The following is a 72,089-nucleotide window of genomic DNA, read 5'->3' as shown; positions in this document are numbered from 1 at the left end:
CATAAAGGATTTCATAAAAGGGTGCCAATAACTCATAAAAACATTTATTTCATAATGATATTTCCTCCCATATTAAATTCTTATTATCTAATAAATTGATTACGTTTTTGTGAATTTTTTAAAGAAAAGATCAAAAGGATTAACAATGCAGATTAATTTTCACAGACTTCTTTGATCGTATTTAACGAGGGTGCCAATATCAGCGAGCTCCACTGTATATATATATATATATATATATAAATTAAATCAAATTAATATTTGAATAATAGTTTAAATAAATACATGCAAGTTATTTTAGCACATCTTCGTTTATTCATGCAGCATTTTTTAGAAAAAAAATATTTCTATATTAATTTATTGAAAGCAGACTACTGTCGCACAAGTTCACGAATTCACAGGATATATAACCTATAATAAGTGTTTTCTGAAAATAACCCATGAATATATTAATTGTCCGTGCTCGGAATAAAAAGTCTAATCATATCTTTTATGTGCAGGCTGCAGATACATTAAAATCCATCACACAGACATTGAAAAGGAAATTATCAAACCGCTGCACATCTAAGAAAACTCTGATAACTGGGAAGGAGTAGTGAGCTGTTCTACAAGTTACTTAGAAAGGAATATAGATTTTCTATTATTAATCCATCTTTTAATGTGTGAAAAGCCATGTGTAACAAAAAAAAGCCCTCCGTAATAAGATGAAGCTGGACTTTAAAGTGAAAGACTGAACATTCAGAAACAGGTTTATTAACCGACCCACGTTAATCTTGAGTGAGGTCGTTAAAGTGCAGAAGAGAAGGTCAAAGGTCATTCTAACACAGTGATTAATCCAGTCAGTGATTAATGAATTAGTCGAGGACATCCAGTAATAAATCGTGCACAAAAAGAGCAGGAACGTGCATTATTAAAATACGCACAATCTTGTTTGTGAGTCTAAGCAATACTGACATTGAGGAACTAACACAAAATGTTAAGAGTTACATTGCGTCCCTTAAATCCATGCTGCGCTGAAGCCTTCATTACGCTCACAACATTTCAACGCCCCATAAGCCTTGTTCACAACATGAGCTTAAAGCCAAGCAATGCTTCACATGAGTCCCGTCAACTTAGATATGATCTAGCTTTGCTATAAATATGTTACTTGCTGTTGCAAACACGCCAGTGTTCATTTATTTGACTGCCTTTAATTGATCCTCTTATGAGCTTTTTTGACCGTTTGAGACGGCGTACACAAACGTATCCAGCCTTTAAAATCCTCAATCGTTCAGTGACTTATCACAGACATCTTTGTTTTAAAAAGACCTCTCCCTCTTACTATCCTATCCTTATTGGAAAGCCTTCAGTGAATTAATTTTTCATCTGCATCTTATGATGGGAACCATCTGTTTGTGCTTTATGAGCCCGTGTAGAGAGATGAAGGAGCAAATCCGTGCATTCATCACACTGATCCTCGCAAGCCCGCGACATACGGTGGCAATGACAGCCAGAGAGTGCCAACACAAGCATACAGACACACATCTAGTGAACTCTGACCCGCGTATCCACAGAGCTCAAAGAGCATCTAAATGTCACAGATTGTATTTACGCAACAGAAAAAAAATTAATTATTAAAGTTGGAGAAAGTGGAGTGGATATTTCACAATTTCGAGGATATTATTAACTCGAAACAGGTATAGAGTAATACTATTACGTTTGTTTCTATATATATATATATATATATATATATACACACACACAGGATAGGATAGCTTATGCAATGTTGGCCACACTGGAATATTGACACTAAATTTGACACTATTTCTAAAATGCTGTCCTGCAAAGATACCAATGCACCCGTAAAATCAGGCAGAAACAGAGGGAATGTTTCGGCATTAGCTTTAGACAAAATCAAACATTTGAAAAACCAAAGTATATATTATTGATCTCAAAACTCAAAAGTTTATAACTCAATTGGGGGTTAATAGTCGCAATATCCTGTTTTACATTTTTTATTCAGTGACAAAAACAGGCTTCCATAGATTATATTCCTCTACAGGTGCTTAGTTATTTTTTTTAATTGTTATTTATTTTTAACCAATTTTTTTTTGCGTGAAATGACTTGACTGCCACTTATTCAGCATCTCTTAAAACCAATCAATCAGTCTATACATATCAATCGATTCAAGGCATTGACGGTAGAGTGGGTTTTATAAAAATTAGCAAGATTGGCAATATTGTGCCAGCATATGAACTGTGTGTGTGTGTGTGTGTGTGTGTGTGTGTGTGTGTGCTGTCACCTGAGATAACTGTGTCGCCTCCAGCCAAAGCAAACAACAGATGATTATCGGAGAGGAAGGAGAAATTTCACAGATAAAGTGCAGACACCAGAGTCAGCACGTTCTTCCCAGTCATCTGTAATTGCCTTACAAACACCAGCACCACGCCGTCTAGTTGCTCCTGAGGGCTTTGAGCAATCCAGAGCATCATCTGCTGGCACGCAAACACTCGACGGCCCCCGAAAACGTATGCGGCGCACTCCAAATATTCAGAGACTTTCACCTGAAAAAGAGCGTTATGAACAGTTGCATGCGTTAGGAAATAGAGTCGCTTGATGAGACACTCACAGCTGTTTGTTCTGAGTGTATAATAAGCATGTGAAATGATTAGTTCATAAAGTGAGAGCTGTGACAGCCTGTCATCACGGGACGCTCTGAGGACGCTGTCGAGGGATCGATATCCAGATGGCGGCTGATACGGATAACGGCGCTGCTCTCCCGTAGAGTGGATCTGTGAAAAGTAAAGCTGTTAGAGCAAGGCCAAGGTGAAAATGTGTGTAAAAGGGCATTATATCCGACTCCACACCTTCAAGCAACGGTTGGATGCGATGATGAAAAGCCATCATTGGTTTGAGATGGACCTTTTCACAAAATCGTCATGAATAGAACCGAATCAGTCGGAGGGCTTCTCCAGTTAACCGCTCGCCGACGCGTCGAGCCCCGCTCACGAAACAAAACCAATTTATGCTAATTCATTCATAAATCCATTCTTGGAAATTTCTTCAACTTTAGGCACTTTAACGTCCCAGGAGAGGATTTTTATTTCAACAGATTGCCACTTTATTCTTTTTGTTATATGAAGGTCACATTAAAACACTCTTGGAATTTTTTGCAAGGGATTTATTAATAATATTTCTATTTTACTGCCCTTGTTCAAGACCCAGATTTTTCATGAATAAGTACAAAAAGGCACTTATTATTTTATATACATTATATAATGCAATATATTTTATTATAGTAATTATTATAGTAACAATTATTGTCCTTTTTTAGACCAAGAAATTGGTCCAATATTTGAAAATATATGATAAAATTGTTATATATCTGAACATATGATTTGAATGGAGAACAAAAAAATTATGTGGTTTTTGTACATGGATATATGTATTTGAATCTTTATTGTTTATTGAGTCTATTTAAATATTTATTATTTAAAACTATGATAATCTATACAGAGCAAATTTACAAAAATAATAATAAACAATTGGGCATGACCTCATTTTGTGCATAAAATTGAACAATTTCTAAGTTTAAACATTATGTTATGTTCTATGTTCTGTTATGTTTTCATTTTATTAATGGAATTCAGGTTGTACATGTCAATCAAAAAAAGGTTTTATTTGTTTATTTTATGTGTGTGTGTGTGTATTTGTGTGTGTGTGTGTGTGTGTGTTTGTGTGTGTGCGTGTGTGTGTTTGTGTGTGTGTGCATGTGTGTGTGTGCATGTGCGTGTGTGTGTGTGTGAGAGCGCACCTGGCAGGATGCCACCAAGAAGCTTGTCATTTGATATGATTTGTAGGGAGAAAAAAATATTGAAGGTAAGCAAGATGCTTTTGTCAAGCAGAATTTCCAAATCAAGCTGTTATTGTGTCAGCTCAAAGAGCGCATACCATATTAATTTTTGTCTATTTAGAAAGAACAAAAACACCATCCTATGATGATTGCTGTCAAAATGATAAGAAATTAAACAGTGTTGATATTGATAGCATTGATAGCTGACAAACCATGTAATGAGCATGTGGAAGTGCGAAAAGTATTTTAAAATGAATTTTCTTGCAGTGCACCGGCTAAAAAAACCAGCCGTAATTGAGTAAAATGACAGAAAATGTCAAATGCAATGGTGAGTGTTGTGTAAGCGTTGTATCTGAAGGAAGAAGCAGTTCTCCGCACCGACCCTCGAGGAAGATACGATACCGCTGCTCCCCTTCAGAGAGACAAGCTGCATAACAAACAGCTCAGAAAGCCCTTTTAAAGGATGGGCTTTCAAGCCAACGATCAATCACTTAGCCGGCGTGACCATAGGTATCCCAGCTCGCGGAGATTTATGGGTTCAGAGGTCAGAGCGGAGGAAACAAAACATTGCAGGTAATATACACCACTGGAACGCTGGAGCCGACCTTCCCAACAGCAACTCAACACCCCGCGGTCAATAAACACACACCCACCTGTCAGTTCACTGCAGAGAGAGAGAACGAGACGGGAACTTGCCATGCGCCAGGTCAAAGGTGACCCATGAGAGTTTGGGGGAATTTTACAGAGCCCTGTTATTTGAAGACGTCTCAGGACGCGTGGAGCGTAAGAGGAGATAAAGAGCGTCTCACAGACCGTCTGGGAGGAAACCACGACGAGACGGGGCTGAACTGAGCCACAGACCAATAACCACTGGAGGGCGATCTAGAGGAGCAGAGAGGGGATAAACAAGAGCCATGGGGTGTTTGAGTTTTATACAGAGCCGCTGGGCTTCAGTGAAAGAGTAAAGGAGATGATCAGGCTGTGGTTTCTCTTCGAAACAAAGGCAGGTTGGTTGTTTATAATCCCAAAATTAATAAATGCACAATTGTTGACTAGGGGGCTTTGTTTGTTTTGGGGGAGATTGCTTGTATTTGTGTTGGTTCGGTACAAATACATGTAACGTGCCAGGCAATATATATATATACACACACACACACACACACACACACTACCAGTTTGGGATCAGTAAAACTGATGTTTTAAGACTGTATTTATTTGAACAAAAATAGAAAACAAATCTCGCAAAAAGCTATCACAACATAATTATGATTTCTTAATATGATTTTCTTAATATACTTTTTATTTCTGTGATGAGAAGCTGAACGTCAGTCTTCTGTGTAACCTTCAGTGATCCTTCAGAAATCATTCTGAATAAATGATCACATCCTGAATAAAGCAAGAATCAAAACTTAATGACCCCAAACATTTAAACGGATAAAAAGATTTCTATTTTAAAGAAATGCTCTTTTTTTTTACTTTTTGTCTCCTGAAAAAACACAAGAGTTTCCAGCACTGATAATAAATCAGCATAAAATGATTTCTGAAGGATCGTGCAACACTGAAGACCGGAGTCATGGCTAACAGGAATAAATTACATTTTACATTCAAATGGAAACCTATTTTAAATTGTAATAATATTTACTGTTTATTTCTGTATTTTGATCAAATAAATGCAGCCTTGATAAAAATAAAAAACGTCTTTCAAAGACATTAAAAATATTTGGGAAAAAAAGTTTGGGATCGAATGAAAGTTTGATCCCAAACCGAACTCGGGCCAAAATATAAAATATATAAATGAAATGTAACTGAATAACATGAAAACAAATTATTGTTACAATAAAAAATGTTAACAAAACAAGTCGAACAATTCATATAAAATACATTTTAAATCAATTAATTAGAAAATCTAATTAATAAATGGAATTAAAAATATTTTTAATAGGTAACACGTACAAATTTACTGAACATTAAATGGAATTAAATGAAATTTAAATGTAAAAAAATAAAATAAATGCACAATTGTTTTTTTAAATAAATAGAAAAAAACTTAATAAATAATTGCCTAACTTTTGATAAACTAGTCAGCCTCACAATTATTTGGTTGGTGCGTCTCCCACCAGGCAACGTTTTATCTGCCGTTCACGTAATAACAGCAGCTGTAGCAAAAGAAGACAACAACGCAAAGAGAGAAAGAGAGCCACCAAATCCACGAGAGAAAAACTCTTCCGGGAGAGAAGGTGTTTGTGGTGTAATGGAAGAGCCATCCTGCTTGGTTTTCAATCAGAGTGGAGTACACTGTTGTCCACGCTCCTTTCCTCTCCGAGCACTCCTCAATTCCCCATGGTCTGAGGGAAAATCCAATTACTTTTCAAACAACCCCAGAGGCACCAAATGGTACTCCGTCTCTGCCAATTATCTCGCCGCGGCTCCTCAGCGACAGACGCACGTATCCGAGCGTTCACGCCGCTCAACAGGTCCGCTGACAAAAACCCTCTTATTTAAAGATGATTTGATATGATTGTGCTGGGGGGCGAGGGAACGTTTGGCCCACCGCTGGAAAAGTTCAACACGTATTTAAGAAAAAAACTAGTTTCTCTCACTGAAAATAAGAAGTTTATCTCACCTGCCTCTGACTGTGAGTCGAAGTCAACACGACTGCATTTTACTTGCACGATGTCGCATTTCAGAGTTAAACTGTATTACACGGAAAAGGACAAAGTGTAGAAACAATTTCAGTAGAAACAACAAGTCAATTTCATGAATTATTACAAAGAAATGCAATACAGAATTTTTAAATGTTAAAGCGAAATAATGAAAATAACTTTTCGTGCAACAAAATCCAATAATATTAGGTCTTTGAAATGTGTTTAATCATTTAAGATTATTAAAATATGATAAAAAAATTGGAAATATGGTAAAAAGGGTCCTAATTTTATTCTCTTAGATAAAACAACGAAAGTGCATAAACACTAGTGTTTTAAAGATTCAAAATCAGTATAAAATTACCCTAAAAGTGGAATGAAGAGACCAAAAGCAAGCAGTTACTGGCTGAAAATCTTACTTTCCTGCTGGAACTGATTCATGAAGTTGAAGAGTTGAATAAAGAGTTGAATTTGAGAGCCGTCCGATTTAATAAAAGAATCAGTTGGACCGGTTTTGTGAATCGACCGAACCAAATCAAAATAACCAAGTGACATTAAGAGATAACCACGATATTCTTCCCAGCAGGCCTCAACGTCATGCATTTCGGCTGCATTTAATTGATGTTCAGTACAGACATCAGCTGACGTTGACATCCGTTGTTTGTAGGTCGCGTAACGTCAAATTGACCTCAAATGCTAATTTTCATTTTCAACCGAAATATCCACCATTTTGACGTCATATAAACATCCGATGCCTGGTGCGTAGAAAACTTCGCCTTGAGTGTATCAGATAATACTTCATATTGTATCATTAATTATATCAATAAGTAAATACGATAAAAAACAGTTTACATAATATATGAAAGCCTGACATTATATATTGGATATCTCTAAATTAAATAACATTATACAAACGATAACATTCAGTCGCTCGCACTGTTTGTGTGAATCGCTAAAAAATACGATTCGCATCCAAATCGAATCGAAAACAGAGAGATGACCGCGATCTTAACATTCGCGTTGAGTGTTCGACAAAGACAGACGAGGGCAGGTTTCAAGCGACACGCGGACGAACACGTGGCGATGGAAAGCTACTGATTCGGTGTATTCTGCGCAGCAACACAACTCTCTCGTCTCCGACTTTCAGCGATTAAACAGGCATCTGAAAGAGGCTAATTATTATCTGATGAGCTTAACACGCACAACGCCGGCAGAAGAATGAAAACTACAGAAGCTATGGTTAATCGATAACACCTTATAGGGCGTGAAAAACAAGATGATCGATGGCGCTCCCCTCCGCGTGATAACAGCAGCATTCATTACAGGGCTGATGCAGCTATTGACCACGCGCTAATATATTACACAAATGGAGAGCGCTGCTCATTAAAGACTCGAATACGCTACAAAATACCGATATGTAGCCGAGCTCACGAAACAAAGGGTCTGCCGCGCGACATTTTCATCACCATCAATAGCAGGGCTTTACTTATTCATGAGGTTAAACAATTACCCGGCAGACAGACACTCTTTCACACCGAAGGAAGCCAAGCAGCAGCGCTAATGAAGAAAATCAGACTGTATTAACTGAGTAAACAGCCAGAGATTCAGTGATTCTCTCGCATTTAATAACCAAACGCAGCGCGGTAATGAATTGCCCATCATTGGGGCTGTAAAGTGCCAGATAAATGTGTCTGAGCTGTCTTACCTGACACACACACACACACAACCTTGCTATTTTATGGGCTGTTCTCGGACACAAAGGCTGTGTCAAAAAAGAGAGTTTGCTGCCTTTTAAAAAAACTGTTTGGTAGCGTCAGCATAAAGCAATCCCACAATGCACTGTGGTGACTTATTAACAAAAATCCTTTGCTGGATGTACTGTTGCAACGACTTTACACCGGAACTATAATAACATTATATATTGAATGTTTCTAAATATTTTTTTTTTTGTGTAGGACATTATAATTGTGTTGTAATTTGTTAGGTTATTAGTAGCTGTCCTGGTCTCAGAGCGTCCTGAGATGGTGAGGTTTTCCCAAACGCCTTCGGAGACGGCTTATGATTGAGAAATAAACATTCAGTTCACGGGCGACTTTCCAGCCAAGCGCACGCTCCGTGAAAACAAGCGACATCTGTGGCACAGTGCTGCGTGATAAAACCAGCCTAAGGCACATAACCGCGCTGTCTAATCAGCATCTCGATACGCCACGCCTGCGAGGTGGACGGATTATCTCGGCAATTGTCCGATTTGTGAACAATGCTTGAGAGAAACAGGCCTTTTGTGTACGCAGAAAAAGACTTAGATCAGCTCGTGGGGAGCAAAAACGAAAAACGAAAGTGGTGCAAATTTGGTTCAGTGTGTTGCCAGCGTCCTCGACAGATTCGAGATTTGCATGAGTTAGTCTTTTTGCGATGTACGTTTAGTCAAATAAAGCAAACAAACGAAATGTTTTCCAAAAGCGTATACTATGGTACCACTGCTGCACATGCTTCATAAACGAAGAGAGCTCGGTGGAAGGACACGGGGTGTACTGGAGGAGACTGAGAGGTTTAGCTCTAAAGTGAAAGTCAGATTTATTTAGAGGAGGTGTGACACACCAGCGCTGGGACGGGGACGTGCCTCTAATCATTAGGAGCAGGGCTGGAGTCTCTGTCAAGAGAGAAACACACGGAGAGGGAAGACAGATTTTCAAAGAACCGCAGGCGAGGAGGAGAGGATCGATGACGTAAACCAGAGATGAGAGAAGCGGAGTGAAGGAAATAATGCAGAGAGTTCGATCAGCCTGCTTCAAACTGTACTTGACGGCGAGGAAATGTTACTGAGGGAGAGCATGTTTGATTTATTCTCATGCTGAACGGTACTTCACGAAGACTGGTTAAAAACGTACACAAAGTCAAAATGCGTGCCTTGATCTATATTTATGCAGGGATTGACGATACACAAAAGTAATGTGCTCCACAAATGATCTACATGACCTCGACTGCTGTGTGCGAAGAGATGCTTCGCTTCCTGCCCAGATTAATATTCAGCTGCAATTTTTCTTCATTACAGGTGAGAGATCATTACTGCCTTTATTAATCCCTACAGCCCTAATTTCATTATGACTTTGCCATCTCTGTGTGATTAACTTTATAATATTATATTATATTATCCTGTTATAACTTTATTATTAACTATATTATAATATCTACAATGGGAAAACATTTTATAATGTATCAACGTGTAATATATACATACATAAACATACATAAATATACACACACACATACAAATATATATATATATATATATATATATATATATATATATATATATATATATATATATATATTACATACATTTATAAATATGTATATATTTATAATTGCATATAAATGTAAAAATATACATTTTAATAGTTTCTAAATGTGCATAAAATATTATGTAGATATTAAGTATACTTTATTTATTGATTTCTTTTATTCTTGCCTTAAAAACATACATTAGATTTTATAATATAAGCTAAAACTGCTAAAAATATATTTTTTATTTATTACATTTAAAGAATAATTTTGTAATATTTATAATTTTACAAAAATTAAAAGAAGAGCTCACACAAAAATTAAAATTATAAATATTTTTTTTTTTAACTCAAGACTGTGTCCGTCTGAAAGGATGGTTAAGTAAAATATGCCATTGTTTTTTTTTAGTAATTTAATCATTGGGGAAAAAAAACACTACACTATTTATTTGTCTAGTATTAAATATAGACATCAGACAAATATGTATATATATATATATATATATATATATATATATATATATATATATATATATATATATATAATTAAAATAAATATATATATATATATATATATATATATATATATATAAACTAGACATATATATATATATATATAATTTTTTTTTTTTTTTTTGGGGGGGAGCAAAACAGGAAAGATTATTACAAGTGTACAGGTCAAAAACCCATTAATGAATGGAGGTCATGCCATTCACTTCCACTGAATGAGGTTGAGTCTCAAGCTCAGGAATAAACTGAGAGACAGATAAACAGAAACTGGAAGAGAGTTAAAGGAAGCACACTATGTTATACTGCCTGATGTCTTTACGGCCTGTCAAGATGCCTATTGGTTATGCATTATGTTTGAACTGGGGACCAAAAAAAAGTAATGGAAACACCAGGCAAGCCAGACCCCAACCATGAATCAAGAGTTTGAGCTTTGATTTAAGAAATCCCATGCCTGAAGCCCAAGAACAGCCCATCTCCCGATGCCACAAATCAAGCCAGTCTGTGTACAGCTTTGAATTACTGTGGCTTTGTAATGATGCATAATATATTATATAGACTGAACCTCACGCTATATTCCCATGCATACATATATTTATGAGAACGCACTTAAATACTGTGCAACTACGTATACGGATGTCATTCCATATATAAATATGACAAAATCCCAGTAATCTGCAACACAAATGTCGGCGCTAGACTGCACAACGCCACGGAAAATCAGTCTAATAAAGTTCAGAGGTGATGATGATGGCTTTCAGCTCTCCGTGTGCTGCTGGAAATATATAATAAGTACAACATCAATACTGGAGCGTATTACAAATAAAGCCCGAACGGGACTGCTACTATGTGAAAATCAGTACAGTTTCAAAATATATTGGTAAATAATACTGCTTCAAAGGCCTTTGTGAATCGTGACTCAAGACGGATGAATATCAACGTGAGGATGAGAAGCTTTAACAAACACAGAGTTATGAGGCCGTTGAGATGTCAGGATTGATGCTCCTTCTGATCAGGCGGAAGAACATTAGACCGAACTAGGATAATGATGCATGCTTTACAGAAGTCGAATGGGATTATTTTAATGTGCCCTTTATTTTCTCCATAACTGAATATTACCAGCTTTGTATTGTCATTTTTATTTATTACCAACAATCTTTGACAATTCATGGTGTCACACTGCCGAAAAAAAATTGCAGAAGCCCCATAAAAGTGTGATTAATGTCTTCTGAAGTCAATCATTTATGATTAGGCCTACATTTTCACAAAAAAAATCATGGTACCCTTAAAAACCAATTGTCAAGGAGGCAAAATAAAAGTTTGCACCATTTTTCAGGAAACATTTGGTTCAGGGTTATTAGAATTAACTGAATCCACAGTGATAATAAGAGATACAAGGCAACCGAAATACAATAAAATACAAACTTATTTGCATTTTATTAATTGTATTGCTTATTTCCTTTTCAAGTAAAAGTCAAATAAACAAAAGTGAAAAAAAAAAAACTATATAGAAATCGACAACAAAAAAAAACTACTAATACTTTAAAATGAAACATTTAGATTAACTTCAATTTTATATTTTAATTTTATATTGTGTCTTATTACCTTGGCATTGAATTACAGATAACTAAAGTTCGCGCTTCATTTTATGACTTCTTTTTTTTTAATTGTAGCACAAATATGATATTTGCTGTCATTTCTATTCACCAATAGATATTTATCCAACAACTTTTCAGAAAAAAATTTGAAAGGGGTCCATGATGTTAAAATAGCAAAGAGATACACCAACTTTTGATCTACAGTTCTGCATTATCAGATTATGTCAGAGTGTTTCTTCATTTAGAGAGGAAGTGACAATGAAAGAGGGCAACGAGAGCAAAGGAGAACGAGGTCCGCGTGGACAACATCTGACGTTGTACGTAGATGCCTCCAATGCAATCAGACAAAGAGCAAAGCTTTCAAACGATTCAGAAATATTCCTTGAAAACAGTTAATTGGCCCATGTTTACAGGACCACTTGAAAGGATAAGTGCCATACCCACCAAAAAAAAAAAAGAGAGAATGAATAGACTCAAAGAGAAGCATTTATTTTGAAATAGCTAACAGTTGGGATACGAATAATTGGTTTCATGCTTTAACTCAAAGAGCAGTGGATGCTTTTAGCAACAGTGTGTGCTTGATGGTTTGCTCTAAACAGCTCTGAACAATTGCTTTCCAGGAACTAGAAGTGACCTAGACATCACCTCCATTAAAGAGACTCGAGAGCTACTCATTACTTTGAAAATATCGGCATCGCAAACAGGATGTATAGCATTCAAAACAAATTGTCATTCTATTATAAGATGGATTCAGAAGGCTTGAAGCTAAAAAAAAATACATTCTGGTCATGCATAAACATGACCGCAATTTGTGTTATGAAGATTATCAATACACGAACCCTTTATATCATAAATCCTTTTTTTCCTAAACTTTTCCTCAAAAGTTTTTTAACATTGGTAAAAATAACCGGCAAATGATTTCTGCATATTACAATGATTTCTGACACTAAATATTGAAGTAATGATGCTAGAAATCCAGCTTTGCATCAATTACATCAATTTTAATATATATTAAAATACAAGTTATTTTGAATGAGAAAAATATTTCACAGTATCATCATTTTAACGTGCTTTTGACAAATGCATATGTTCAAATAGTAATGTTATTTTAAACGCCAATAATAATAATAGTAATAATGTTTCACAATATTACGTTTTTTACTTTTTGATCAAGTAAATGCAATCATGGTTAGCAGAGGAGATTACTTTCAAAAATGCATTAAATCACACCTATTATATTTCTATTATCATACAAATAACATGCGGCGCTATTGTTTACAGAAAACATTTCTGGGCACAGAAACGGCTTGTGTTGCTTCACGTGAACGTAAGATGCTCTTGAACTTCTTGTGCTTCTCCATATGACGGTTCGTGAACGCTCAAACGCTTCAAATACAGAGAGAGAGAGAAAAAAGAAACGGTTTCGCGTGCAACTGTTTTAACGAAACTGTGCATGTTTTCCGCCCGTGTGCGCTACTTTCCACAACAACGCATCGGAAACGTAATCTTTGTTGGTTAATCTTGCAGCTGTGGGTATGCTATGATGGTTGAGAGACACTGAGAAACACAATGGGAAGAACACGGCGCTTAACCAGAAATAAAAATTCTCTCGTAGCACCGCCGTCTCCCGTGGCATTTCAGCGCTTCCTCATTAAATCACAACACAGCGCCATATTAATGACCTGTCACGACCGCTAACATTTATTTCATGTGAATTCATTCAAATCGAGGGGATTTTTACAAATGGCACCCACCGACCAGCGACCACTGGCTCGTTTTTCCTCCCTTCATTGAATTTAAGTCAGCAGAGCCCCGGCGCTTTGGCTTCTCACGGAGAAAGAAGAAAAATGGCTATATTTATGGTCTTCGGGAACGTTGTTCTCGCAGGCACATTGTTCAAGGCATTAAGCAATATCTTGGCAAATGTGAGGGTAGACACTGAAGATTAATCTTCACGGAGAGTAAATCCTCACAATGCTACTGTATATGTGCTCTAACATTTCACATCAAACCCTTCAGGACTGAATTATCTAAGCTATAGACAGTACACCGAGAAAAAGAAAAAATCCCTTTGAAACAATTCACTCGGAAATCGCTATTAAATTTCGCTAAATAATTACAAAGAAACGGCCGGTGCGCATTGGATTAAACATGATGAAACGCTGAAAATAACATTTTTAGAAACATAAAAAATTAATTTCATAGCACTGTACATTACGTAAATATGTTTTAATTTAGCGGAAAAATAGTTAGACTTTTCAAAAAGTCCCTATTGGTTAGCCTTAGATAATTCATTAACAATTAACAGTATGTTCATTACAGATTTTAATTATCTTTTTTATTATTATTCAGGAAATATAGTTTTTAAAAAATGGATTCATTATACTTCTCTAGTTGATTAATTTAGAGATGCAAATATTTTACAGTACCAGAAACTTTGATAGAATTTTTTTTAATCACTAAAACCCCAAAATACTGTCAACAGCAAGAAAAATAAATGCATTTTAGGAATAAATGTATAAAATTAGGTGAATGATGCATGAACAAATCCCTCTATAAACACTTTTATAGGATTAAAAAACAAATGCGAAGAAACCTACAGATAGCAAGAGATAAAGTCAACCAAAAGAAGTCAGGAAGAGTTTAGTAGTCTGAACGAAACTTCATAAAAAAAATCTAATATCCCACAATCAATCTGCAATTTCATGCAAATACAATAAAGAAAAAACAGGGTTTTGTCTGTAAGGTCTTGCCTCAAAAAACATTAACAGATACAGCTTTTAATTTTAACAATCTATTATAAATGTTGAAATTAACATATACTAAGATTAAATGTTAGTTCATATTAACTATTGTATTGGAACGCTACTATACAAATACTGTATTATATAATATTATAATTATATATGTGTTATTTTTTAATCATAGCTATTTATAAGAACATTTGGAATACTTATATAAAATACCAATTAATCGGATTTTATTTTATGCATAACTGTGAAAAAGTAGCTTCAAAGTAAGAAACGCTATATTCTCTCCATATCATTTACCAAATACACTGTTCTAAAATCAGCAAACAACTTCATATATGATCATATTTCACCAAAAAGGTGTTTGGCCTCAAAAACTCAAATGCAGACGAGCACAGAGCGTCAAAGAGAATGATTTACAGCGAATAACGGCTTGGGTTTTGGGACGTTTGTCATTTAAAGCCATCGAATGACTTCATAAGACTTGAAATACACCTCACAAGTCTTTAACAATGTGATAAAAGTATACCAAAAAGAGCAGATTTCGTCTTAGTCTGCTAGAACTGAGGAATTACGAGGCAGTACAAGACACAGATAGCACCATACGGTTTATCCTTCTGTCCTCTAATCATCCAAATGAGCCATGGAGAAAATGACAGAGAAGTAGAAGGAAGGAGCTCAAGGCAGACAGTAACACTAGCAGGATGACAAATGACAGGATAAAGAGTAATGAGAATGCTCCGTCCAAGTTGTCTCAATACGGTGTTTAATCTCTCCTGCTCTTCGAGGAGGACACGTTTTCCTCGAACGGTGCTTGTACTAGCTCCTGCAGGAGCTAAAAAAATAAAAATATCACACCGAGTACTTACACAGCGCCTTCGGAGGATTCAATGGTGCATTTGGTGTTTGGAGGATCCAACATCTGCTCTGTTGTTCCCCATGAGCTCCTACGACGCGGAGCTGAAGAAACAGACAAACAAAAGACATTTCTATCGAGAAGACAGCTCTTTCAGTTCAAACACAGCAAGTGGGAGGCTGCTGGGCTTTTCACACTGGAAACTGATAATGCTGCCTGAACCTAATAACCCTGGGCTATCTTGGCCCTGTTTACATCTGGTATTAAGATGCATTTCTGTCAAGGCTAAATGCTGAAAGGTTCTGAGCTTTTCTACTTTTCACCGCTTCCAGACGCATTCGATTGGATTGCTTTTGTCGATGCCCATGCGGTCGAACAGCTACTAACGACCTGCTCATCTCTGCCTACTGACCTCATTCATAAACAGTATGGGACGTGCTGTTGAAGAAATGTAAACTTTCCCATAAGGATATTGTAGCGCACCTGCCAAAAATCGATGAAAAAATGTGATGATTCAAGCAGACTGACATTTAAAATGAAGTGAGATGGGCTATAAGTTTATATGAATTATCTCTGAGGGGAACTGACTTTCTTTAGAAAGGTGTAGATGGTATTATCTTTCAACCTTACTTCTGTACAATTTATATTTTATAGTTTTTATCCACCTTATTATTCAACAGGTCAAATCGGTGTGTATATAATTAAAATAACACATTAAAATATCTGCATTTTATAATATCAAGCAGCAAACTGAGCAGATTTGTACAGCTAAAAATAATGTAGATGAGACCAGAATAGATCATTTAGCAATAGCTACGGCTGCTATTATGGAAAAAAGGTGGGTAAACTCTGCGCTTTTTTGTTTACAGCAGCGCTAACCAAGAAAATGCTCTTCCATAAGCGCCACCTACTGCCAGAAAGTGAATTTGCGCTCTCATTCAGCCCATCTGCTTTTATGTAGGTTAATGTGGCGAAACTTCACAATGCTGAAGTCTGTTTAGTTTAGTAATGTTGAAAAAACATTGCTTTTAAGGTTTTCTATTCTTTCAGAGATCGGAGAGACGCTGCCTCTCTAAGACATCCCTTTTATGCTAATTATGCTACAGACCTTAATTAACTTAATTATTTGCTAGATGGTAGCAGCTGAATCTTTTACAAATTTCTTGCATTTTAAAACCGTTGTTAGCCCCGTGCCAACTGTTTTGAGACCTGTAGCAAGGCATCAAATTTGAAATTTTTTAGTTTTTAGTTTTAAGTTTATTTACATTTAAAAAAATGTCCCAACATTTCATGAATTTGGTATAAAATGGGAATTTCTCCAATCCAATCAAGCCTTTGAGTGGTCATGATTTAGGCTTTCAACCTGCACTTTTACATAACTGTTTCAGTTTGAATATTTATGAGGTTAAATGCATAGATGTTTGCTCCACCATCTGATCTGGATACGAACTGAAAATAACAGAATGAGAAAGAAACAGACTAATATAAGCATAGATGCCATTCTTTTTACGATGTAACGAGTGCATTGTGTGTTTTGGGGAGTGTTCCCGTTTCGGGCTGATCTAATTAATGTAGATTAACAATCCTTTACGCAGTGGTCGGCAACAGGCCCGCCAGCAATAATATTTGGCCCACGCCTGCAGATCATTTTGATAATGGTTGGTTCTAAAATGGTTGGTATACAAAATTTTCCATGTTCAGTTCAGTCTCACGCACGACCGCGTTAGCAAAGCTTTTAAAGTAGCTATACTCCAGCGTGGATGAGTGCTGACGAACAAGCTCGTCACATGCGCAGTACCACTACTATTTTTGTTGTTCTACAGCGACTATTTTTGGCCAGGGACAAGAGGTTGCCGTCGGTCCAATGTTTCCTGGGATGCCCTGAATAGGCTTAGTCAAGTCCTCTATTATTATTATTGGGGGTTTTTGCAGATACTTGCCAGATTACGTGTCACTTCTCTGCTTTATTCATTTAAATCATGGACAGCACCACACAAATGTGGCTTTTTGTTAATGACTGTCCTGCTGCAGGATTTATGGATGGATGGATGGATTTCTTAAACTATCCTTTGACTATGTTCTGGCCTGCCATCTAGCAGGGAAACGTTTTTTTGGCACGATGCTAAACTTACTTGCCGACCCCTGCTTTAACGGATTTGAATAATAGAAGCTTATTAGTGTGTTGTGTGTAAGACAGGTTAAAGAGATGGGTCTTTAATCTAGATTTAACAGTGTTTCTGCCTCCCGAACAGTGTTAGGGAGATTGTTCCAGAGTTTGGGTGCTAAATAGGAAAAGGATCTGCCGCCTGCATTTGATTTTGATATTCCATGTATTATCAAACAACTAGTTTTGAGAATGCAGCAGACATGGAGGTCTATAATGTAATAAGAGCCTGCTCAAGTATTGAGGAGCTAAACCATTCAGGGCTTTACAAGTACTTAACAAGATCTTAAAATCTATCTGATGTTTGATAGGGAGCCAATGCAGTATTGACAGAACTGGGCTAATATGGATCCTGGTTCTACTAAGGACTCTAGCTGCTGCATTTTGGACCAGCTGAAGCTTGTTTATCAAGCGTGCAGAAAAAAACACCCAATAAAGCATTAAAGTAATCTAACCTCAAGATCATAAACGCAAGTATTAACAATTCTGCAATTGATGTTGAGGGCAAATGTTGAATTTATTTTGTTTTTTTTGATGGAAAAACACAGTTTTACAGATGCTAGGAACATGGCTTTCGAAGGAAAGACTGCTATCAAACAGCACACCTAGCTTCCTAACTGATGAAGAAGAATTAACAGAGCAGCCCTCAAGTGTTAGACACTTCTAGGTTATTACATGATGATGAGGGTTACATTGCACAATAAAGCCAAGAATACTTTCATTTCTTCAGGGGAAGAAAGGTTAAGGAACACAAAAGGAATAAGGGTCTATTAGTGCACTTGATGAGCAGTTGTATAACTTTTTTGGATGCTAATGAGAAACGTTGGATTACATTAGAAAATAATGCAAAAGAGAAGCATTTGGTGTCTGTACGACACTCTCAGTCTCTATAAATAGATGTAATTTCACACACACACACACACACACACACACACATTTGCAGAGCGTTTCAATTAATCACTGAACAAACTGTGGGCCGCTTAAATTAAGAGCAGCGCTGTTAAGACACGAACAAGAACAGGGAGCGCATCGTTTATCAGCCAATGGCTGTATGAGAAAGCCGAGAGCTCATTAAAAAGTTTATTCATTTAGCGGACTATATTCACTCTTTGACTGTTGCGGCGAGCGCTGCGCTGGAGTGCTGCTTAACAGGGCATTTAATTATAGACGCGTCAGTGAGCTGTGAAATACTGTCACATCCGCAGGAGTCATGTCAGGGGTCCACCGGCAGAGGTCTCTATCATCAGAGCGCACCGACCGGCCGTCCCATCACTGTCACTGGTGCGCTACTGCACTTTATGCATCTCTAGGCCCCAATTACAATCTTGTCATCGTTTTTCTCAGTAATTCTGGCCGCTCACCCTCTGTGTGTTTATTCCAAATTGGTAATTTTTCTTACCAATTACGCTTCTGCGCAACTGGATATCTTAAAAAAAGGAACTCAGAGTTTGGGCGGTTTGAGCTAAATCTTGAGTTGTCCATGGTAGTTACACACTGTTATCAATGAGTTTTAATAAAACAATGTGCAAGTTAAACAAAAAAAACAACTTTTTGGAGTATGTGATACTTTTAAGTGTGTTACTTGTCATTTCACTTTTTGTGATATTAACAAGCAATTTCTGAGTGAAAGTTTTTCTACAGCCATTTGTTTCAGCACACTTCAAAACGCATCTGTAAACTCTTTTAGCATTTATTTATTCATTTAGCATATTTCGTTATTATTTTTACATATTAGATTATGATGGACAATGATTTACTTGAATCAATACATATTTATCTTTAATAAATGAATATTGTATGTAATAAATAAATATATGACAAGTATTTGCAACAAATAAATAAAATATTAAATAAATATTCATATTTATACAGTTCGCCTTCTTCTTGATGAAACAAGATTTTATTAAAAACAAAGTTATTGTCCATAAAATAAGAATTTTGCTGTTTTAATTGCATTAACAACGGTTTAATTAATGTTTATATTCGTCTACACGATGATTTCATTTCTAAACCAAATACATAAAAGCACTTAAAGCATCTGTCATGATACAAAGCACATGAATATTTAATAATGTAAGCATTGAATAGTGTACTAGAAATGCATTACTTCACATTGCATAACCAATGTAGTTTTTTCTCAAACCCGTTATTAATTTCCCTAAATAAATGAACTACAGCACATTCGTTTACAAAAGATGTCGTTTTCTTTAGGAGTTTTAGGAATGAGTGACGAGGATCTCATAAATAATTAAAAACAGGAGACACGGAAAGTGTAAGTAGTACGCAGGGCGAAATGTAAAGTAATATTAATGAGGTGGCATGCAAATATGGCCATTTATCTCGGCTGGGGGAACTAATTGGGGTTTATCTGATGTCTGTAGAGCAGTCCATCTCCAGAGACAGCCGTTTAGATGATCTCAGCCTTTAACGAGCTTGCAGTAAATCCCATGAAACTTCCAGCCCATTAACCAGGAGACGCCAGTCATTGAGGAATAACATCACAGAATAACAGCGCTCCTCAACATGGACATAATCTGAAATCATTCAATATTACATCACCACCACTATGACTACAAGCTCACGTCATCCGTCCCATTTACAAATAAAGGAATCACAAAATGGATTGGTTCAATTACAAACACTAATTGCTTTTAGTCTGCACGGGGATCACCAGTAATGCATGTCTATGTACAAAACTCATTATGATTCCCTTGGGACGAAGTGAAGAACGGGGTGTGAAATTATGCATTCCGCACATATTCTTTGTTATTTTTTTGCCTGCCATAGTCTAGATTTTATCACGTAGTCAAACCCATCCGAGTGTTTGAATACCGGTACATAGTCATTTTTGCTGATGGGAAATTTTCTTTTCTTCCAAGCGAGCGGCCTGAAGAGCGTGAAGCTTATTAGATTTATATAAAAAAAAATGATTAACATAAAAATTCACCGTGTTAAATGCATAATTTGACTCACATATTGACTTTAAGAACATTAAAACGCAATAGCTTTTACTTTTTACTGCTTATGTATGTTTTATTCTACACAGTTCTCGGCTTAACGAGTAATGGTTGGATAACATCCAAGAAACTCTCCCTTCAGTCATGCATTGCATTCATGTTTCATCAAAATTTCCACTTTAAGTTATATCTATCAGTCTATTCTCCCGCAATTTCGCGTCGCAGGCTATTACAGATCATTTCGCCATTCAGCACACGGTCTCTTTACCTTCAGGACCCTGTGGTCACTTGATAAACGCAGGATGTGAATACGTTGCATTCGATTTCACGCTGCCATAAGACATACGCTGCTGGTTTTATAATGACCGGCATTACATTAGGATGGTTTGCAGAAAGGCGTAAGGAATCCTGAACGCATCCTTTGAACATCTGTTATCATCAAAAGCACTTGTAAAAGCAGCAGTAATGTTAAGCACCTCACAAATGCCTGGGCCCTGGAGATTTGAGAGTATTGAAAAAACTGAATGAATCACTGCGTTCTGCACAACTGATAATGGATGAGGACTTACGATAAGGCATGTCAACGATCACTATACAATCAGTTTATAGTTTGTAGAAGAATTGGTTTGTTCGCTGAAAATCTAAATGATCAATAAGTCATCTATGTGCTAGCATAGGCCTAAACGTTTAATATTTGGTGCATAGCAGATCTAAAAAAAAAAAAAAAAAAAACAAAAGACTTTCAGGGAAAAAAAAGTGTACTGCAAAAAAATATATATATAAATATAAAATATAAAAATATAAATATATAAAAAAATTAATAAAAAATAAAAAATAAAAAAATATTTGTATTAAATAACTACTACTAAATAATGAATATTAAATACGCACGTATTAAATAAATACTCATAATGCATACATTCATATTGAATAAATCTGTATTAGTAATCATATGACAAATTTGTATTAAAATCTGTATTAAGTATTCACATTACATAAATTCATAGGAAATGTATTTGTATTAATTAGATTTTCTTGTTGGATACATTTGCACTAATTAGATATTTATTTTGCATAGTCGTATTAAATAAATTAAAACGTATGTTAAATGCATATGAAATAAATGCAGATGAATATTTATATTACGCCGAATGAACGGTGTGATTGTCAAATATTTGCCTGCGCGTGCTGCTTTGTCTCATGTTAAGCGGTTGCACGATGAATAAACTTCAAAGCTCATCATCTGAAGGCGGAGATCACACATGACCAACACCAAAAAGCTCAGGCCAAAACCGCTGCCGTTAAAACTCACCGGGTTCAACCTGCAACAGCAAATCTGACATCAGAGGCTCATGGCTGAACACCTCGGGGCTTCAGCTCCTCGCCTCCAGCCAGATTGGGATTAAAAATAGAAAGTGGCCAGAGAGGATGCCAGAGGGTCCAACAGGGGAGTCAAAAGCCTTTTTGCAGTTTGTTTTTAAAAGGCACAGCTAAATGGACCATGTGCTCCACAAAAGATTCAGGGACGCTGTTGGCAAATAAGCTTTCAAAGCGAAGCACGCAACGGAGACGCTGCATTATTCACAAGCGCAGGTGACTGCAAACAAGACAGCGAAGAGAAGAGGAAGAAGCGTGTCGGCCGGGGCGAGGAGGATGAGGGGGAAACCAGGGAGAAAGATGCTGCGGGGGAAGTTTTTTTAAACACTGTTCAACACAACAGCATTTAGCGGCCTGCCGGTATCCCCTGAACCTGTTACTGAAGACCACTCGAATACAGACAGGGAAAATAATTCTGTAAAAGAAAATGAATGCTCTTTGCTAAAAAGACCGGCTTAGTTTTCCAAGCTGGTCCAAGGCTTATAGATAACAAAAATCGAGACTGGTGTCTCCTGCCTGCCAGATGTTTCTAATGAGAAAAGACTCTCGTCAATTAAAAATCAGATTATGCATAATTTAATGACATTTGTCATTAGGTTATTCTAAACTAGTTTAATTTTGGGAGAATTTTCAATCAAAGTTTTTTTTTCCTATTTAACATATTAAATTAAATGAAAAAATTATCCATAATAAATAAATAAAACACAAATATCAGCTAAATAAATAATAAATACACTAAATGAATAAATCCATATTTAATAAATATTCATAATAATAATTTAAATGCACATTTATCCATAAATGTTCATATTTTAAGTTAATTATTATTAAGAAAATATATTTTAAATAACTAAACAAAATAAGATAAAACAAAACCAGAAACACAGTTACTTGCAAAGCCCATGTGCAATAAAAAATATTATTTTAATAAATTAAAATGTGATACATTTAATTATTAACTATCTATATTATTATCTATAAACATAAAATCGAAATTATTTGTAATATTTTATTTAATAAATATTGTATGATATTTATTAAAATTGTATAATATTTTATTTTTAAAAAATAATATTTCATCTATGCATTTATTTATTTACTTGCATGGCCATCCCAAAACATTTCAATGCTTGCATTAATAGTCAAATACTTGTGTGTATGTTTCTGAATGAGCAGTCTTAGCTGGGAACTTTTGTCAAAACCCAGACTGAGATTTTCATCTTTTTTCTAAATTCATCCCTGGACTTCCTGGCACCAGCCTTTCCACTCTGATTTCCCAACAGCAACAATATAACAGACAGCAGAACCAAACTGATTATTATTACCGCTGTTGTCTTTTGCGAAATTGCGATTCCCGCTGGTTTCTTCTCCAGCCTGTTATTGCACTGAGAGGAACAGACAAACGGTCGGTGATACATTGCAGGGGTGTGTTTGATCAATACTTCCTCCTCTTACCATTCACCGGGAGTTCTGTGCAGCATCTTTAATCTCATTCACATCCTCGATGAGGAACGACTGAAGAGCTGCGGCCATTCACCTCCGATGCAATGAGGGGCAGCGGCGTACCACGGGCTTATTCGTCTCAAAAGTCCAATCAATTCCTCGCACTTGCCATTTGTGTGATTAACAAGGATCCCAAAAAACGGAAGAGCTTGGGTAGAAAAACCATGATATGATCATTCGGAAAAATTTACGGAAACAGAAATGAACTACCGATTACAGCGGGATGGGTGATGAAAACCTCAAAGCTCACACAGAAAGGCACAAAAGGGAAGCTATTCTGCTTATTTTAAGAGCTGATGCAGCTAATGTAAAATCAATCATGTTAGGGTATTTTAATTGTTACTTAAAAAGAGTTTTGTGTTGCCAAGGGCGCACAGACATTCGTATTGATTCGGCAAGCAAACACAATAAAAAGCCCTATTACTCCAACAAGATTAGTTTTGGCTACAAGATTATTCATGGATGGAGACGTTTATGAGGTTATCATTTCTGCTTAATGTTATGCTTTTTACTCAGGAGCGGGCCATTTTAAGTGAAACCATTGTGCTGCTGCAGTCTTTCCATGAGAACAGAGCGATAGCACCACCTTGTGCATCAACTGCATTCCCATTATACATCATTTGCAATGTAATATATAGACTTTTATAGAGAAACAAACTGCAAATACAAAAAAATGTATGTAAATAGCTTTTTTTTTCCTGACTGGTTAAATGAATGAATGTGTGTGTGTGTGTGTGTGTGTGTGTGTACCTGGTATTTATCACGTTAATGTCTCCACAAGGATAGGAATACCAGTAAATTTTGACCTTGTGGGGACATTTTTTAGGTCCCCGTGAGAAAACAAGCTTATAAAACATACATAATTTATTTTTTGAAAACCTAAAAATGTCAGTAGGGTAGGTTTAGGTGTAGGATAGTTATACAGTCTGTACAGTATAAAAACCATTGTGAGTCCCCATAAAACATGGAAACACAGCATGTGTGTGTGTGTGTGTGTGTGTGTCTGTCTGTGTGTGTGTGTGTGTGTGTGTCTGTGTGTCTCTGTGTGTGTCTGTCTGTCTGTGTGTGTGTCTGTCTGTCTGTGTGTCTGTCTGTCTGTGTGTCTGTGTGTGTGTGTGTGTGTGTGTGTGTGTGTGTGTGTGTCTGTCTGTCTATGAGTGTGTCTGTGTGTGTGTGTCTGTCTGTCTATGAGTATGTCTGTGTGTGTGTGTGTGTGTGTGTGTGTGTGTGTGTGTGTGTGTGTGTGTGTGTGTGTGTGTGTGTGTGTGTGTGTGTCTGTCTGTCTATGAGTGTGTCTGTGTGTGTGTGTCTGTCTGTCTGTCTGTGTGTCTGTGTGTCTGTCTGTCTGTCTGTCTGTGTGTGTGTCTGTCTGTCTGTGTGTGTGTGTGTGTGTGTGTGTGTGTGTGTGTGTGTGTGTGTGTGTGTGTGTGTATGTGTGTACTCACAGGTGCTGTGATCTAGAAAACGCCCATAAACTATCCTGGGACTCCACACTACTGCTGGCACCTGTCAAAAAGAGATTAACTGTTAACATTAGAGATTTATATTGCAATTTCTTGCTCAACAGTCCCATAGGCTTATATGCTTTAGTTAAATTGCTAGTCAGATGCACATGCTATTACAAACAAATAACCATTTCATACAACATTTGATTGGACAAAATATATTTTTGTCCAATCAAAAAAAATGTAATAAAATTATACATATAAAAACATCTAGAATGGACATGGAGTTTTAAAAACAGTGAACAATAGGCTAAATATAGACAATACACTAATATTAGTATAGGTTTAATAGTGCTGTATATCGTGGCGTGTGTTTGTGTTTAATCCGAGTTAAACCGGAAAACCTACAAACTTACCAAGTAAAAATATCCAAACGTTTTTTTCGGAAACGCGACCGTTAAACGACTGTCTGAGTGGAAGTTCGCTTAATTCACGAAAAATTTTATATCATTTCCCGGTTTAAATATTATCACGATACCGTTATTCTTAGCATTCAAAATCGCCTCAGAAAGCACCTGCAGAGCGCGAGCCTCTCGATTCACCGCGCATGCGCGTTCTCCATTTCTAATTTACAAAAATATCAATAGAGTCCGGAGAAAACTGATTCCTTGTGTGTCATTAACGGCGTATAAGCAAGACACGAGGTTTACGATATCCTGCTGAGAGACTCACGGGACCATCTTCTGTACTTTTTATAACCGGAGAAATACATTCAGCTTTTTATAGACACAACTTGACAAAAAAAAAAATTACATGCACTTTACATGCATCAAAAGCTTAGGCTATTAAATATAAGAATTTATAAGGCGCCATAATTAATAAAATAGCCTATGGCGTTTAATATAATAGTTTTTTCGTTGTGTTTTGCGTGATTAGAAACGACAAGCACATCAGTGCAGTGAATAAGAGCTGTGATGCAGCAGGACTGCGCTTTAAAATGACAGTGATTAACTCTCTGCATTACAGTGACCTCTTTTATATTCATATTACAGGCAATAATATGACATGCACCCTTTGTTGTTGCCTGGGTTCAATCGATCATGTTATCCTGCAGAAGAAAGATTAATACAGATCTTCTTCTAAAGCTCTGTGGCTTGGACTTTAAGGCCGTGATAATCACTTTATAGTGGCTGGTGCTGTTTCTGATTATGGTAAAGGTCAATAGAACGCTTCATTTGTCCTTTGTAGAGGCCAATTATTCCATTCTCGGGGAGAAAATAAAACATGTGCAAAAGAAAATAGGCAGCGGACGTAAATGTATCGGTTCGATTCGGTAAGGTGCAGCCAGGCCGTCCTTATGGAGGTGCAGCGGGTGGAGCTGGGGTCCCACGCCTGAGGGAGGCCCCGCGGGGCCAAGTGTGTGTATAAAACGCTTGTAAAATTGTGCAGCCAAAAATAGCAATGTTAGCATTTTAACAATCACACACACATATCTCACTTCTCATATTGCGGAGATGTTTAATTTGAGCTGGAAAACTTATATTTCCATTAGACGTTAGCATTATTTTTATATAAATGCCACTATTTAAATCAATATAACCCTCCACATATGGCAAATATAATTAAATTGCAGGGGATTTTAAAAGTCAAAAAGTTTTTTGACATTGTCATCTGAATAGAAGCGATTGAAGAGTTTAAGAAAAAAAATAAAAATAAGGGAAGACAGAACTAAATAGAAGCACGAGGTGAACCATTAAGTTTCAATGAACACTAAAGAGCCTCTTTTCTATTTCCAACCCTGTCAGCGCAACCTTAAGTACAAAAACGTAATTTAATTCCACTTTATAACCTTTTCTTTTTTCTTCCCTACCAAAGCTCTGTGCAGTTGCTGAATGTGTACATCAATATGTTAAGATGAGCTGAAGATACTACCTTTATTTGGAGGAATCACACTGAGCAGCGTTTATAAAAAACAACATTTATTAGTCACGTTCCAATTGAATATTCAACTGAGGGTACGGAGACAATACTGAAGACTAATAATGAGGGAAAGATGGCAAATCAAATCGATACAAGCAAATGGAATGTGGTACAAAAAAACCCCCAAAACAAAACAAAAAGTAGGCATAAATACAAAACATCCGACAGCACAGCCGTAGCACTTTATATAGCTAAAAGAGAGATCTAATTTACAACTCTACACCTTGTTAAAAGGTCAAGCTACTTGGAGGCGAGGTTCAGCGCTGCAAATCCATACAGTACATGAGTGGGACCCGTAACAACAAAACGCAAGAACTGCTGTACTGAAGGCCCTCGCCGAGTGAGCCGCGACGCCCATCACAACTTCAGCTTCTTCTTGCGGCCGCGTCCATCCGGGGTCCCGTCCTGCTTGCGTTTCTGGGCCTACGGGGAAAGAGGAAGAAGTCATTAAATAAGCTTAACGTTTGGTTTCGCCAGCGGCGGCGGCGGTCGTGATGAAGACTCACCGAAGACGTGCGAGGGCCCCTCTTCTTCTTCTCTGCTTTCTCTCGCTCCTCCAGCTCCATGTTCTCCCGCTCGATGAGCGTGATCAGTGTGTTGCACCTCCTCTGAAGCTCCTGCGGTTACGGAACAGCGTTAAGACGTTCACGGGTGAGCACCGTATGGTTGCTCGTGACACGACACGTAAATCTCACCATGGCAGTGCGGGACTTGAGGAACCAGTCGAAGCGGAACTGGGGCGAGTTGCGTATGCACTGGCGCAGCTCGTCGTAAACGCTCTCCTTGTCAAAGCCCAGTTTGTGCAGCATGCAGATGAGAAATCGATCCTCCTCCTCAGTGTAGTTCTTGCCTTTGTTGGTGCCGTACGAGATCCTGAGCTGATGGAACGGTGCCTTATAACGGCCAATCTGAAGAACAAAACATTACTCCAGTCAATTAGTCTAATTCTAGTATCATATTTTAAAATATTGCTAAACTTTTCTGTATTTAAAAGGTGTGAGATATATATAATATATATATATATATATATATATATATATATATATATATATATATATATATATATATATATATATATATAAAAATATTGCTATTGAAATGCTATGTAATGTCTATATAGCATTTATAAGTTATTTTAGTTTGTTCAGTTGTTTTTGTAACTCAACAAAATTTCTACATTCATTTAAATTTTAATAAATAAAAATACTTATGGTTTTAGTTAACATTCCACCTCTGAACTATAAATCCCAATACCATAATAATAATAATAATAATAATAAATAAATAAATGCTAAGCGCGATATAATTAGAATAATTTGATGCTTTAGAATATTTCAGTATGATTGTTATACTAAAATTTAATCAAAATATTAATACTATTTTTTACATTTAATTTTCACTTTGAATTGTTAAGTTTCAGTAATTTTGTTGGGTGCTTTCATTGTTATCAGTTATTATCTATAGGGTCTACAGCATCAATTTGTATTCATTAGTTTTAGTTTGTTCATATAGTACTTAATCTAAATGAAACTTAATCTAACTACCTGAAATTAATTTAAAAGTTCACATTTTTAAACAAGTTTGTTTTAGTTGAGTATAAACATCCCTGCTCTTAACTATAAATCCTGTTAACACTATTTCAGTGGCCTTGTGATATATCCTTACTGTAACAGTAAAGTATAAACCTAAACACTTTACTGAGAACCCCATGACAGAAGTGCTGCTCACTTTAGAGTCCAATGCTTTCTTGATGCTGATCCTCCTCTGGATTCGGGCCTCTCCTCTCTCGATCTGAGCCATGATCTTCTCAATGTCCTGCAGCTCATTGCATCTCTCCCAAAACACAGCTGCGCACACACACACACACACACACACACACTCCATCACACCTCTCCTGCATACGGATGAAAAGCACGGTGCTGGACGGTGTTTTGACATACCAGAATACTCCATGACCTCCTCCGGGGTTTTGCCCTCTACCTCACGGGCGATGTTTTCGATGTCGTCTCTTCCCCACTTCTCATTGGCCTTGATGAACTGATTGAAGTCACGCTTGGTCCAGATAGTAAAGCCCTGAGTACAGAACACACGTCGACGTGAGCTGCTACGCAAACATCACCTCCTGCTTTCTAGAAGGCCAAACCATGTAAAAGCACAACTGAGGCTAGAATAAAGGAGTTTAATGTTATTAATACACTGAGATGCTACGTAAATATGACAAGATATGGAAGTGAACTCCAGATGATCTTCCTGCTGGGATTTACCTGTGAGAGCAGGTTCTCCTTCTCTTCCAGCTCTTCCTCATTTAGTGGTTCTGCTTCATCGATTTTGGCCTGCTCCTCTTTCTGCATTTGGGCCGAGTTGGGCAGATCAGGGTTTCTTGGCACCTATTAGTGCAGTGACGATGCAATAGAAAAGTTAGTAGGGATAATTGCTTCTTAAGAGTTTTTACAACGTTATTCACCACTTCATTGAACTGCATGTTAAAATATAATACCAAAAGTTAAAGTCGCCATAAAACTTAATTTGCAATCCTTTCTACTAACCTTTCAATTTTTTTTTTTGCAGTATATTGATACTTTAGAGCAAATATGTATTAAACTGATCAACGGTGACAGTAAAAACATGTCGCAAAAGATTTATTTCAAAAGATTTTGAATGTCCTGTTCAAAGAATCAGCATATTAGACCGATTTCTAAAAGGATCCTGCAACGCTGAAGAAATTATGCTGAAAATTCAGCTTTGCAAGACGGCTATAATACGTAAACCTTTTAAAAACACGAAAATATAAACGTTTCACTTGCATTCAATTCACAGTATTACTGTAGTTTTGATCAAATGAATGCAACCATGGTACGAAAGTGAGGAATAAAGAGTGGACCCAGACCTGAAGCTCAAAATATACACGCACCTTGTAGCCGATAGTCTTTCTGTAATACAGGATCTCTTTCTCCAGCAGCTCAAAGAGCCGAGGGGGGAAGAACTGGAAGTCTTGAACATTGGGTTGTTTGGGAGGACGGGGAGCCTGAGGGAACAGGAGAAAGTCCAATAAAACAGCTATTCAAATGCTGCTTCCGATCAAGAGTATGGGAGCTAATTATACCTTTGGTGCTTTGGGTTCGCTGACACGCAGGGCCTCTCTGAAGTAAGCATCCACAGCGTAGTTGGCCTTACGCTCTCTCTTGGGTGGCTCAATCCAGTTAGTGATGACCTGAGGAGGAGAGGAGTTCAGATCATTTTCAACCCAACACGATAATAACAAGCATTTGTTGTGATTTGTAATGCATTACCTTTTTCTTTTCTCTGTAATCTTCACCCTCAAAGTTGTACACGCTGTTCTCCGTGTCCATGGTGAAGTTCCTCAGCGAGCTTTCTCCAAGATTGGCCAGCTTCTCCTTCATCTCCATCGTCTAAAACAACCGTTAGAAATCTCCAAATTAACGGATATTCTTTTTACACCTCAGCTTTGTGAAGTAATTTCCCTAGATCAGGTCCTACCTTCTTCTCTCCTCTCTCCAAGATGGCATCAATGTCTTCGTCTGTAATCTCACTCTCCTTTGAAGCGAACACATGAGTGGCACCATGTCGAATGATGGACAACATCTCATCTTTGCCAAGTTTGCTCGTGTTTGGATCAACCAGCCTGCCTGTTGGGAAGCAAAAGTATTAACTATACTGATAAAAAGTAAAAAAAGAAAAAAGTATTAGTTAATATTAAATTAGCTTTTTTATTTATTTTTTTTTTTTTTTTTTTTTACAAATAATGAAAATAATTTACATTTTATGTAGAAATTATTTACAGTATTTACAGTTATAGTTTTTAGGAATATTTTAAAAATATTGTAAGATTTTATTACATACACATGTATACAAATAAATAAATATACACATACACACAAAATTATAAAAGGAATTTATAAAATATTTCAACTTTATAAAAATATTCTAGTTAATTCAAATTAATAGATACAGTGACTAAGCATTTTATACAATGTAATTATATTTGTGAAATAAAAACGTAATTTTGTGTTTTTACAAATATTATTTTTAAGTAGCTTGCATTTGTTTTACTTCCTACCTTGTTGAATAACAATAGAGTCCAAGCGAGCTTCATTTCTGCCCGTTCCACAATCCTCTCCTCCACGGTATTTTCCGTGATGAAGCGGAACACTCGCACTTCTGCTTCTTTTGACCAATTCTATGGGCACGATCCTGAACAAAGAAAATCCAATAAAAATAAATTAATGCTCCATTCCACAAAAGGTCTGATGCTGCTGTGGAGAGAATGACTTTTAAATCAGAGTTCTGGCAGAGGGAGAAAAGCAATATGGTACGCATAAGCCAAAACATCAAAGCAACAACATATAATAGACTAAAAAATAATGATTGTGCATAGTGACCATAGCCTGCAGATCCACTTGAGGATTCCAGTCAGAGTCATAGATGATGACGACGTCAGCAGTGGCCAGATTAATACCGAGACCCCCTGCTCTGGTGCTCAGCATGAACAGAAACTTTGAGCTGTTGGGCTCGTTGAAGACGTTGATGGAGATCTGAGGAGATGAGAACAACATTATTAGTTTGTGCTTATTACCGAGCTGTTCATAATCATGATTGATATAGTCACACCTGTCGCTCCTCATGAGGAGTCTGTCCATCCAGACGGCAGTAACCATAGTTACGCCACATACAATAATCCTCCAGAATGTCCAGCATCCTGGTCATCTGACTGAAGATCAGCACACGGGAACCTGTAGGAAGAAAACAATGAGGCATGTTCAAAACAACTTTCCATATATGTGTGTGTGTGTGTGTGTGTGTGTGTGTGTGTGTGTTAGAGCAGTGAAGCGGTCACCTTGCTCTTTGAGCTTCGGCAGCAGCTTGTCCAGCACTACCATCTTTCCGCTGTTGACCACCAGGTGGAGGTCAGTGGTGTAGGGCGGCCAGGCTCCGCTCCATCAAACAAGTAGGGGTGGTTGCAGCACTTTCTCAGCTGCATCAACACGTTCAGCAAACGCATTTTATCCATCTTACCAGCAGAGTTCAGGATGTCAATGTCCTTCATCAAAATCTTGGTATACCTAAAGGGAATTAAGAACAGATTATTTGTCTGTAGACACCGATACTTTGAGCCAAGCATTGAACAAAAAGCCTGGTAAGTCAACTTAGAAGCACATTCAGACATGCATCAGTATTAATAATATTTACCATTCTCTCTGCATCTTGCTGAGCCCAATATACATCTTGATTTCCTTTTTGGGGAGGAGAGACTTCTCTACATCAGCTTTGATACGTCTCAGCAGGAATGGACGGAGTACCTATACCATTAAGAGATTTGGCAGTCGTTTAATTTATTTTATAGCTAGATCAATCTTTATAAATCATGTTTTCATTATGTTATGTTTTTATTGTTAGTTAGCTGTATTTACTATTTTTATTATTCTCACTTTAAATATTTTACAAATATTCTGAATATTTAAAATAACTATGTACATTCATTAAAAAAATAAAAAAAATAATTTTGCATTAATATTGCATTCAAATGAAGCCTGTTAAGGACCATATGCTTTCATTTTTAAATGCAAAATATACTGCACATTTCCTAAATATTAGTATTTCCTTTTGACCCAAGTGTCCATTGTAACAAACAAGCTTTGTGACATTCACCCATTGATTTAAGATACAGAAATGTCTACATAGTCGTCAAAGGAAAACGCGCTCACAGTATGTAGACGTTCCACCAGTTTTGTGTCTCCCAGACAGTTATTGGTGTCAAACCAGGAATCAAAATCCTGCACAAAAGAAAAGACGAAAGGCTTTCACAACAGGTTCGGCTGCCAAAGGGAACTTCAAAAGCTTATTCACCCTTCACAACATGTGCTTATGCCAGACTTCTTGTGGCTGAATGCGAGAAAGAAGCAGCACCTCTGAGGAGTTGAAGACGTCAGGCAGCAGGAAGTTCAGCAGCGCCCAAAGCTCGTGAAGGTTGTTCTGTAGTGGGGTTCCAGTCAGCAGCAGTCGATTCGTGGTCTTGAACTCTCTCACGATCTCTGAAAGCTGAGAGAACAAACTTCACTTACAGACTAGAGGTCGAACGTGCTGCAGATGGTAAAACGGATGCAACTGCAAACCTTTGATTTCTCATTCTTGATACGGTGAGCCTCGTCAATGACCAGGTATCTCCAGTTGAACTTTTTGAAGACGGCCCTCTCGATAATAACCATCTCATAGGAAGTCACGCACACATCCCACTCGCCTGGCAGCAGGGTATCACGCACAAAAGCCATCTGCAACCACAATTGAGCCATTAGATGAGCAGATAGCTTAAACTATTTCTTAAAGCCCTAATTCCCAATTAGGAGATCCCTGCTTACTCTTTCGTCCCTGTCACCGATGAGGCAGACGGCTCGTAGAGAGGGAACCCAGCGCTTGAACTCATTCATCCAGTTATACAGGGTGGATTTGGGGACCAAAACCATGTGAGGTCCAGGAATGTTTCTATAATGCTTCATGTAGCCCAGCAGAGAGATGGTCTGTAGAGTCTTACCAAGACCCTGACGAGACAAAAGAAGAACCGTGAGCCATTTATAATGTGCACAGAATATATTTCCGGCTGCTGAAATATTTTAGAAGCAAAGAAAAAAGGACAACGGAAGTTTCCATAACGTCATTAACTACTGAAAGGACAATGAATAAGTGGGCGGAGTCATACCATTTCATCAGCAAGGATCCCGTTGATTCCGTTCTCATAGAGGGAAATGAGCCAGTTCAGTCCACGGACTTGGTAGTCCCTCAGTTTGCCAGTTTTAACATCTGTTAATAAACGTTCATTGCCCACAATGAGTTTCCTTAAAACGTCCAAGTGGCCTCAGACTGATTTTTTTTTATAAACACTGCTCTAAGCGTTTGTCAAAGAGACTTTAATGAACGTTTGACTCACAGGAAGGTGAATCATCGAAGCGTGTGCAAACGCTGGTGGCCTTGCTGCTTTCATTCAGCAGCTCCTCATCCTCCTCCTGCTCAGTCCGACGGTGGCGGTTACTAAAAGAAACAGTACAAAATCAGTAAGCAGGGGGGCCATTAACTAATAAACACATTACTAACACAAGGAGTTACAAATTAAATCGATAACAAGCATAACACTTAGGGCTGCGTGATGTATGGGGAATGAAATCTAATTGCAAAGACAATTAAATCAGTGATTTAAAACAGAAAAACTCCAAGTTTAGCTCTCCTCGTGTATAATTTGGACACAAATTTGGAAATTTATATATAAATATGAGAGTGAGAGAGAGACAGAAAGAGAGACAGAGAGAATATTAGAAGTTAATAATTTCATGTTTTGGGTTTTATCATGGTTTTATTTTCTTAGCAGTATTTTTAGCCTTAACCTAATTAAAATAACCAAAGTGTAGTTTGACAGATTATTTGGAATGCACATATATTAAAATAAAATAAATAATAATAATTATTAAATAAATAATAATAATAATAATACTACATACATACATATATATACATATACATATATATATATACATATATATACATATACATATATATATATATATATATATATATATATATATATATACATATATATATATATATATATATATATATATATAATATATATATATATATATATATATATATATATATATATATATATATATATATAATATAAAAACAAAGATAAGAAAAATATGCATTCAAATTTAAAAGACAGTCACTCAAATTTAAATGACAGAAACAAGCGTGTTCCCTCAACTAAATTTCCTTTTTTTTTCTCCATGGAAAACTGACTTTTAATAACATTGGCAAGTGTGATCTTTATGGAAAGAACAGATGGGAGAAATCCTTGTGAAACCAATTCTGCAGGAACGGCGGGCAAACTCACTCTCCAGCTGAGAGCAGGTTCTGCTTTTCGTCTTTTTTTATGCGAGGCGGCCGGGCTTCATCTTTAGAGGTGAAGTTGGGGTCTTCTGGGCAGCTGGTTGGATGAAATGAGCAAACAATTCGGTTTGCTTCAGGAGGTACTCGAATCTGTTGGTCCGGTCTGTTTTCTGTAGAAACAAGGCAACAGACGTCAACAACACACATCTACTTCGACTACTAGCATTCTTGCATAGCTCTAATATACGTTTATACCCCAACTAACTTTTATTTTTGATATGGAAGGCTAAACGCATTACCACTTTTTCTTCATATCCACCCGGCTGGTCCTTTTCCTTGGCCAAGGGAGGTGACGACGACTGCGCCTCACTATCCATCGCTGTATCCGATGCTTCATCTTGACCATTTTCCGAAGCATCATCCTTAAAAAGACAGTGGTACATTTTCATATAATGCCACGTTTAAGGTACTTTCATGCCAAAAACAAACAGTAAATGAACAGACACTAGTTATATTGCACAAGATTGAAATTGAGAAATAACAATACATGCTTTTCTTATTTTTCGATTTCCCAACGAGACCGGTTTGGATGGGGCAAAATGATGGAAACTTGGCAATGAAGTAAAAGTAAATATCTGTCTCTAGTTATGCACCTACACTTTGAAAAATTAGCAGATTAAAACAAATATTTATTGCATGCCGACTTTAAAGGTTAGGGATTATTCCACTCGTTTAATTTGAGATTTTTTTGGATTTTACCTCAACGCTTTTAACCCGCTTTCAAAAGATAAACATTTTAAATGTGTGCATTTCATTTTAACGATACACAAACGACCTCAACATATCGACATGCGTTGGGTGACAGCAAACATATCGTGTTGTGAAAGCATAACTTGATCACTGCGTCGTTTTTTAAAGGTGGTCGCTACCGTTCGATAGGAACTAAACGTTCACACTAGCTCTTTTTAATAACGCTGTTGCTAAAGCAGCACATTGGTTAAAAGCACAAACAACAACGTAGCGTGGATTAAAAAAGCGCGTCTGATAAACGTCGTGTAGTGACTTGTGGCGTCGCTCAGATGGCGGGTAATTCCCCGTACAGGAACTTCACATGAAAACCCACAGAACGGAACTTTTATTTTGAATGAAGTCTACGATAAAAGAAGAAGAGTGTAACTGCAACTCATAAAGAAGTATCCACCTGTCCCGTATAGCGAACGCGATTCGTTTAAAGCAACGTACCGCTCTTAAAGCAGAATAGTTGATTGTCGGTTTAAGTTTATTTATTTGACGACAGCAACACGTATAACCGTCCGTCTACAAATTCGCTCAATTACCGGAGTAGAAAGTGATCGGACGTTGTCATGGGTGTAAAAAAATGGACGCCGATCTGCTCGTGTATTCATCGGAGCCGGAACAATAACGTACATGCTAACAAAAACTTTCAGCTGCGCTCTCGAGAGCCGCGCGCGGACGGTTCGCCGGAGCCTCGTTTTCCAGCTCCGTCGGCCCGCGTTTTCGAAGTCCCGGATAAAGCGGGATGTAATCGGGAGCGGGAAACGACGGGAAAGAAGCGCTCACCTCCGCCGGACCGGCCGAGTCGAGTTGGCTCGGCTCTTCCCGCTGCTGCTGCTGCTGCTCCACGCTGCTTTCTGTTTGGGACATGATGGGCTGGCTAATTCCGTTATTTCGCTACGGAGGCGAGTTGTTCCGTTCGAAACGGGCCCGAAAAGCCGAACAAGTGTGTAGGTTTGATTGGGAAGTTTCAAAATATTGCCCGAATAGAGCGAGCACACCACGCGTCATTCACGGCCCCCGGCTTTTCTGTTGACACTGTTCCCGCAAAACGGGCCCAAAGTATCGCGAGGTTTCAGAGGAGCGTGACGTCATGCGCACGCCAAAGGAAATGCAAATCAATTAGAGCTCATGATACTGTAAGCGGCCAAGAATTGATTTATTGATTTATTGATTTATTTCATTGATTGTTTTTTTGTCTATTATATTTTTTACTGACCTCTGGAACTGTTTTCATTATACTAATGTCGGTCATCTTTTAAAAAGTTCCTTTATGTGTGAATGTTGCATTGTTCTGATGTATAGCATGATAATAATAATAATAATAATAATTATTATTATATATATACAAAAAAATATTGGGTTTGTCCACTGTTTTTAGAAATATTCATTTTGGTAAGAAGAAATATATTGTACTGTTGCCAAAATGACATACTGAACCTGATTCAGTAAACAAAATTCATAATAACATTATTTTAGTAGTGTGCTTATACAATATATTTACATTGTTATACATTTTGTCTTGATATACATAACTGCTTAAAAATGTGACAGCATGCCCCAATAGCACTGTTGAGTCACAATTAGATGATTCTCATCTGAATGCATGCACGTGTGGTTACTTGCACTTGTTTTACATCTGCCACAAAACAGTAATATTAAAATCAATAAATAAATACAAATATGTTATTAGATCAAAGTGAATCACAACTGGTTTTTGTGTTGTAAACCATTGACAACCAGCATTTTTAACTAAAAAAGGTTGTGATAACTTTTCCTGATGTCCCATTATGATAACATTATTATATTAAATTACCACAGTATTCCCATGGCTGTGTAAGTACTTTGAAGCGTGCTGTAATAATACCATTAGGCTCTATGGTTTAATTATTTTCCTCATTCTCCCATCATAATGTTATATAACTTATTTTTACCAGTCAAAAAAACCCAGTGGAATGTGAACAGATCTCTTTTCCTAAGGGGATTTTTAAATCGATTTACTATATCGCATTTTTTTTTGTTCAACTGCATTCCAAAACAAACCACTTAATCTTTACGACACGTGAATTATGTTCACAACTCCTGTAGTGTTTTTCTTTTTTAATAAACGCCGCACTCGCGCCGTGTGCGTGTCTTTAAGCTCGCGCGCGAGCGATCTCGTGCCGTGTCAAGCGCGCGCGGCGTCTCGCGCAGCAGAATCAAACGAGATCGTTTCAACACAGACACATGTTCCATTTCCAGGTAAGCGCTGCCTTTCTTCGCGAAGTGCGCGTCGAAATGGCTCTTTTCGGAGAAATTGAATCTACCGGGTGCTGTTTAGGACGCCGACCCTCGTGTTTTGATGGGAAAAATCTCTGCTTTGTTGTGCGACACCACAGTTAGCGAGCTAAAATTGTTTGTGAGGCCTAACCGTCAGTCTCCTCTGATGCTGGCGTCGGACAAGACGTTAAAGCGTCGCGAAATCTATAACAGCCAAATGCCCTTAGCGGATACCCCTGTTTTGAGCTTAGCGTGGCCCAGATGTGTGATATATTAAAGCTTTGGCCTTGTTAGCATGCTAGCGAGGCCGTGCTAGTACGTCAACTAACCTGGGCAATGTAAACGCGCTCTGATCACTTTCCTTTCCCGAGCTTTTTAATTTATTTCGTCGCTTACGAGAAGGGTGTTTTCAGGGCGAAAGGGTTTTATGAAAGGTTTATTTTGTCTGCAGCTTTCTGTACGCGGTGTACTCCGTTATGGGAATGTGTATAAACTCTAAGAGCGATGCATCTGTTGTAAGACTTAAATAATTCAAATGAACGTCCTCTACCACAGATCATTAGTTTTTGGTGAGCAGCGTATTTAAATCGCATCCACTGCTTTCCACCTGCTTAAATTAGTTCCCCCTCACTTTTTATCGCATGTTGAAAACCCATATATTTGATCAGTATTGCTTCTGTGTTACTTTGTAGGGTTTTGACGATGACTGCACCCTGGAGGAGGAAGGGTTGGTAGAGGAAGAAGATGAAATTGACCAGTTCAATGATGACACTTTTGGTGCAGGGGCCATCGGTAAGTTATTTTTCGGTCACCCTTACATCTGGATATATGAATTTACCCAACAAAGCATTTATATACACACACATTGTGTGAGAACTGAATAAATGAGCTTTCTATTCATGTACCGTTTGTTAGGATGGTTTAAATTCTGCCTAGTGCGCCAAAATTGCATATTTTCTGAATATCCTCTAGTGTGAGTTTCATATTCTTACTCATAGTAAATGAGCCATAAAAGTAAAAGGTAATGTTAAATAAATTCACGTCACAGGCAAGCTATTTTGTCGTATCAGGTTGTAACATCAGCCGCTTTCCTCCGTAGATGATGATTGGCAGGAGGAGCATGCCCGCCTCGCAGAGCTTGACGCATGGTCCGAGGACGTCGTGCATGGAGCGGAGAGCGCCTCCTCCTCCTCCTCCTCCGTTGACCTCCCTCCCGCTGCAGCAATGCCCACTCTTGGCCCTCCTCGACCCTCCTCTTCTCCCGGCTTTACCTGGCATGGAGCGAACGGGAGGCGGTGACCTGGGCGGAGTCGCTGACTCGGCTCATCTTGGGCTCGGATCCTGCTATCGCCGGAGTGGGCACCGCCAGGTCAGACAGATCCCGGCTTCCTCCGATGCTGTCCGGTCCGCCTCCTAAGCCCTCAGCATTGGCTGAACAGTCTTCTCTGCTGCTGAGCTACCAACAGCAGCAGCAGCTCATGCACAGAGGGCGGCTCCTCTTCCACAGGTTTGTGAGATTGTCTCTATCGCTGCGTTGAGACGTTATTGACGTGATCAGTTTGCAAATCTGTTTGCGACCACTAAAATGCAATCGTAAGGGTGTGGACCGCAGCAGGTGATTTTAACAAACAGGTATTTTAAGGGTGTGGCGATGGTGTTACCTGTTCGTAAAATGGAAAAAAATGTCTTTGTGATATATCTTACTACTTTAAATACTAAGTATATATTCAACTGAATATTCTTTTCCCCATTAGATAAACTCTCACAGTATTTGGGAGAACAATATGGGCTTCAGTCCTGTTAGTTCTGGACTAGTCACTCAAAAAGAGGTGAAGCACTTGTTTACATAAAAACTTTCTAAAGTTTGGTTGTCTTTCTTTGGTACTCTTCTAAACTACTTTATTAAACTGTTCAGGACAAAACGCTTATGTCCATTATCAAAGAGGTGGGGCTTCCTAATCGTCCTCCTGCACTCAGCAGAGAAGAAGGGCGAGATTTGTCAGAAAGGTTCCGCCTCCTCGCTCCTGCTCTCCTGTGATTGGAAGTCCACCTGTAAGGGCTGTACCTATCGAACGCCTCCGAAACAGCCCATGAGTCAGGTTCTACAGTCAGCAGGTGAGATATCGTCCCTTAATATATTTACATTTAGTCGTTTAGCTGATACTTTTATCCAAAGCGACTTAGGACAATTAGGAACTAACGAGCAATAATATGAAAGTGCTGTCTTGTCATTTTTATATTTTAATTCTGGGTTGATGCAATGATTCATGTTGAATTGAAGCAGTTAATTGACTGGTTGCTTCTTTTTTCTTCTTCTTCAGAATAATCACCCTTCAGCCATTCACATTGAGCCTCTGTGCCACTGCGCTACCCCCTCCCTTCCCGCCTGTCCCCAACAACCTCCTCAGCATCACTGTGAGTCCCAGATCAGTCCACTCAACTTCAGCAGCCTGACGGTGGTGCTGTAACACAGGGGAAAAAGAGTATAGAATTTTCCACACTTTGACGCCTGTTTGATATAATTGTTTTGAATGATATACAACTGAATTGTGAAATTTGACCTCTTGTCATGAATATAGCCACTGTTGCAGACATGGTGTTAAATCTTGAAAAAAATTAATTGATTTGCTAATGAACTAGGAGGCTCTCTTTAAAGTCACCTAATGTCTGACTTGCTTTTGGGAGAGAAAACAATCTGGTTTTTAATACATTTTATTTATTTTTTCCCTGCGCTCTCAGAATTCACCGCTGTCTCATCCTCCGTTCTCTGCTGGTGTTGGTCCTGTTCTGTCTCAGTTACAGAGAGCCCAACTTCTCAACTCTCAGGTGAGTTAATGATACCTTAGCGATAATAAGTCTTTTATATTCTAGAGCTTCCACCATGTCCCTAACCATAGAAACGTGACAAACTTTCTATCTGGTGCCGCACTCTTCAGGTTGGTCAGTTCTCACGTGGTCCAGCTCCCCATTATTACAGGGAAGTCTCGGGGGTTTCAGGCCGTTCTTCGGGCAGTCTGGTCCTAGAATGGGTCCCCATGGGCCACCTCTCGACCACGCCCCATCCGTCACACAACACCACCCACCTCCACCCACAGCATCGCCCAGAATGCTCAACCAGAGGATGCAGAACAGAGGCTTGGGGTGTGTACCATCTGTCCCTCTCTGAATGACGCTTCACTTTGAAGTGCCTGTGTGTTAATGTTTCTGCATGCCTCGTGCTCTCAGCGATCACGTCGGAGGGAGAGGTGTTGGAGAAAGGAAAAACAGAGATCCTTACAGCAATCTGATGACGCAAAGAGAGAAGGAATGGGTAGCGAGAATCCAAATGATGCAGCTTCAAAGCACCGATCCATATCTGGATGACTACTATTACCAGGTGATCACTCTTTTTACCCAAACTCGTCCCAGGACTGAAACATTGCTACGTTTGTTAAAGCTTTGGGGGTAGATGATGTTAATGATGGCGTTTCATTCGTTGTTTTGCAGAATTACTATGAAAAAATGGAGAAGCGTCAAGAGCGGGACAGAGACAACAGGAAGGAGCACACCACCAAACTCATCACTCCTCAAGTGGCTAAACTGGAGCACACCTATCGGCCAGGTAAAAAGAAAAACACATGGCATACCAAACCAAAATTGAATATTTTGCTGACAAAACTTATTTGGTTGATGGCTATTTCATTGTGCATTTCTGTCAGGTCTGTTTCAATGGACTAATACTTTGTTTGTTTCACAGTGCAGTTTGTCGCCTCGTTAGGAAAGCTCACCGTCTCCAGTGTGAACAATCCAAGGAAAATGATTGATGCCGTGGTGACAACTTCGTAGTGATGATGAGGTCAGCACACCGTTCACTCACTCTTTTACATAGAATTTTTTTAAAACCACTTATGAAGTTGTTTTTGGGTGCTTATGAGTGAACCCATGCAAAAAAAGCCTCAACATATTCTTTCTGGTACTAGTAATTCATTTTTCTTAAAGAGTTTATCCAAAAGATGCTTATTACGGTACCATTTTAATACCTTACCAATGTTCTTTTTGTCATCTTGCAGGAAAAAAGAGAAAAGCAAGTGTGGAACAAAAGACGGCAAATCCTTTACACTGTGGAGAAGGTAAGTATTTTTATTCTGATTATTTATATATATTTTAATGGTCACAACTTCATATACAGTTTAGACAAAGTTATTGTTAAGTCCTGTAATTTAAGTGTTCTAATAAATACACTATAGCATGCAGTATAGTTTGTGATACAGTTATAACCTATATATTTTGTTATGCAGATGTACAGTCTATTATTAGAAGTGCAAGACTTTGAGAAGAAGTTCTTGCAGACCCCTGAGCACCAAAGAGATGCCCTGCTAGAACAGCATAAAACTCACACGCTGCAGCTCTACAACTCCCTCCGAGAAAAAGAGTGGGACGATCGGGTGAGTGGGACTGAAAGAGCCACGCAGTACTGGCACATGAATTAGCCTGGTTGAGAAAGTTTTAACGTTTATATAATTTAACGGATGCAACTTCAAAATGGGAACAATAGCAGCAATCAAAATTTAACAAAAATAATCCACGTTCAGTTCCCCTCTCTCTATCTCTCTATCTCTCTCTATCTCTTGAAGAGCCACAAAGGTAACAGACCGGTTCATCACTATGCTGAGAGAGCTGTGAACCAAATAATAAGCCCAAAGTAAACAGAATGATGGTGTGCTGAACAAAGATGCTTCTCTTCCTATCACCGGATCATCAGCATAGCAGTGATCTGAAAGCGTTTTCTGAATGACCGAATCTAGTGATGCCATGTAGGCCGAGAAGAGAAGTAGGGCTGATAATCACACTTCCCGTTCTGTCTAATGTCCTTCAAACGAACATGCAAGCTGAGCGCTATGAAAAGAATTAGATGCGCCTGTCATAACAAAGAGAAAATACAAATATGTATAGTAAACATGGCTTAAATCTTCTACATGGAAAAATTAAAATGATAAAGATAATAAAAATAATTTTTTACTTCGTTTGCTGTGATTTCACTGTGGGCAAACCAGACTAATTGATGAGGAGAATCATTACAATTATTTTCATTATATAGAAAGTGATTATTGGTTGTTGCTGCCCTAAAGAGAAGTGGTCCAAGAACTGAGCCATGAGGCACCTCAGTAGCTAGATGTTGCTTCTTGGACACCTTACTCCTCCAAGATACCTTGAAGGACCTATCTGATTATTATTTTATTTAAATATACTGCATAATTTTGTGCTGTAGTGAAGAACTGTGAGTAATTACTCATTGGTATGAACTACTAGAAGCTTTGTGACTGTAACGGACCTATTTTACACCTTTCTGCAGAATGAGCGATGAGCAGTGCTTGATGATCATGTCTGTGCGTGTGCGTAAGCGCCTCATCTCCAGACTCCTCCCCTTCCTGCCGCGAGACACAGGCTGCCACTGTTGTCATGGGAATAGCCAGGAACCTTCCAGCTCTGGCCAAGAAAGACAAACAAGACCAGGTACAGTCACGGAATTGAGGGCTCTCCGTGACGCTTTCAGTGAAGATGCCGAGACGTTTTGTAGTTTGGTCAGCAGTAGGAGAAAGGAGTCCGCTTTGAGCTGAGCTTTCTCTCTCATAGGTACTGTGTTGGTTGGTAGAGCCAGTGGGCGGCAGTAATCCAGTCCATGTCGAGTACCTCCCTCACTGATCTCCTTCAGGAGCTGCAGGGCAGTGAAGGACAGCTTCCCCTTGTGCTGCAAAATAAGGTATCGCTGTCAAATTATTAATTTTTTAATGGCAAACATGCACGGTCTCCTCTAGCTTTTTGTGGAGCTAAACCGATAATAATTCGGTGATGTATGTGTTGTGTTTGTCAGTTTGGCGTGACGCTGCTCTATCTGATTCTGAGCGAAGGAGAGAGGATGCAGAGCTCCGATCCCAACTGTCAGCTCATGGATGATAACCGCTGCAGAGCACGTTTTATTTCCCCTGCAGCCATGCTTGTGTGAAAGTGGTGGAGTGTTTCATCATGATTCGCAGGCTGGTTTTCGACACAAATGTAATCATTTTATTTCATTCAATTCTCATTCACAAGCTTTTAATTAATTAAATACTGATTATTTATCTATATCGGGTACATATGCTAAAACATGTCTCTGAACTAATGGTGTAAATAGTCAGTTGGTACTACATTACTATAATATTGAAGGTTAACGCTGACTTTATTAAATTTTTAGTAGGCTATACAACTGCCTATTTATACATAATGAAGTTTTATTAAAAACTTTACAATTACCAGAGCTTAAAGTTTGTTTGTCTGGGAAAACTGTCGTCTCACTTAGATTTGTAACCTAAATTGTTTCTAAACCTTATAAATATTTTTAATTACGTGATCGATTGTACATCGCGAATTGTAAATAAGTTTCTGACTTTGCATGTGACCAAACATTAAAATTAAATGGATTTAAATGTTGTTGAATCACATATAACATCACCATGTTGTCTTCAGCTGGCTTTTCTCTTTTTTTTTTTTTTTTTTTTTTAATAATACAGGCACATTAGATTTATTTTAGTGAAATCATGTAATTAACAATAAACCATGTTGGTCTTAATATTTTATTTGGGACTGCGATCATCCCATTATTATATAAATATATCTAAATAAAGTCTTGTTAAATAAATGTTTGTCACCTCAAAATTTTCCAAGTACAACTTCCTTCAGGTCTATCATATATCCATGGAAAAAACGTTTTGTTTGCCCAGATCACCCTGTGTGTGTTTTGTTTGCTTTAACCCTGATTTAATATCTATTTCAGTAAAAAAAAATCAATATAGAAATTTGAGTGGTTATTACAAAATACATAAAAAATGATTGAACACAAAGAGATTTTTGAAGAAAAGTTTTGTCAGGTCACCATTGACTTCAATAGTAGGAGGAAGAAATACTATGGAAGTCAGTGGTGACCAAAAACAACTGATTAAGCAAACTTTCTTCAAAATATCTTCCTTTTGTGTTCGGCAGAACAACTCATACAGATTTGGATCCACTCTACAGTGGGTTTTTTGGAGTGAACTATTCCTTTAAAAATCTATATTGTTTCATAAAATGAGTCGAATTAAAGATACCAATATATTTATAACCAGCCCTAATGATCAATTTGTCCTGTTCATCATACCAGTGTTTGTTTCGTTTCTGTTTTCCCAGGACTGAGTTGGTGTTCTCTGTGACGTGAGGGAGCTGTTGAAAGTCCCGTCCTCTGCTCTTTCATCGCCTCTGTTTACTCCTCCCAAACCTAGTGTCCCTGTTCTCTCGTCGTGGACCGCCAGAGACTCGAGCTCCTGCAGGAGAAGCTACAGTGAGTGTGTCCTCTAAAACTATAGACGATAGAGCCCATCCGCATTTATGAACTATTCGGGATTTGAGAGGATATACAGTAGGCAACATGTGAAGTGGATCAAAAGAAAGTTTTCTTTCCACCCTGAAACCAAAATGCTTTCCTGCCTTAGAAACAACTTTTATTAATTTTTTCAAATGTTGAGCTCCTATATTTACATGTGTATATTTGTGTAAAAGAATTATGTACATATTATAAAATAAAATTTGGCATTACATTTTTACTTATTAGAAGTGCTGTCAATCGATCGCCTCTCATAAGTATATAATATATACGATGCATCACGTGTATTTATATATGCATAATATACATGTATATTATCTAAAAGAAACTTTTATTTTGGATGTAATTGTTTGACAGCACTACTTTATATGATTATGTAAAAACAAAACAAAAAAAAAATATTTGTCTTTATTTTTTAGATAAATCACAATTATTATTATTATTATTAATAATAATAATAAAAATAAAATAATATAAATAATAAAAGTACAAAAAGCAGTTTAATATTTTTATTTATTTATACACATTTATACATATGCAAAAATTATACTCTTATTTTAGATCAAGCAACATATTGTGCATATCCAGTGTTAGTTATTCATTTGTATATTATAATATACTTAAAAGTAATCAGTTTTGCAAAACGTATAATCTCTCAAACAAATGCATGACGAGTATTCAGTATCTACTGTGTCTGGAATGATTTGGACAAAGTGTTTGATTTTTGTTTTTAGTATAAAATAGATATGAGCAAGTAATCTAAATAAAGGAAGAGATCCAGCTATTTAGGCCTTTTACTGAGATTGTCTTGTTTTTTAATTTTCTTTCAGGATCACAGCCCTGTCCAGGTAGAAGTGATCAAATATGGCAGTTGTTGAGAGACTGACTGTTAATGTATTTGTGAATGAGCAGTTTTACGTGATATGTATTGGGAGGGTGAGGCCCGCCACTTTCTCCTTTCTCGTTATAAGAATCACACAGATAAGAATAATGTTTAAATGGTAATAACCGTTGTCCATAGGTTTGTCATCAAAGGCAATCAGGTATATGTATTTTAGCTCTCCATTAGGTCAATCACAAAAGAGCAGGAAGGAGCGCATGTGGCGAGGTTTCTGTGAAACTTGCCCCATCATGACAACATCCGACTCATTTATAGACGACAGATTTGAGGAGAATTTCATACATTAATATCTTAATTTTCTCTTACACTGCAGCTTGATATGTTTGCAAAAGAGCACTGTGCAAGTGTCTGTGAGTTTAAATGAAGGAAGAACAAAGGTATTTTCATTTTAAATATCTGACATGATGATACATGAAATTAAACTTCAATATACAAGATTGTGTTAGTGTTGATCTTAGCTGGCTTTAATGAAAACCTGATCTTGAAGTTTTAATTTCAAACAGTCATTTATTATTTTATATTTTTCAATATATACTCTTCAAAAGAAATTTAATGCGCAACATGGTTATGTAATATTAATCGTTTATATGCAGCTTGGTTTAAATAAATATATCTTATTTCAATAAGAAATAGGGGTTTATTTTGGCATAACAACAATCACAGTCCTCATTTCATTCCTATGATGATATATAGTATATTGCTTGGGATACCTTTGAATTAGCCATGAATCATACAATTAGTAGTTATTAACGCTTCTGTTTGTTGCTTAATAGACACATGGCAAATAGAAGTACACGATGAACAAAAATCAGAAAAGTCTTTTATGATGGTCGTGGTCGGGTTACCATTTCATCTGTAATACTTGAACGCGAAGATTGGTTGGCACCTGTCTTCAACCTGTTTTCTCGAGGGCCTAAGAAAAATGAAAGAGTAGATTTGTGCCACAGTTTGCAAGCGAATCATTTCAAAGATGATCGATCCAACTCGCCACAAAAGCAACTAAAAATGGATCCCCATAGGAGACATCATGAATGGTGGTGTTGGGAAACTGAGATCGACTACTTGCAGTAAACGTTTGGTTAAAGCTGGTTTAATGCATTTTGATGAACATATAATCCATAGTCAAACTGATACAAATGATTATTCAAAGTTTTGAGGCTCACCCACCAATAACGGATGCTTTAGTGTTTATGAATAATCGCAGATATTGGGTGAAAGAGAGATTGTTAATGGTAAGCAGCTTTATATCTAAAGGATAGTATAATTACCAGGAGTTTTCAGGCGCTGCTCACAGCATGCCCTGCTTCCAAACATGACGCCCTTCTTTGAGGTTAAGGTCTTTTCGTGAGATACTGCTTTGGATTGCTCATGTTCCTGATGGACTGAGAGCCTGCGGCTCACGCACGCTCTGCTGCTGTCAAATTGTTTCTGATCGCTGTGTTCAAACATGTCACACCTCCTGGGCTGAAGCCCTGACACACACACAATGCCATCCTTGTTGCTGCCAGGATCGCTGGGCTGTAACTCACTTTCATAACCCGTGAGCTTGTCTGCTCGAAAGGTCCAGGTTGCCCACCTCGCAGTGCATGGAGATTCCTACTGGGCAAGAGCGGTCATCATCATCTCTAATTCTGTTATAATACCTGTAAAGCCAAAAGTCTCCATCTTCAGGACTGTAGGAGGAAACAACCTTCCGCTAATTTTACTGATATATTCCTGTTTAACCAGTACAGCAGGCCTAGGCTTGTCTTGGCTGCGTGCTGACCAAGTCTGATTGTTTGAGCTGGGACAGTTCGTCCAGAGTCGCATAATTACGATGGACGGCCAGTGAAGTATAAATAAAAATACAGGAATAGATCAGATCTGCACTCGAAACGTAATAAAGCATTCAATAAAGAATGACAAAGCTAAAAATCAAACGTAATTTTCAAACTGAATTTTCCAAGCCAATGACTACAGAGATGAGAAAATGTTTACGCTTAACATTAACACAATATAAAAACAAACAACCCAAATGCTTTTTCAAATGTGAATAAATCGGTCTAGCAAAGGAAGCGTGAGAACGTGCTTATTACTCTTTTTGCAGTGACGTTGTGTGGTTTGAAGATGTAAATGAAACAGACTGAACCAGATCAATACGATAATGTGGTGTGTCCTTCAAAACAATTAATGTCCATGTGCTAGCCGCAACTAGCTGAAGTTTAGCTAAAAACATCATCAAATATATACAAAAGTAATACTAAAGCATTTAACAGTATACAGAGAGTGTTATAAGTGATGTTCTTCATCCATGAGGAATTTATCTTTCTAATGCTTCATATATGTATCGGGCTGTTAAATAGGACTATTCTGTAGTAACGCTCAGCACCATACTTCTACCATTGAACTTACTGTACTATGAAGAGATTATGCTACATTTTTGTAGACTTACTCAGTGGTTAGCATCACCCTGGTTACATCACTTACTGGATTGTTCCAATAGATACTGCAGAAAATAAGATCTGTGACTGCAAAGGTTTGAGATTCCATATGCTGTACAGGAGAATAGCTTCTAACGGACTGCAGAATTACAGAGAACTTACTAAAAAAATAGATTTTAGAAAAATAAAACAGTGGTATGAATGCATCTGAGGTCTGTCTCGAGCAGTTTCAGCAAGCCTGCTCACTGTTAACAGAGTTTATAAGAGGTCAAACTGCTTTTGTGTCTGGAAACTGAAACTGACTTGTTTTGTACTCCGAGAAGAACTTTCAGTGAATGTTCTCTGCATCTAAACAGCCAAGACTCATGAATGTCAACGTAAGGCTGAGTAACAGGCTATTGGTTTAATAGATAAATTACTGCAAAATGATAAATCACATTTTAGCCTTTAAAATTAATTTTAAAGCGTATTATCGAATCTGTATTCATCTCACAAACAGAAGCCGCAGTTCTTTCGAGCTTATAATGAATTAGTTGAAATATGACAACCACGACCAACATCACAATCACGTTTGCTGACTTTAATATCAACCGAAGGTCTGCATTTGGTACATCCCAACATTCATTCATCATATTTAGTATGATTGCGTGACTGTTCAAAACAAAAATAGACTAATGTAAATACATAAAAGTCAAGCATTTACATGATTCAAAGTCGCAATCAAATTCGTAAGAAAAATTAATACGCTTTTAGCCACACTTAGTTCGCCATTTTAAGAGAAAGATGCAAACTACAATATTGAAAAAGCAATGAATGCGTGGATTTATTCATGGCATCCCCAACCCTCATAGGGATTGTGACCTTTGACCCTGCAGGACTGAAGTGACGTGGAGCGTGGAATGTATGGTTGGAATTTTAAGAAAATCTATCTCGGCAGGATCTATCTGACATTGATGATTGATTATTTTAGCATTCTCTCTGCAGTGAAGTTTTTAAGGTTCATTTTTAATGTCCTTTCAGGAGATCGATACACGTAATAGGTGTGATTCTGGTCATGCACCTGATCCGCAGTGCTGCGCCACGAACGCTTCCTAACCTTCTCCACACTGCCAAAGGAGACAAATGATGCGATCTGTGTTGCTGCTCGCCTTGCGCATCATCCGTGTGATGTCGTCACATAATTCAGTAGAGCTAGAGGGGGGCTCAGGTTGTCACTCATAGTATTATTCATTGTAAGGAAGAAGTCCATCACCATTATAGAATCGGTGGAAACCAAATCTCCATTCAGGGTCGCACAGTGCAGTCATAATGCAATTAGAGTCAATCTGAACGTGAGTTCATGACAACCACTACAACAGGTTCAGACTGTGTTCCCGAGAAGGCCGATCAAACCGGCCTGTCTCGATCAGACAGATTCTCTAGGGTTCTCACTATGTTCTTGCTAACCTGTTGACAAAAAGACACATTTTATGCTCAATATACACTTTATAATAAAGTGGTCTCATTACCTATATAGTGATTATTAGATGTGTACACAATATATAACTATAGCAAGTACACATTGAAACATACGCTAATATTTGTGTAACTGTAATGTGATGTAGCAACTCACTATATGTGGGAAGTAATAGATTGTAATAAAATACAAAATGTTTGGTCCCACTTCATTAGCTGGCCTCACCTAATATGTACTTACTTCAAATTCAATCATTTGATATAATGCCTTTGTTGTGCATGTTTACATTGTACACTTTAATAATATCTATGTAATTACATCTGTAATCAGTTACACTGCTGACTTATCCTCAAGCACTTTAACCTACCCATACCACCAAACTAATTCCTAACCTCACCCAGATCCCACCCTCAAGTGCTTATTTTTGGATGTAAGAACGAGCATTTGGAGGCCAATTTCTAATATAAAGTGCAGCCAACAGGTAACACCTGTTACAGTACTTACAGGCATATAAAGCCTGTAACATTTGTTTCCATTCTGAGGATTGTTACATAAGTGTGTACTTGCTATAGACACTATATACCGATGTTTGCTTTTTACATCACGCATGCATCTAGTCACTATGCAATATGTATGTGTTAGGACCACTTAATATAAATGGGACCTAAATGACTGTCTTGGTAAGAAAATATACAATAACAAAAACATATCAACAAAAGAACCGATTTTAAAAAGTTCAGTTTTTTCTATTCTGATCTTATTCACTTACTGATGTCTGCAGCAGAAAGACTGGCGCCTGAGGTCCCGGTGAGATGTTTAAAATCAAAATGTGGTCTCAAAGAGAGCTTCACTGAAAAGTGTGCGGAAGAGAAATGCTGATGGGAAATATACATTTGCAAAGTTTAAATGGCAAAAGCGCAAGTTCACAAACAACAGAAAACAACCGAATGTGTCTTAAAGATTTGTTTTACAGAGACGAAACCAAACTGTACCTTTTATTTTCTTCGATAAATTGTAAAGCTGTTATCGGCGCTATTGTGCAGGAATGTACTTGGCTCTGGCGCTGAAGAATGAGGCGTTTCATTTAAAGCTGGAAACCACTCAACGCTGACTCTTGTCGGGTAAAAGCAGGCTGTTGATCAGTAGATACAGAGATAGACAGATATGCTAGATGCAACAAAGTGTATTTTGTCCAAAATGTGCCATTGATAACGGTGCATACGTCACTGAACTATACAAGAGGCGCAGAAACGAGCCGTTAGTTGACCTACAGGTTGTACGTGTGTGTGTGTGTGTAGGTGGTGTGTGTTTCTGTTTCCAAGAACGTATGGTTGAAACAGAAACTTATGCAGAAACGTTAGCAGGCAACAATGAGATTTAGCATTAAAGCGCTTTATACTGTATAATGGGTCTGTATTACATTCTTCACTAATAATGCAATGTGTTTATGCAAGTCAAGGTTCAAAACCACATTTTTTTCCAAAAACTTCCATACTTTCTCTCTAAGCCCCTTTTCTCAGCCTTTTGCATTATGGGGGTACCTGTCCTCATAAACCAATCCCAAATTGTAACACAAAACTAGCGCACACACACACACACACACACACACAGTGCTGAAGATTTATTTTTCTATAATAGTAGGACTTACTGAAAGAAACTGGCGTCAAGATTAAAATTTAATGTCACGTGACGCATTGTATTCAAATTCTGTTCTATCTGGAACGGTAGAAAACACAGTTTGTATTTATTGAAAGCCAGAATTTTAAAGCAAAAATAAGAGCAGCAGTGTAAAAATAGTGCAGCACGCAAGTAAATATCCCAGCAAGATTGGTGTGACCTTTGACCCTGTATAGCAGTGACGCATAAACTGTGATCTTATAGAAGTTTGATGGAAATACGCCTGATACTGTCATTCATATTTTCTCCATTGTAAAAAATCCAACTTAAAAATTTGTTAAATTGTTAACTGTTTAAAATAATAAGTTAGGTGGATATGTTTTTGAGCACAGCTACTGGGTTTATTATGTTCATGTTCACTACTATTTTGTCCAATGGAAATAAATCGTTAAGTTGGGAAAATGTAGCATTTTGATGTCTTCATCCGAAAGATTTACTTCCTGTCCTCGCGCATGAACAGCCTGTTTCGCAGCACTGTGCACGGGGTTTCTCATTGACTGCACTCAGAAGGGGCTAGATGTTCTCAGGTTCAGTAAGCTTTCTTCAGTTTTATTATGGAAAATCATTAACTAAATCATGCACAGATGCTTTTAAATTGAAAGATTCATGAGGGAGTTTGCACTGTTCAACCTTTTAATGTCCTTCAGGATCGAGGCACGTGTAATAGGTGTGGATTCTGGGTGCAAAACTACTGATCCAGGCTGGCGCCACGTAAACGCTCTCAAATCTTCTCCACACCGAGTCGATGATGCCAGTCTGAATATCCAGTGTAATTCTCAGTCACATAACCAGGCAGTGAGTCAGAGGGGCTCAGGGGCTGTCTATTCATAGTATTGTTCACTGTAAGGAAGAAGTCTATCACCATTATAGAATCGGTGGAAACTAAAATCTCCTTTGTAGGGTCGTGACAGTGCAATCAAAGACGACCATTGAAATTAACTCAACGATTCATGAGCGAATCCACTACAACAGGTTCAGGCTGTTCGGAGTGAGGCCGAATGCAAACCGGCTTTCTGCCCTGTGACTAGCTGATTCTTCAGGTTCTCTACCATGTTCTGACAATGATGCTGGAAGAAGAAAAAGTAAGAAACAGACTGGAATTACTGTGACCTGCAAAGATTTTGAACGAAATATACAAATGGAGAGTGGATAATTTAATAGCACAAAGGCTGTGACAATTTATTCAATATGTCAAGTCTAAATCTCTGATATAATTGTAGTAGATTTGATATGAATGCACACTACCTCAGATATACTGTCTGTTCTTTAATGAACACATTTAATTACTTGTAATATCTTAGGCAAATCCTACATGATATTCTAGGACTTGTAGTTTCTAATTTCATAGCAACAGTTTGGAAGGGACTCTTTCTATTATAACTTCACAATGCCTCTGTATAAGGCGAGGTTAAAAAAAAGATTGATTGAGTAGAATCAATTTGTCTGCGTAGCTAACTCCTAAATTCTCAGCTGAACATCTGACTTTAAACTCAATCCTGAGTCAAAAACTCATCGCTAAAAACATCAGTGATTTGTACTAAGGTGTTCAGTCATTCTGTGACACTTCCAAAACAGGACATGAAAATATATTTTTGGCATGTGAATATGTTTCATTTTTGTTGCTACAGTTTTGACATTCAGGATATGCAGGTTCTGGGCATATAATTAGAATAGTATCAAAAGTTGATTTATTTTACTAACGCCATTCAACAAGTATATATTATATTCATCATATACACAGATGAGAGGCCACAAAGATTAATTGCTGTCACACTTTGATCGGGAATATAACGTAATCTGGGATAATTCCAGGCTGCTCCTGTACTACATTTCTGGTAAGTATGTTCTTTAACAAAAAAATTGTTTATACAATAATAAGTTTGCACGCACATATAATTTTGTTATATTAAAAGAAGCTGCTTTATGGTTGTCCAGGAAGAGACTCTGTGCCCAGGGTTTTTCCTTCACCGCAGATCCCTGCTTTCCTCCTCAGAAATTAGTTTAGCAGCTAAACATCAAATAGTGAAGTGGATTGTGTCACATAAACACATGATGAAATGAATCAAACTTACCTTACTAACGTGATGGGAGAATTTACACACTGACTCCTCTTTGTGCGAGTCAGGCTATAGTTTGTAAACAGAAACTAACGTTTGTTCGCCTCCTGTTTCTGAGAGAAGCATAGATATTTGTTTGGCAAACAGAGCTCACCCAATCAAAGACTCCGACCCATATTTATCGCACGCTCACTTTAATAAGCCACTTCTCAAGCAATTCTTCAAGAGCAAGGAAAATCTGCAGTTCATAGATGAATTGATTTTAAAGCATGAGAAAAGCTTGCTATTAGTTATGCCACAGGAATCATAAAGCAGTAGTTATTAACATTTCTGCTTGTTGCTTTCATTAGACGCCAGAATATGCGCTGAAAATAAAAGAATAAGTGTGTGTGTGTGTGTGTGTGTGTGTATAGATTAGATTACGTTACAAACCAGTTTATCACCCAACATCATTAAAATTAGATAACCATAATATACTTAAATGCTACAGCAATGTTTCAAATGAAGGGTTGGTCTCTTGTAATGCAATATGTTATTATCGCAGTTTCTAAAATATTGATGACAACGAGACAGCTATTCTGTAGTGACACCTCGTGAATTATAATACGTCTATTATGCTGGAAATAATTGCACTATAAATAGATTATATATTACAAGAAGCGTCGTTGATTATTCCATAAACCTGTGACCAACAGAAGTTTATTATGTATGTATGTATGAACACGGCTTTTGAGGTAGAATCACCGCTCAAAGAGCTCAATTATAAACACGAGGCTGTGAAAAAGCGTACTTCAATGGAAGATTGTTAGTTGACCCGCCCATTATTCTCTGCAGTCGCTATTTTAGTCACAAGTAAAAAAGATTCATGGGAGTACTGCTGACGATTTTACATTTCACAATTAAGATAAAAACAGCATGAGCCTGTCTACTACAGACTATTCGCTTAGGTTTCAACACCCTTTTCAGAAATGCATCACCCAAGTTGCTTTACAAGAAACTAACCAACATGCATATTTATAAACCCAATGTTATGTTATGTGCTGTGAAATAGACAATTAATAATAAGAATAATAAGAGTAAAAGTAAAAGACAGAAACACAATGCATTATACATTAACCCCGATTGCCTGGTCCTAGACTGAATGTACATGTAAATCTATCAGTGCCTTTGTTTCCAGGAAGACACTTGCTTTTATTTCAGAAGAAGAGGAACGTTTGATCTGAAGCGTGATGAGGGAGCACACGTAACACGAGCTCAACGGACCTTCACCTCTCTGATGAAGTCCGACCAGTCCTTGTTCTGAATGATCCTAACCAGGCCTTGACTGATCCGGAAGGTGGCGTCCCCTGAAGGCGGCCTGACCTAAATGATGCGTCACATAAATATCTGAAAAAGAGGTTTTATTCCGTCTTGATTTGACCGAAACAACGACGCGGCGGTCGTTGCTCTCGCAGCGTATCAGGGTTGTAATTCTGGTAACATAATTAGGGCATCGCTCCGGTCGGTGCAGGTTACCCGATTTCATAATACTGGCCAGTTGTAGGGAAGAATTTCTTCTGAGTTATGGAAACGGATGGAAACCAAAAGCTTTGTTTTTTGGGTCGCACAGTGCGATCATATTGCCGTCGTCGTCGATCTCAATGCATTCATCAGCAAACCACCAGAGCAGAATCAGACCGTGTCTGGTACGGCTGACCGAACCCGGTCCTCTCTCAGATGGGCCAGTTCGTTCAGAGTTCTCGGTCGGGCATTCTGCGTCTAGAAAACAAAAAAATCATAAATAAATAAGACTTGGATTGCAGGATAGCACTCCAAATAGAATGGATATATGTCGGGCCATTCTGCGTTCTGGGGCAAGCAATAAGAATGAGTAGCATAAGTATGATGGCATAATATGTACAATTTATTAAAACATAATAAATATTCTAACCTAAAAATATTGCATTATTTTTATATGTGATGTATTATATGTGTAGCATATATTTTTTTTTTAATAAATACAGGATGTATCACGACAGAGCACTGAAATAATCAGCCTTGCATTAGTTTCTTCAGTAATTCTAGTTAAATAAATTCTAGGTAAATTCTAAACTAAATAAATTAGACTAACAAGTGGACTTGCTGTAGGTTTCGTTTCTCTCTAAACGCACAGACTACAGACACAGAATGTCAACGAGGCTAAACTATTAACAGCATTTGCTTTAAACACCGCTATTAAGTTCAAAGCTTCAAGTTGATGTTAATTTTAAAACTCTCTTATAATCAGTTGTTTTAATACCGTACCTTATTCACGCGCGTGAAGGATCTGCGCCTGTGCGGCGCGCGCGCTCGGTTATTATTCACGTGGGCGGAGACAAACACGAGCCTGAATCTCCACATTTTATCAAGACTACACCAGGCTTCTTTTTTTTTTTTTTAGCTGCGGAAAAGGGGACTGACCAGGAAAGCGAAAGTAAAGCAGATGAGGAAAACACACAGGCAAATAGTTGCTGTGAAATTGAACAGAAACTCATCCATGTGAAAGCGAAACACATTTATAGATTTTAAAGATTTTATAATGCCTCATATTAAAATTTCAGATATTTAAAATGTCAAAATGTAATATTAAGTATGTTTCTTATTGAAATGCATTATAATTTATAAAGATGAATTGAATTAATAATGATATTGAAAATATTTATAAATATTAAACATTGCAGTTAAATAAAAAAAAATCACACACACACACAATTTTTTTTCTATAGTAATACAAAGAATATATTTCAAAGAATAAGCACAAAAGGTAGGATACAGAAATTCTTATAAATCAAGACAATGGCTATGGGATGTGCGACCCAAAATCTTAAAAAGAGAGCTGTGAGAAACACGCACACGGTTGATTTGAATCATCTTCATTTGTGTTCTACAGACCAGCAAAGGTTTTAGTTTGGAATGGCAAGAAGGTGACTGCACTTTAGCACGATTTTCGCAACGAGCTGGAACAACAAACAGCGATAGATTAGGTCTATTTTGTTTTGGACCAAATGTAGATGGCGACGCCAGCGATGAGCAGCACCATCAGACCGCAGCCAATCAGAGCGCAGCGGCATTTCCAGCTCTGACAGGGGTTTGTCCGGCTGTGTCTGCCTGAAGGTAACTGTTGGGAGCCTCCGCTGTCAGATGCGTTTAGTTCATTGCTAACGTTCGGGCTGGTGTTTGTCCACACTGTCTGAGGCATGTCGATGGAAACTTGTTCAGAACGCCTCGTGAGTCTTCTGAGGAAATCCTCACGGCTCAGATCTTTAATGTCCTTGATGAGATCAGGGCTGATGCGGTAGGTGCGATTCTGGTCGAAGTGCACCTGATCCGAGTGCTGCGTCACGTAAACGCTCTCGAACCTTCTCCACACTGGGTTAAAGGAAACGATGATTCGATCTGTGTTGCTGCCGTCTAAATCTCCAGTGTAACGTCTTGTCACATAATTCAGGCAGTGAATCAGCTTTGTGGAGGTTCCCACCTCGTAGTACAGCAGGTCACTGTAAGGAAGAAGTCCTCTCTATTATGGAACCAACGAAAGCCAAACTCTCCATTTGTAGGGTCGCACAGTGCAGTCATACGACCGTTAGAGTCAATCTGAACACAATCATGAGCGAACCACCACAACAGGTTCAGACCGTGTCTCGAGAAGGCCGACCAAACCGCTCTGTCTCAGATCAGACAGATTATTAAGCATTTTTCACACCATGTTCCTGACAATCCTGTTGACAAAAAAATGCACAGTTAATGCGATAACGTTACAATACTGTGTTTTTCAATCCAAAATGTACAAAATACCAAGAAACGTGAATCAGTTCTTCATCAGGACTTCATGTAAATCAGAACATTTCATCATTAAATCTGCGGAAATGGGACATTTATTGATAAAATTGATTCTGTTAAGCCCCTGCCGCTTTACATGTTGCATTAAATATAATTTGCTAATTTGATGTTGTTTTCAGTTGCCGATTACAAAAATCTCAGCTCATCTATTAATCTGAATATTACACACGCACCCAGACACATGCTGGGTTTCCATGTTTTATGGGGACTTTCCATAGGCGCAATGGTTTTTGTTCTGTACAGACTGTATGTTATTGTCCTACACCAACCCTACACCTAAACCTAACCCTTACAGGAAACTATTGGCAAATTTAGATTAAAAATAATCTTGATTAATCTAATCTAAGTATAAACTTACTATAAATTTACTGGTATATTTACTGGCGATAACTGTGATATATTATATATATTTGTATGTATATATATATATATATATATATATATATATATATATATATATATATATATATATGTATGTGTGTGTGTATATATATATATATATATATATATATATATATATATATATATATATATATATATATATACACATCTGTATGTGTGTTTTTCGCATTTGTGTGTGCATCTGTCTGTGTATATATGCATAAAAAGCATTACAAAATGATATGTCTTACCTTGTGGAAGATATGTAGGTCTTTGTTCACCGACTGCTTCACTTGTGTGACACAGCAGCACGCCAACTCAACAGTAACACACACTATCTGTCCGACAGACTAAAGCGAAACTTGCAGAAACAAATTAGAGCAGACGGGACAGACAGTGAGGAGATTCACACGAAAGCCACTTCATCTCAAACGCTACGTCTCACTCGTATTTGGGATCATATGAAGTATTTATACAGCACCCGTGTTGTGAGATGCGATTTATAGTTAATGTTCTAGTTTTTTGGGTTTTTTTTTTTTTTTGACCGCTTTTCCATTGTTGGAACTGTTACTGTATCCCTTTATGGTTTTGTTTTCCACCAGCGGCTGATAAAAGACTGATTCAAATCAAACACGTCAGCCGTTGCCGTGGTTACGCACGTTCGCGTACGGATTCACGAAACATTCTTAAGAAGAAAATTCTTTTAACGGCCATTTTCTTCTTATTATTTAAAAAAGATGGTTCTTTTTAAGAATATTGTAATCTTTTTTTTTCTTTTTCATCAGATTGTCCTTACTATGAGGCTAAGAGGAATTCTAATTCTTGATAAGAAGCTTCTGAAAAATCTTCTTGAAGTTAACGGGAAACTAGACGTAGATCCATCAAGGGTAAGATTTTTAATTCAATTTAATTTAATTTTTAATTTTAATCTTCAGAATGTTTCGTCTGCTGCTTTAAAACATTATAATAAAGTCATAGTGTAATTAAAATGTAGCGGTAATCAATTCGTTCATGCTTTTTTTATAAGAAAATGAAGCAATTATGTCTTAAATGGAGCAACACTTTACAATAAGAGTGCTTAAATAAGCATTAAATAATGCACAGATAATGAGCATGAGCAACTAATCGCCATTCTATATGATTCATAGATTAAATAAACAATAAATTGTTCTTATTTTAATTTGTCATAATGTATTTATTCCTATATAGCATACTAATGTACTAACCTCATATGCATTTCAACCTTAACGCCGCTTTCATAAATCATTAGCTAAAGATTTGCAAAGGTATCATTATGTTATGACTTTACTTGTTGAGGCACAGGACTATTAACTAATTGTTAAGTATGTGGGTCTTGTGTTAGTTAGTTAGTTAGTCGTGTGTCTCAATACACACTGTCAGGTTCACCAATAAAATACTTTCAGTTTGCTTCTCATACAAAAATAGCGGTGTAGCGTTATGATTGGTCGGATCGCCTGTCAATCAAACTACATGCAAAGGCTTAGTCCAGTGAGCACACTGGGATTTTATGACCACAAAAGTGAAGAAAAGAAGACTTTTGTGTGTTAATCTACATTTTTTAGGATTTATAGTTAATGCACTGGAAAATAATAAGGTTCACATTGCTGTATGAAAAAAAATTGTACTCATGTATATTTATGATGAATACACACACATACAATATATATATTTTTTAATGTATTTATTTATTTACATTTTTATATTTAATATATTACCAACCTATTTTTTTCCAAATATATACATGCATGTGTTTGTATTTACATACACATATATATTATGTAAACAAAAACTTTGAACTAGGATAACAAACAACAGTGGACTGAAAGCCATACTTTCACTGTTTATAATACCAGATAATAGCAGCAATGAAGATCGCACAACCAACGCACAAGTTATCCAAGCACAGAGTTCCTCCCAAGTGGACTGACTCTGAAACGACTGAATCTGCTCTGTCTGAGGCATGTCGATGGAAACTTGTCCAGAACGCCTCGTGAGGAAGGTGAAAATCTTCATTAGGACTTGATGTAAATCGGACAGTATCATTAAAAAGTCCAGGTCTTTGACGACTGGTTTGCGTTTTTTCTGAGCTCTCTAACCTCGTGATCGTAACAACAGTATGATTCACACTCATTGTTTTACGGGCTGAATCTCCAGTGTTGCTGTTTGTCAATAGAAACTCAAGAAAATGAAACTTACAGAAGCGCAAGACGTAGTATGTAATAATATTCAGAACTCATGTTAAATATTCATTTCATCATAACGCACTTAACCGATTTCAATAATACGGGCTGCAATTATTTGACACATTTAATTTCTAATCTCCGCAACAGGTTCTAACTGGTAGAGTTTTACATTCTTACCTTATGCCTTCCTCTTCCTTGTAATAAATCATTTAAATAGTCCAATGATAAACATGCGGATCATTTATTTAGCAGATGATCTAATCAGCCTAACCTGAGATTTCTAAATAAACGGTCACATATCTAGAAAAGTTCAATGCTCTCACCAAATGTATATTTCATATTTTTGGTTTAATAACAAAGCGATGATAAAATGAATGAAACTTACCTCGTGACTGAAGTGAAAGGATCATTTAAACACGTTTCTTGTGGGCAAACAGAAACTAATGTTGTTCCGATGTCACGTTTCAGGGGAGGAGTGAACTTACAGAAATATTCTGTTCGGCAAATAGAGTGCAAAGAATCAGTCATAGAGGATAAAACATTTACAAACAATTAGGCAATCTCATGAGCAAATAACACCTAGTCTATCTCTGATGAAGTGATCTGTGATAAAAGAAGAAGAAGAAGAAGAAGAAATGAGTAAATGGGAAATGCTAAGGCTAAAACGAATCATAAAGCATACAGATCGTGGAAAACAGTAACGATGAATAATATTTGCTTTCCGCTTGTTGCTTACATTAAAAACTACCACCCTTGCAAAATCAAAAAGGCATTCTGTGTTAGTTAAACGTTCATTTGGATTACACTTTATCTTGTGTCTGTGTTGTTTTCAGGGTATCTAACAGCCTACTGCACAAAAAGAAACTGTGCATGTAGTACCATGTACTTACATTTAAATTAACAGTTTGACGCAATGCACATGTTTTTACATTGTACTTATATTTTTAAAAATGTAATTGCATCTGTAATTAATTTCTGCGATTACATTTATAGCTAGTCGTATGGTTGATCCATCCCTGATCTTACCCCTATCCCACCCAAGTACACAGCGGTTAAGGCCGTCTCATATAAAGTAAGACTCTATGCCTGTGTCATTGAAACCTGAGGTTAATACGGCTTAATACGGCTGTTTATTTCATCAGAACATAAATTATTCACGTGTAGGGTCGGCTAAAACAACTACAACACACAAAAAAAACAGCTGAATGTGATTTGTAAAATAAAGCAGCCAATAAGGAGATGCTTTAGACCAGTTCAAGTGTGTCACAAAACGTCTTTGAAAAACGTACATCTAAGCATCCGATGCATATTTGGCCCTGAACACATCTTTATTCTGCAATACTCTACTGTGATTGACATCCCTGCACTATTTTAATACATTTAAGACGCTCTTTTTGTAGACCTTGACGCTTTGTTCATAATGATAATCTTCACACATGTTAAAATAGCTGGAGAAAGTATAACTGAATGGTATGAGTGAGTAGATCGGTTTAGCTGTTTGTTTAATATCAACCGTCTTTGTCAAGATGAGTAAGCTTTCAGTAACTCACAAGGTGCTACTGCAGATGTATGTTGTGTTGTAGAAAAGACTAAAATATGGCTTGACCTTTGTTTTTGCATACAAAAATACATAATAATAGACTTGGGATGACGGACGTGAACATGTGCATGTGACCCAACTGATATAGATATTTATAAACCCTCCAAAACTATTTAATTGAGCGATGCTAAATATTTTTAATAGCAGTGAACCACATTTTCTAGGTTTTGAAAGTCAGCATAAATAATGACAGAATTTTGATTTTTTGGATAAACCAGTGCTTTAATGCGTAAAAAAATAGACGATTCATTAAAAATACGCTTTATCAGTAAACAAATGTAAATTAAAATGAATTAAACATAAAGTATCATAAAGCTACTATAATCCAGAGCAAATTAAAAAGACATTTCTGGCCCAGATCAGTCGCTTATTACGGAAGGTTTCAAGAAAGGGCTTTTATTTCGTACGTAAGAGGAACGTTTGATCTGAAGTGTGTTACACGTAACACGAGCTCAGCGACGAGCACGACGATTACGCCGGACCTTCACCTCTCCGATGAAGTCCGACCAGTCCTTGTTCTGAATGATCTGAACCAGGCCTTGACTGATCCGGAAGGTGGCGTCCTCGTCGAAGCGGCCCTGACCTAAATGATGCGTCACGTAAACCCTGTCAAACCACGTGTCGCACCAGTCTGAATCGACCAAACAACGACGCGGGTCTGCGCTTGCTCTCACGTACATCAGGGTTGTAATTCTTGGTAACATTATTAGGCATCGCTCCGGGTCGGTGCAGGTTACCGATTTCATAATACTGCAGGTCAGTATCAGGAAGAATTCCTTCTGAGTTATGGAACGGATGGAAACCAAAATCTCGGTGTTCTGGGTCGCACAGTGCGATCATATTGCCGCCAAGCCGTCGATCTCAATGCATTCATCAGCAAACCACCAGAGCAGAATCAGACCGTGTCTGGGGTACGCTGACCAACCCGGTCTCTCTCAGATGGGCCAGTTCGTTCAGAGTTCTCGGTCGGGGCATTCTGCGTCTAGAAAACAGATAAATAAGACTTGGATTGAAGGATAGCACTCAAATAGAATGGATGTCACAAGTTGTAATAGATAAATAATAGCAATCTTATAAGAATCTAATAATAGCTAAAATTCGATTTATATTTTATGCATTGCGCATGCACTACAGAATGCTGTAATTATGTTTCCATGTTGTTGTTTTAATTCAGAACGACCATATAAAGCAGTAAAGTAATCAGCAGTCATTCACTTCCTAAATAATTCTGTCACGTTACATTGCATTACATCAGCACGGCTGCTTATATTCAAAAAAATCACTGGTTTTTGGTCAAGTACACAAGTATTCATTGTTCAGCTGTTTAATATTCTTCAAGGGTTCGTTAGAGAAGCTATGCCAGGGCTGATGCATACATCTACCGCTCATATCATTCGTTGATATACATAATGCATGCATGTACAGCATGCATGTATTTATATCATTGTGTGCGTGGTGCAGATGAACGTGTAGAGCAAAAACCCGAAACATAAAACAAAAGGTGTTTATTCATTTATTATTAACATATAATGTATTATTTATTAATAATTATTTTTACTAGTTGTCTTTTTATTATTATTATTATTATAATAATAATAATAATAATAATAATAAACGTTACAGTCTCAATATCATTATTGATTTATTTAGGTAGGCTAGCAGGTTATGCAGCCATTTTCAGTCTCGTCGTACTCAATATAGTCCAACAAGTGGACGCGTAGGTTTCGTTTCTCTCTAAACGCGGACCATCATCTGAATACACACTAAAAATACATTTTATAATGCATATTTAAACATAGATGTCCGGCATAAGTTTAAAACGAGCTTATATATATATAATGTAATTAAAGTTGCTCTTAGTGAAAAAAGCAGTTTAAAAGCAGGAATAGAGCGCTGTACCTTATTCACGCGCGTGAAGGATCTGCGTCCGTGCGGCGCGCGCGCTCGGTTATTATTGACGTCTCGGTCAGTGGGCGGAGACCAACACGAACTTGGACGTAAATTGTGTTTTTATTCGACTTTAAGTAGCCTCAAAACGAGCTTGGAAGCAAAATAGGTTTTTTTTTTTTTCAACTTTAAGTAGCTACATAAATACTATTTTTTGTACAGACCGTGCAGTTGCGAAATACAGAAGAAAGGAAAGAGAAACAGGAAAGTGAAAATAAAGATGAAAACCCCGACAGATATCGGTATCATAACAATCATTGCGTCTGAACACCGAAGTCATAGCAAGAACTACACATCCGTCCTATTTCACTGTGCCTCGATCTGACATTTAACACATTATGGGGCCAAAAGTCCCAAAAATATTATATAAAGCAAAGATGCCCAGGACTTGGTTCTGAACCTTTGTTATTATCCAATTTATGGTTCATCCAAAGTTCAGCAGGAAGAGAGAGAGAGAGAGCAGATGATTATGTAGGAAACAGAAAGTGAAGCAGACAGTGTGGAAAGAAAACGACTTATTAGCATTATATTCACATTTAAACATATTATGATAAAAAAAAAAGACTTATAGTTAATGATATTTAAAATTTTGGTTGTCACGGCAAAGTAATAGAGAATTTTGCATTGGTAAATTAAAAAAACTAGATCGCACAAACACAAGTCGATAGTTTTTTTTAGTAATTAGAGTTTTATTAACAGTCTATTACAAAAACGTATAAATACAGAAACTTCATAATAAATCAAGACACTGAATTGGAATTAAATGTGGTCCTTATAAAAGGGATGCTGTGATCGACATCAAACAACATCAGTCATTCTTGAGAAGTGAAATAAAACCTTGTACTCATTGTACTCATTTGTCATCATAATGAGAAAATTAAACTGAATGGGATACTTGGGTTTAATACATTCTAGAATTAATCCCTCATTAATAATTTTTAATTGAATATATTTGTATTTTTTAATCTAATAGCAGTTGCTGGATCTCTTTTGTCTCGTGTCTCCATTGAAATAATCAACTGACTCAAAGAAACCCAAAATGCAACATGCAGCTTCAACAGCTGGAAACAATGAAAACTATTTACATTTTCAATAATAAATAGACAGTGGCAGCAAGGATGAGCAACAGCACCAGCAGACTGCAGCCAATCAGCAAACAGCAGCATTTCTGAGTCTTGCTGGGCTGCGCTGACTGAGGTACGTCTGCGGAAGGATCCGAGTGTCTCCTGAGGAATTCCTCGTGGCTCAAATCTCGAATGTCCTGCATGAGCTCATTGCTGAGACTCGGAGAGCTGTTAGTCTGCTCTGTCGGAGGCATGTCGATGGACACGTGTTCGGAGCGATTGGTGCGTCCTCTGAGGAAGTCTTTACGCTTTAGGTTTTGAATGTCCTTGATGAGATCAGGACTGATGCGGTAGGTGCGATTCTGGTCGGCGCACCTGATCCGGTGCTGCGCCACGTAACGCTCTCGAACCTTCTCCGTCTCGGGTCAAAGGAAGCGATGATGCGATCTGTGTTGCTGTCGTCTGAATATCCGGTGTGATGCTCGGTCACATAACCAGGCAGTGAATCGGTGGAGTTCAGGTTGCCCACCTCGTAGTACGGCAGGTCGCTGTAAGGAAGAAGCGCGTCTCTATTATGGAATCGTGGAAACCAAAAGCTCTGTTTGTAGGGTTGCACAGTGCAGTCATACGACCGTTGAAATCTATCTGGACGCAATCATGAGCGAACCACCACAACAGGTTCAGACCGTGTCTCGGAGGAGGCCGACCGAAACCGCTCTGTCTCAGATCAAGCAAATAATCCAGGGTTCTCACAATCTCCATGACGACTCTGCTGAAAATGTTAAGACTTTTTTCACTCGAATGAAAATATAACAGTTCCAAAACCAAGACCGACCATAAGCGCCAAAATCGGTCAAACATGGGAAGCCTGTTAGTTATATCTACAGACAAAATGTTTGGTCTGACATTATGGGGTTTTCAAGCATCCAAAACAAATATTAATATTAGCTACTTTTTGATGTTAAAATCCATTCATATTAGCAGAATAAAGTCTGTTGGGTCTTAAACGGACCATCTGCATGCATTCATTGATCACTTGCACAGAAAGATGTTCAGAAATCTTTAGGCCGATGGCAATAGAAAAACGGATCCATTAAGGGTAATATGTAATATGAAAGGGTTAATCTGCAGTTGGAGTAAAATGCAAGGAAGTCAAGATAGGTTTCTGTATTACAGCTAACTTATACTTTAATTTTTATATAAATGAATCACTGGGAAAGTGCTCTTACCGTGTCTCTGGTAATGAACCGTTATGCGTCCAGTTCCTCAGTATGCAGCAGCTCTGTCTTGTGTGAAGTCAAAGATACTGATATATAGACGCTCCTAAACCATTTTTACAACTAATAAATCAATAAACACCAGCTGAATGAACGCGAGTCCACCTTATTCTGAAATGGCTTTTGAGGGAGGAGAACTACCTGATAACAGAAACCGATGCTGCTCTGTGCCAGACGTTCATAGAAGAAAAACTGAAGAGTGAAAGAGTCATTTCTGTTTGTTGCTTCCTTTCAACAATCATTTTTATTAAAAAAATTAAAAAATATCCAGACAGAAATAAGGATCGAAAATTGTGTGAACCATCTCCGGTCTCTCTCACGTACTTTGTAGGCACACCTGTTTTCCAAAGGCACCTGATATTAGGTTGCTAAGAGATTTATTTGCATAAACAAAATGGCGCAGTTCAAAGTTTACAAAGTCGTTTTATTTCAAACCAAGCCAGAGTGACAGAACATTTAATGTAAATCAAAGAAATAAAACGAAGGTCGTGATCGTATAACAGGAGACAGTGACGGGAGAAGCAGTGCTTTTGAAACCTCAAAAAGCATTTTCACTGGATATTGTCATCTGAACAAATAACAAGTCTGCAACTTTTTGTTCTGACCAATTGAGAAAAAACACATTAATGCCATAAATCTCGCTGCCAGTGGTGTTTAAAAATCTAGCGATCGCTTACCTTATATCACATCAAACCGCATTTAATTACTATTATTGTTCTAATTTGTTAAATTGTTTATGTTACTCTACGCCAGCGTTGCATGACCCTTTTACTTACCTAGCTTAGCGCATGGATTATTTCTGTACAGTCAGATATCTGGTTGTCATACCATTTGAATTTCGAAATTAGAAACTTGTGTTATCCCACATAGGCTATCTGTAATTAAATCTCTCTTGTAAAGCACTTTGAATTACCATTGTGTATGAAATGTGCTATATAAATAAACTTGCTTTGCACATTTTAAAACTGGAATATAGTGTCATTTTAGTCACTTGTATGCGTTTCATAAAAACACAAGCCTTTCTGGATTACAAAGCTACCATCAAAATGATACACTTATTCAAGCTCCTCATGTGTGGTAACGTGGGACAACTGATTTATTTTTACCCAAAAATTAAAATGTAATTTTTTAAATTTTTTTGACTTTTTTTTTTTTATGTATCCTGGCTCTTCCAAGCTTGGTAATGCTCGTGGTCCTTACTTTGAAGCTCTTTAAAGCTAATCTATACTCCTTCGGGAGGTTATCTCATGTCCTGGTTATGTACTTGATAAAAAAAAATAGATATTTTGGATCATTTTTACAGACTGCAGCTTTATTTTGTAAAAATGACTCAAGACTCTATACAACTGCGTTTAATGCATTTAACAACACATTTCACCACACAAGGATGCAGCAGAAATCGCGTATCACAAGTAAGCTCAGATTCACTCCGAAACATGATTCATAAAGGTTTCGAAGCTTCTTGAAGCAGTTATTCAAACTCGCCCCTGACTGCCAGATGCTTTAATCAATTCGCCATTACATAAAACGTATAATAATTGCGAATATAATGAAAGCAGGTTAATGCGAGCAGCTCAAAGAATGGTACACCAAGAGTTGTTGTCAGGTGCCGTCTCATTCACCTTGTAACTTTGTGGTGTGTATCTGGTACGATTTTCTCCAGTGTGGACTGTCATTTCTAGATAGCGCTCACGACTGATGTTCTTGATGATCTGGAGGAGGCCCAGGCTCACTCGGTAGGTCCTGCTGCTGTCGAAGTGTCTCGGGTCGCTGTGTTCAGTCACATACACCCTGTTGAAGATGCCACAGGCGTCTTGACGCACAATAACGCGATCCTTGTTGCTGTCAGGATCGCCGGGCTGTAACTCGCCCTCACATAAGATGGAGAGCCTTCGCCTCCAGCGTTCAGGTTGCCCACCTCGTAGTACGGGAGATTTTGACGGGGCACAATATGATCATCATCATCTTCAATTCTGTTATAATACCTGTGGAAGCCAAGTCTCCTTTTTGAGGACTGTAGGAGGAAACAATATTCCCGCTTCTCACGCTGATATATTCCTGAGCGAACCAGTACAGCAGGTTCAGGCCGTGTCTTGGCTGCGGCTGACCGAAGCCTGATTGTTTGAGCTGGGACAGTTCGTTCAGAGTCGACACCATGATGGACGGCTGTGTAAAAACATTTAGAATAAAAGTAAAAACCATACAATGAGGCAGTAAATACATACTAGTCACTTACATGTTTGAAGGGAAAGTGCATTTTATACAATGTTATTTGTCAACGTTTTTTTACAGTATTGAAATCACTTTTTGCCAGCTTCATCAACAATTTCGTCTCATTTTATATAAGTTGGACTTTACTATGTAGTTAAGGTTTATTAATAATTTTTATAAAATGCACTTATTGCGTACATACACGCTTTTAAATCATACTTTTTTTAAATCCCTATGTAGTTACATCTGTAATTACATTCATAATAACATCGATCCATCCCTTACACCTTTAACCTACCCGTAACAACAAACCTGTCCCTTAACTTAACCACATCTCTTCTAAACAGCAGAAAAGAGTAATTTTACAGAGTAAAAAAAATACTTAAATTTACAGTGTAATTTTATTTTTAAATACAAACAGGAAATGCAAAAAGGTCGAATAAAGTTTAGCCAATTTAAAGTTTGTAAGGTTAACAGTTAGCACTGAGCTCATTTTTGAGTCTTATTTTGCTACAAGAATGTAAAACACTATTGTTAGTCAACCAGTCTAAACATCATACCACAGATGGAAAAAGAAACTTCTCCGTTTAACTTTTGTATAACTTACGTTTTTTTCTATAAACAGTATGCATAAATTTGGACAAAAAGGCAATATAATTTTTTTTTTCTTGAAATTGCATGATTTTGAGAATGTTGTACATACACATTCTTTATAATGAAATTATGGGCGAATCTGTAATTGATGTTTCTGTGTCTGACACAACGCCTCTAAAACCGTGCGTAAGAGAATGACTTTTAAATGTGCTGTTCTTAAGGAAAACACAAACATCTTACCTTGTATGCTGAGGACTGACGAGTTTTCTTGCACTGATCTAGCTGTTGAGGAGTATATAGTGAGTTGAAGCGAGTTCTTTTTAAAACGATTCCTTCAAGACACACCTCCTCAGAAAAGCTCACAGCTGGGAAATAGAAACTTAAGAAGTTTGGAAGAAAGTAGATTGCTGTTGCTTGCTTAATGCACAGTGTGTACTGCCCCTAAAAATAATATCTGGAATAGTATTAATACTCTATTATGCCACATAATCTCACAGTTTAATACATTTAGATTCTGAAAATAAATGTTTTGGTGTTGTTTTTTGAATTATGTGACGTACATTTAAACGTTTTTGAATAAAAATAAAGGTTAACAAAAAATAAAAATTTAAAAACTAATTCAAAGTATTAATAAATACTATATAAAAGACTCCAAAATAGCAATGGTTAGACGTTGTGGACTTTAAGTCAAATGTGCGAGTTTTTCTATTTGTTTGCTTGTACTAATGTTTGAAATAATTATAAAAATCTTAGGGTGCAAATTTCTGAAATATCTAGCAAAATATTGGAGCAAAGCAAAAATGAAAATAAAAAAATCAGGTCTGGAAATCTCACTAGAAGCCTGCGTCAGCTGCATAACTCCAGCAGAAACAAAAATGTTTTCCTGTTTAAAAACAAAAAGAAAGAAAGAAGGTGGTGGTCTTCCAGAAAAACGAAACTTACTGTTTATCAACGGTTTATCTCTAAAACAGTGCAAAATACGTAAAAGGTGGTAATTGATAATGACAAGCGTGACAGACTGTTGTTTGTTTGATCATTTCCTTTTCAAACCAGTTTTTATTACACCATCATCTGCACCATGACGACAGTCAAGAGCAACCCGTAACACAATGATCAGAGGCCAAGAGAGGGACAACACCAACGGGACGAACAAAAGAAGAATGACGACCAGCGGTAGAGAAGGGGAAACTCAGGGAAAGAAAAAAAACAATGAAGTTTTACAGTTGTACGAAGACTGCAAACGAAGAAAACTGAATCTGCAATGATCACAAACAGCAGGAAAAACCGCCGTTTTTAACGGAACAGGAGGGTGACGGAGGAGATATACACATATATAAAATATCCATTAGTCTGAATCCATTCAAGGATCGATGAGCTGTTCGTCTTTTGATATGAAGAAAACACGAATGCGTCGTCGCTTCCTCATATCAAAACGGACAACAACAAAAACAAAAGGTAAAAATCAAAATAATTGTGCTGAACCCTCGAACTACATCAAAATTACCATCATAATTATAGCTCTAGCTGTCAGTGTCAGCATAAGAAGAATCGGTATTAATAGTATGAATATTTTACTTCATTATTAGATATATATATACACAAATATCCGCAATGTTTTTGCATTGCTGTGTTCTTTGCTTCCCCCGTCCCCACGCATGTGTTTTAAGTACACTTGAAAATAAATGCGATTTTTCTTTTTGAATCACTGGAATATACAACAAACCCCCAAATACGTCACTCATGATCACACACGCACACACACACTGGTTTGAGACTCCTTGACCTCACGTGCCTGCTTGAACACACACGCACACACACACACACACACACACACACACACACACACACGCACGCGCGCGCACGCACACGAATACTCTCAGCGCCTCAGTTTGTGGACAGCGTCCTTCTCGACCGTAATGCATCTGCGCCCAGGCTGAAGGGGAACCCCACCTTAGGCGTCCCATCACAGCAACTTCTCGGTTTATAACGCTAAGCTAAACTCCAGCAGTGCAGCTACATTAATGCTTTTACGTGGCTCTCCTGCTTAGAGCAACACAATCCTCGAGAGCATCCACGGACCTGCTCTTCTGGAGGCTAGAACACGCCTTAGTCATTTTAAGAGATTTTTAGCGGGTGTTAAGAAGAGTTAAGAAGATCAGAATGACGCTGACATTCTTCTCATTCCAGACAGAACGGTTGAGAGGACTCGGCTGTGATGGGATTTAAAGGAACGGTTCACGCAAAAATGAAAAGGGTGCCACCGTTCACTCGCCCTCGGGGGCCATTCAAACTCGCACGCTGCCGTTTAATTCACAGGCTGCCAAAACGACCCAAATAATCACTTAAAGGCACCGTAAAAGTAATGCACACAAATGTGCGTGTTGTGTTTCAAGTAATATGAAAAGACCTAACTTGACATTGCTAGTCACTGAAAATCTTTTCTTCCGTTAAAGCTCTGACATTCATTTGGGAAGAAAAAAAAAACTGTGTGGTTTGATGGTCATCAGCTCCAAAATGCTATTGATTCCTGCATTTTATAATTGTCATGCCAGTTTGAACAACTAAAGAATACCTCGCGTAAAACTAGGAGACAAATCGCATAGACTACTTTCATGATACTTTTTCTTTTTAATAGGCTTAATAGGTTTAATAGGCTGCCCAGGTCCAAAAAAAAGGACTGGATAATGACTGAAAAGCACAATGAAAGTGATGCATGCGACTTTATATTTCGACTAATATGATTGCTGACGAAAAAGACATTATTCACTGACTATCTTCCAACTCCGCCAAAGCTCTGAAAACTTCTCTGCAAGCGGTTTCAAAAAGCCGATGGTTCTTGTCCTTAGTGTGAATGAAAAGATTGAAATTTACAGCTAATCTTCCAATCAAACCTCTGACGTTTATTCAGTTAGTTTAAAAAGAAAAAGATGCAGTCCGATGGTTTTGTCCACAAACAAATCACGTGGTAATTGGCCCTCACAGAAAACTATTGCATAAATTCAGAAGGAACATAGCTCCTCTAATCGCATACTCGAGTACTTTAATGGTACTTTTATTGTTTTTAGCCATGTTGTGCACTAAAAAAAAAAACTTGTTCTGCAAAAGAAATAAAGGTGGCGAAGTAAGTCAATGACAAATCTTTCCTATTAATGCGAACCGCCCTTTAAAATCCACAAACCATGGCAAGCTCTTAAACTACGTCTCTCACACAAACACGCTCAATGAAAAGA

General features: G+C 37.5%; 2 protein-coding genes and 1 long non-coding RNA gene across 3 annotated transcripts in view; 1 reads left to right on the top strand and 2 right to left on the bottom strand.

Moving 5' to 3' along the window:
• Positions 1-4,920, bottom strand: part of LOC122333234 — a 47,383-nt gene extending 42,463 nt beyond the window's left edge. Inside the window, exons 1-2 of the long non-coding RNA XR_006248603.1 lie at positions 4,484-4,920; positions 2,280-2,769 (exon numbers count right to left, since the gene is read on the bottom strand). This is a non-coding gene — a long non-coding RNA (uncharacterized LOC122333234). The remainder of the gene's footprint in view (positions 1-2,279; positions 2,770-4,483) is intronic.
• A 21,952-nt stretch (positions 4,921-26,872) lies between these two features.
• On the bottom strand, positions 26,873-36,647 carry smarca5 (SWI/SNF related, matrix associated, actin dependent regulator of chromatin, subfamily a, member 5). The gene is given in 28 exon segments (XM_043248598.1): positions 26,873-27,313; positions 27,397-27,507; positions 27,586-27,798; positions 28,619-28,737; positions 28,831-28,963; positions 29,155-29,277; positions 29,802-29,915; positions 29,994-30,101; positions 30,181-30,300; positions 30,389-30,537; positions 30,969-30,998; positions 31,001-31,067; positions 31,070-31,102; positions 31,291-31,443; positions 31,520-31,641; positions 31,746-31,835; positions 31,838-31,971; positions 32,099-32,208; positions 32,614-32,682; positions 32,816-32,947; positions 33,022-33,177; positions 33,265-33,444; positions 33,603-33,703; positions 33,831-33,931; positions 34,791-34,839; positions 34,842-34,956; positions 35,086-35,208; positions 36,368-36,647. Coding segments are annotated over 28 exon segments (3,105 nt in total). The 5' UTR covers positions 36,452-36,647; the 3' UTR covers positions 26,873-27,247.
• Positions 36,648-37,673: 1,026 nt separating this feature from the next.
• On the top strand, positions 37,674-43,823 carry patl1 (PAT1 homolog 1, processing body mRNA decay factor). The gene is given in 28 exon segments (XM_043245059.1): positions 37,674-37,822; positions 38,533-38,632; positions 38,940-39,099; positions 39,101-39,143; positions 39,145-39,328; positions 39,331-39,347; positions 39,595-39,669; positions 39,756-39,846; positions 39,849-39,908; positions 39,911-39,951; positions 40,162-40,203; positions 40,205-40,255; positions 40,580-40,666; positions 40,777-40,801; positions 40,804-40,904; positions 40,906-40,941; positions 40,944-40,981; positions 41,066-41,216; positions 41,327-41,441; positions 41,577-41,659; positions 41,661-41,675; positions 41,890-41,949; positions 42,118-42,263; positions 43,173-43,254; positions 43,256-43,333; positions 43,454-43,480; positions 43,482-43,580; positions 43,692-43,823. Coding segments are annotated over 28 exon segments (2,154 nt in total). The 5' UTR covers positions 37,674-37,807.
• Positions 43,824-72,089: the final 28,266 nt, after the last annotated feature.

The sequence above is a fragment of the Puntigrus tetrazona genome, chromosome 1, assembly GCF_018831695.1.
Source record: "Puntigrus tetrazona isolate hp1 chromosome 1, ASM1883169v1, whole genome shotgun sequence".
Lineage (NCBI taxonomy): Eukaryota > Metazoa > Chordata > Actinopteri > Cypriniformes > Cyprinidae > Puntigrus > Puntigrus tetrazona.
The sequence above is the reverse complement of the archived record's forward strand: the minus strand, read 5'-3'. Positions and strand labels throughout refer to the sequence as shown.